Genomic DNA, 72,089 nt, shown 5'->3' on the forward strand with positions numbered 1-72,089 from the left:
ACAATTATTTTTCATTCAACTCTATATACTATGTACAGATATCTGGTGTATCAATGGGTGCGAAGTACTCACCCTCCCTGGCCAATCTAACAATGTCCTATTGGGAGGAGGCATATGTATATAATATTAAAAATCCATTTGCGGACCATGTGGTGTGGTATGGCAGGTACATCGATGATATGCTCCTTATCTGGAGTGGTGATGTACCTGCCATACAACACTTCATGCAATATCTGGAAAATAACACATATAATTTAAAATTTACATATACGGAACATCCGCAAAGTATCAATTTTCTTGATCTAACACTTACAGGAAAACTGAACCAGATTATACAAACTAAAACCTACCGCAAGGAAATAACAGGAAATACATTACTACGGGCAAATAGCCATCACCCCCTACACACAATAAAATCAATTCCTGTGGGAGAATTCACACGTGCCTACAGAAACTGCAGTACCGCAGCGGCTTTTGAAATAGAGGCTCAAACTATTATGAATAGATTAAAACAAAGAGCATATCCAAACTGGATGATATCCAGAGGCCTAGCTATAACTAAAAAGAAAAATAGAGAAGCTTTACTCTTTTCAACTCCTAAAAATAAAAATATCTCTAAACAGATATCAAAAAGTGAGAGTTCAGATATAAATGTAAATAAAAATGAAAAAGACAATTTACCTACACTTGTTTTGACGTACAGTAAACAATTTGAAAAAATTCAACAAATTGTTAAAAAATATTTACCTATTCTTCATGATGACGAAATATTGCACTGTGCGCTAAAACAAGGTTGTAGAATTGTGTCAAGACGGCCAAGAACTATAGGGAATGATTTATCACCCTCCATGTATATACATCGAAACAAATATAAACGGGATCCCTGGCTTATATACAAGGGTTTCACTAAATGCGGAAGTTTGCGCTGCCGTACTTGTACATACGCAGTAAATACCAAAACTTTTCACGATGCGAATAATTCACACATATATCCAATCAAATCTTATATTAATTGTAATTCTATGGGGGTGGTATATATCATAAAATGTATAGCCTGTGACATGTTATATGTGGGATGTACCACTAGAAAATTTAAGGTCCGAATTCTAGAGCACCTCAACTACATAAAAAATCTGCATAGTGTGAACACATCCAATGCGGCTAAACATTTTATTAGTAAACACGAAAGCCAGGTGCGCAATTTCAAAGCCTTTGCAATTGAACAGGTGAAATTACCTAACAGAGGAGGAGATTTTAAACGTTTAGTGAGACTCAGAGAGGCTTTTTGGATTTTTAAGTTGAATACCAGACATCCAAATGGCCTCAATAAGAAAAATGAACTTATGTATTTCTACTAACTCATGACTTTCCTGTTTTTTCACATTTCCTTTCATCATAGCTATGTATGCATGCATTTTTTCAATTCAATCAAGAGCAGTAATGGAGAAAAGGGATCCATGCCAGAATTAGCAACACAGCACTAATATATGTGGATCCATACAAATAAGTTGGCTATATATAACCAATATGGTGTTCTGATGCTATCCTGACAATTGACATTCTTTGACAATTTTAATATGTTCACTGTTTTTATTTAATGGTTATTTTTCAACACAAATTTTTGTAATAATCAGTGACTTTGTATAGATGCATGAATTTTCTATTGTGAAACATATGAGCAGTGCCTCACCTGGAAAACAAGAGGTTAAAATGTTCCCTGCCTCCTACACTCCCCCACCCCTCAGGTGGAGGAGAAAAGCAATTACATTTTGGTACAGACTGGTATAAAGGTGCCAGAGGAGACACTGCTCATTGTTACGACTAAGAACTACTGTTCGAAACGCGTCAAGGTTGCTGCACTTGTGGGTGGATGTCCTGTTTATATGTCTACTGCCTGAATAAAAGACGAAGATTTTAGCTACCAAAATCGTGAGTGCTGGAATTTCATTGTGCTTTCATATCAATACTAAATGGCACACTGTAGGTCATGACCCCTGGTATAGATTTGCACTAGGGTCCAGTAGTTTCATCCTACACTACTGATTTGAAATCCCCCATATATTAAATCAAATCTAATTGATGCTATAATTCACTATCATGTAATAAGCCTGGAATCATTTTGTCTTGTGAAGTAATGTTTGCTAAGAAGCCAGTTAATAAATGCACACCCACAAAAATAAAGAACATCATTTATCAGCTACGGTATAAAGTCCTCACCCAGTTCTATAATTAGATGCAGCAATTGTGATTGCACACAATAAATGCCACCACACCTGTGACAGTAATCCAGACCAAAAAGTGTTTTCTAATGGACCAAGAAGAGGTTATTGCCTTTCATTGTATCTATAACAAAAAAGTTTACTGGACTACATTTCGACCAGCAAGAAAATGGCACACGTCAGTCTGAATCCGTTTGTGCTGGCATCCGACAGCAGGGGCTAGATCAGCTGATAAACCAAGCAAGGCCCTAATGTCTGGCTTTATTCACATGATTAACCCCTTAGGCCTCTTTCACACGGGCGTCCCGGATTTGCTCCAGATGCGTCGCGCGTGCATTGCGGGAAACCCGCGTGAGTAGGCACGCAATTGCAGTCAGTTTTGACTGCGATTGTGTTTCGATCTTCAGTCTTGGACGCGCGTGAGAAAAAACGTAATGTGGTGCCCATACCCGAACCCTGACTTCTTCACTGAAGTTCGGGTTTGGGTTAGGTGTTCTGTATATTTTATTATTTTCCCTTATAACATGGTTATAAAGGAAAATAATAGCATTCCTAACCCCTTAAGGACCCTGCCATTTTTCACCTTAAGGACCAGGCCATTTTTAGCAAATCTGACATGTGTCACTTTATGTGGTGATAACTTTAAAACGCTTTTACTTATCCAAGCCATTCTGAGATTGTTTTCTCGTCACATATTGTACTTCATTGCAGTGGTAAAATTGAGTCAAAATAATTAATTTTTATTTATAAAAAAAAATCCAAATTTACCAAAAATGTGGAAAAAATAGCAAATTTCCAAATTTCGATTTCTCTACTTTTATAATAGATAGTAATACCTCCAAAAATAGTTATTACTTTACATTCCCAATATGTCTACTTCATGTTTGGATCATTTTGTGAATGCCATTTTATTTTTTGGGGAAGTTAGAAGGCTTCTAAGTTTAGAAGCAAATCTTGAAATTTTCTGAAAATTTCTAAAACCCACTTTTTCCGTACCAGTTAAGATCTGAAGTCACTTTGTGAGGCTTACATAATAGAAACCACCCAAAAATGACACAATTTTACAAACTACACCCCTCAAGGTATTCAAAAGTGATTTTACAAACTTTGTTAACCCTTTAGGTGTTCCACAAGAATTAATGGAAAATAGAGATAACATTTAAAAATTTAACTTTTTGGGCAGATTTTCCATTTGAATAAATTTTTTCCAGTTACAAAGCAAGGGTTAACAGCCAAACAAAACTCAATATTTATGGCCCTGATTCTGTAGTTTACAGAAACAGCCCATATGTGGTCGTAAACTGCTGTACAGGCACACGGCATTGCGCAGAAGGAAAGGAATGCCATACGGTTTTTGGAAGGCAGATTTTACTGGACTGGTTTTTTGACACCATGTCCCATTTGAAGCCCCCTGATGCACCCCTAGAGTAGAAACTCCAAAAAAGTGACCCCATTTTGGAAACTACAGGATAAGGTGGCAGTTTTGTTGTTACTATTTTAGGGTACATATGATTTTTGGTTGCTCTATATTACACTTTTTGTGAGGCAAGGTAATAAGAAATAGTTGTTTTGGCACAGTATTTTTTTTTGTTATTTACAACATTCATCTGACAGGTTAGATCATGTGGTATTCTTTATAGAGCAGGTTGTCACGGACGCGAAATAACCTAATATGTAAACTTTTTTTTTTTACACAATGATTTCATTTTTTGAATCATGTGCATATGACTTTTTGATCGCTTGCTATTACACTTTTTTTGATGTAAGGTGACAAAAAATTTCTTTTTTTGTCTGGTTTTTTTAATACTTTTTTTATGGTGATCACCTGAGGGGTTAGGTCATGTGGTATTTTTATAGAGCTGGTCGTTACGGACGTGGCAATACCTAATATGTATACTTTTTTAATTTATTTAAGTTTTACACAATAATATCATTTTTGAAACAAAAAAAATCATGTTTTAGTGTCTCCATATTCTGAGAGCCATAGTTTTTTTCAGTTTTTGGGCGATTATCTTTGGTAGGGTACCATTTTTGCAGGATGAGATGACGGTTTTATTGGCACTATTTTGGGGTGCATATGACTTTTTGATCGCTTGCTATTACACTTTTTGTTATGTAAGGTGACAAAAAATGGCTTTTTGTGCAACGGTTTTTATTTTTATTTGACAGTATTCACCTGAGGAGTTAGGTCATGTGATATTTTTATAGAGCCAGGTTATTACGGATGCGGCGATACATAATATGTATACTTTTTTTAAATCTATTTAAGTTTTACACAATAACAGCATTTTTAGAACAAAAAAAATTATGTTTTAGTGTCTCCATATTCTGAGCCATAGTTTTTTTTTTTTTGAATGATTGTCTTAGGTAGGGGCTCATTTTTCACGGTATGAGGTGACGGTTATTTTGGTACTATTTGGGCGGGCATACCCCTTTTTGATCGCTTGGTGTTGTACTTTTAGTGATGTAAGGTGACAAAAACATGGTTTATTTAGCACAGTTTTTATTTTTTTATTTTTACGGTGTTCTTTTGAGGGGTTAGGTCATGTGATGTGTTTATAGAGCCGGTCAATATGGACGCGGTGATACCCAATATGTATACTTTTTTTTTTTCCTTATTTTTTACAAATTTCTTTTTACTTTATTTGGGGAAAATGATTTTTTTTGTTTTGTTTTTTTTGGGCGGGGGAAACTCAATTTTTTTATTTATTTTTTTCACTTTATTTTTTGTCCCAACTTTTGGGGGTCTGATCCCCTTTACAATGCATTCCAATACTTCTGTATTGGAATGCATTGGCTATATAAGTAATACAGTGTGTATTACTTATACAGCTTCCTGCCTGTGAGATCCAGGGGGCTGGATGTCACAGGCTTTCCACCGGAAGGGAGCCCGGATGCCTAAGGAAGGCATCGCGCCGCCTTCCATGCCATCGTGTCCCCGTCACATCCGCACGGGGACCCGATGGCAGCGCCGATCCCCGCTGGACATTGCATGTGCCACGGTCAGCGCTGACCGTGGCACATAAAGGGCTAATGCACCGGCATGCAGCAGGGGTGGGCTATCAGTGACTGCTGGACCCCTGCTGTACATGTACGTCACGGGTCTTTATGTCCCGCAAAGAAATTAAGTACTCACCTTATCCTGTTGTTCGCGCAGCCGGCATCGTCTTCTTTCTAAATCTTTCTGGACCTGCAAAAGGACCTTTGATGACATAATCGCACTCAGGTGACGTCCGCACAGGTCCTGCTGAATGAAGATAGAAGATCTCTATCTACCAAGTGGTGAGTGCGATTACGTCATCAACGGTCCTTTAGCAGGTCCTGGAAGATGAAGAAAGAAGACGATGCCGGCTGTGCAAACAACAGGAGGAGGTGAGTTAATTTTTTTTATTTTTTAACCCCTCGAGCAACATTTTAGTAAGGATTCTGCATTAAGAATGCTAAGGGAAAATAATACAGTAAATTGACTTTTATCAATTTACTAACATCATCTCCTAGCAACTATGTGTGAAAATCGCATTGCATCCGCACTTGCTTGCGGATGCTATGCGATTTTCACGCATCCCCATTCATTTCTATGGGGCCTGCCTTGCGTGAAAAACGCAGAATATAGAACATGCTACGATTTTCACACAACGCACAAGTGATGCGTGAAAATCACCACTCATCTGAACAGCCCTATTGAAGTAAATGGGTCCGGATTTAGTGCGGGTGCAATGCGTTCACTTCGCGCATTGCACCCGTGTTGAATTCTCACCCGTGTGAAAGGGGCCTTAATGACCAAGCAATTTTCCTTTTTCTTTTCATTTTCATTTTTTCCCAGCCTTCCCAGAGCCATAACTTTTTTATTTTTCCATTCACATAGCCATATAAGAACTTGATTTTTGTGGGACAATTTGCACTTTCTAATGGCACAATTTACAGTTGCATACAATATAGTGGGAAGCTGAAAAAAATTCCAAATGGGAGGGAATTATAAAAAATACACAAAACCGCCACAGTTTTATGGGTTTTGGTTTTACAGCATTTCCTATGCAGTAAAACTGACCTGTTACTTTCATTCTCCAGGTCAGTTCAATTACGATACCACATATGTATAGTTTTTTTCATGTGTTTTAATATTGAAAAAAAAACAACTATTTTTTCTTTGCATCACTATATTGTTATCCCCATAACTCTTTTATTTATATGTGTATGTTGCTGTGTGAGGGCTCATTTTTTGCAAGCAATTTGTACTTTTCATTTGTTTTGGCCATTTTGACTTTTTTTCTGTTTTGCCACTTGCCATAAGGAATAAATATTTTTATGTTTTAATAGTACGGGCGTTTTCGCATGTTATTTTAATTTTGGGGTAAGTGGGGTGAATTGAATTTTTAGATATTCTTTAAATAATATTTTTTAAAACTTTAAAACTAAAACTTTTTTAAACACTTTTTAATAGTTTCTTAAGGGAGCTATAACAAGCAATTCTTCTCAATGCATTAGTATTGGAGTCTATGAGAATTACACTCATAGGCTCTCCATAGGAACTAGTGTGCGGCAGCCTCATATCACTCAGGAGACCCCAGGCTGCCACACACTACATCCGGCTCCCCAGATCCTCACAAGGTTTTTATCCTCACAGATGCAGTGGTCACATTTGACCACGGCATCTAAAGGGGCTAAATATGTGAAATCTATGTTATCATAAATTGCATACATTACCATTAGGTGCCAGCTGTTTAAAACAGCAGAACTTGGCGTCTATAGCGCCTGCTGCACTCAGGAGCGTGCACCATCTTTAACCCCTTCACTACCAAGCCACTTTTCATGTTAAATCCCAGGCCGATTTTTGAAAATCTGACATGCGCTACTTTATGTGCTAATAATTTTGGAACGCTTTTACTTATCCAAGCCATTCTGAGATTGTTTTCTTGTGACACATTGTACTTCCTGACAGTGGTAAATTTGAGTAAATATATTTCACCTTTATTTCAAAATTTTAATTTCTCTACTTTTAAGGCCTCTTGCACACAACCATTGTGCATCTGTTACGTGCATTTTGGACCGCAATTTGTGGTCCCCAATGCACAGGCAACGTCCATGCGGCAGCCGTGACGGATCAAGACCCATTCAACTTGAATGGGTCCATGATCCGTCTGCACCGCAAAAAAATAGAACAAGTTCTATTTTTTTTGCGGTGAGGAGGCATGGACAGAAACACCACAAAAGCACTCCATAGTGTTTCTGTGGGGTTCCGATCCGTGCTTCCATTCCGCATGTTGGGGTTGCGGACCCATTCAAGTAAATGGGTCCACATCCGTGATGCGGAGTGCACACGGGCTGGTGGCCGTGTATTGCGGACCTGCCATATATCAATGAACATTCCCCATATGTCTACTTTATTTTGGCATCATTTTGTAAATGTCATTTTATTTCTTTAGGACGTTAGAAGGCTTAGAATTTTAGAAGCAATATTTAAAATTTTCAACAAAATTTCCAAAACCATTTTTTTTAAGTACCAGAAAGTGATTTTGAGAGGCTTTCGTAATAGAAACCCCATTTTAGAAACTACGCTCCTCAAATTATTCAAAACTGATGTTAAAAACATTGTGAGCCCTTGAGGGGTTTCACAAGAATTAAAGGAAAATGGAGGTGAAATTTCAAATTGTTTTTGAGCTGACGTTTCCATTGGTATCATTTTGGGGTGCATAAGACTTTTTTATTGCTTGGAATCACTGTACACTTTTTGTGAGGCAAGGTGAAAAAAATTGCTGTTTTGACATAATTTTATTTTTATTGAATTTTTTTACAGCATTCACCTGAGGGGGCATCTCGTGTGATATTTTTATAGAGCTGGTCGATACAGACGCGGCGAAACCTAATATGTCTACTTTTCTTTTTTTTTACCTATTTAAAAAAAAAAAAAAATACATTTTGGGAAAAGGATGCTTTTTTTGGTGAAACTTTTAATTTTTTATTGCGTGAAACTTTATTTTTTTTACTTTATTAATATTTTTACTATATTTATATTTTTTTTGTCCAACTCTGGGACTTTAACTTTTGGGGTCAGATCCCCTGTACAATGCATCACAATACATCTGTATTGTAATGCATTGGCTGTAAGTGTATTACACAGTGTAATACACTTACAACCTGCTTCCTGTGAGATCCAGGGGGCTGGATCTCACAGGTTTACAGGAAGGCAGCCCGATGCACAGCAGCGGGGGGACCCGATGGCAGCTCCCTCCCTCCCTATACATTGCACGTGTTGCGGTCAGCACTGACCGCGGCACATCTAGGGTTAATGCGCCGGCATCCGTGCTTCCACCGATGCCGGGGTATACAGCAGGGTTCCTGCTATCAGTGATTGCCGGACCCCTCCAGCTAATCGCGTGGGTGCAGCTCCTGCACCCGGCCAATCAGCTCACCATAGTACTACGGTGCTGGTATTTTAAACACAGTAGCCAGCGCTGTACATGTACGGCGTTGGTACTGTACGGGTTAAAGTTACGACCACCCATATATATATTCGTAAAGCAGTCAGGAATGGTTTAATGTATTCACACATCACTAAAATATTCATGTATTGTTGAGATATGTGCATGATGAATTAACAACAATTGTTAAAATTCTGCTGCAAAATGAGGTGTATAAGGATCACTGGCTATCTTTTAGATAATGCTTTTATAAAATAAACGGATTGCAAGCAGTTTGTTAGAGAAAATATTGAGCTTTGACCCAAACAAAACTGTTCATGTTAAGTCCCTTTTCTCACACTGTAGTAATTATTGCATATATTCACAAATTTGTATTATACCAAACAGAGCTGTAGTTTAGCTCCAACACATCTCATGAAAGCCTTTATTGCTATTTATTGAGTAGGATATAATACAATATAGACAAGTGAAATATTTGACAGAGGCTTTGATAACCACAGCAAATGAAGGGCTAATGTTACTTGTCCCTGCAGTTACATAACTCTCCACCCCCTATTCTCTATATAGTATTTCCAATTTCACACCAGGTGGATTTTTGGTAACTGGTCTCTGGATATTTACAAAGAAGCTGCAAACAGAGACAAGTGCATTACCCCAGAGGACTACGGCAAATAGGTTAATTTGCTACTTAATGGGTTATTTTCCAATGTTCCGCATCTCTGGATTTGCGAACCCATTCAAGTAAATCGGTCCGCATCCGTGATGCAGAATGCCCACGGAACAGAGCCCGTATACTCCGGATCTGCAAATGTGGTCTGCAATACGGCAACGGGCAGCACACATTCGTGTGCAGGAGGCCTAACTCTCCCACTGCAGGTTTCTGCACAAGGTCCTGGAAAGTGAAGCTGGAATGCTGCAGAATGTAAATCGTAGGCTCTGTGTTTGAGTCTTCCGATGGAGACAATTGTCAGACGATTTTTCAACATATACCTCTGATGTAAGTCTCTGACATCGGACACTGTACAGGCATAATATTTATTTGGGGTATGTCTCTGAACAGAAAATCTCTGTTAAAAAGTATGCTGACACATAAAAGTCCAAGCTTTTTAAAAATATATGCCGAATGTATACAATAAATGCAATAGGAACACAGCCTTCCATGTTTATATGCATGCAACATGAATGTCTTCCATCAATGACCACAGAGGCACCAAGATACAGGAATTGTGGATTAAACATATAGTAATACTGTATAAGACTATCTGGTGTGTATAGACTCATTCCACCTACAGTAATATTGGGCAGATGTAAAAATATTTTGTGCAATATAAGGAAAATCTACTTGGACCTTCAGATCATTTTTATGGTTCATTTTACTCTGTCTTGACATGGAGTTGCCATCTTTCTTCTAGACAAGCAAGTTCCTCAGAGGTTTCCTCTATTTGAATAGGTTTGTAAAGATGAGATAAAAGTCCTTCCACTTGCTGGCACTCCTCTGTACCAACTTCATCTACTGTTTTGTTAGGAAAGTTTGGTATATAGAGGTGATGACTGGTAGGACTCCAGTCTACAAAGAGAGTATCGCATTCACTAAAGTCTGCATCATCTTTCACATCTTGTCCTATAGAAGATTCTCTGGTTTTAGACAGTTCACAATGTAAATCATGCAGTTTGGGAATATGTTGATCATTTTTTGGGAGGTACGTAAAGGTTTCTTCAGAGATATCTGACTTTTGATATTCTTCTACTGTACTTTTTACTTCAATAGATGCAATATTTGAATTACATTTGATACGTCCATATAGATCTTCTTCTGTGTTTGTAACTGATGGTACCATTAATGGTTTAACAGGTATTTTTACAAGATTATGTGGCATATCATATGGTGACACCTGAGGTTTAGTAGCTGGCACTTGTTCCAGAAGGCTAACATAGCCATGGTCATCACCTTCTGCAACTTGAGAGCCATGACTGGCATCATACCCACCATCTGTGAAGTACAGATCTGTCTTGACCTGTGTTTTATCTTCCTTGTCAGCCATCATTGTGTTTTGCTCAAGTGACTTGCCAGACTCAATTTTGATTATGTTTATTGTTACGTTATGTGCATCAAATAAGACTACATTGTTCTTATTGTTGGATTTTATATTCTGAAACATAAAAAACATAAAAAATAGCTATAGTAAATCTTACAATGGTTTCTTACATAGCTTTTCAGAAGAGATTTATCAAAAACCAGCATTTGATGCCGTTCTTTGAAAGTATGAGATGAGATGTACAGTGCCTTGCAAAAGTATTCACCCCCTTGACTTTTTTGGTATTTTGTTACATTACAGACTTAAGTTCAATGTTTTGTTAATCTGAATTTTATGTGATGGACCAGAACACAATAGTCTAAGTTGGTGAAGTAAAATGAAAAAAATATATAAATAAAACTATTGTTTAGAAATAGAAAACTGAAAATTGGCCTGTGTGTATATATTAATCCCCTTTGTTAGGAAGCCCATAAAAAGCTGTGGTGCAACCAATTACCTTCAGAAGCCACATAATTATTGAAATGACAGATACACACCTTTTTTGAAAGGCCCCAGAGGCTGCAACACCTAAGCAAGAGGCATCACTAACCAAACACTGCCATGAAGACCAAGGAACTCTCCAAACAAGTAAGGGACAATGTTGTTGAGAAGTACAAGTCAGGATTAGGTTATAAAAAAAATCCAAATCTTTGATGATACCCAGGAGCACCATCAAATCTATCATAACCAAATGGAAAGAACATGGCACAACAGCAAACCTGCCAAGAGACGGCTGCCCACCAAAACACACGGACCATGCAAGGAGGGCATTATTCCGAGAGAAGCACAGAGACCTAAAGGTAAACCTGGAGGAGATGCAGAGTTCCACAGCAGAGACTGGAGTATCCGTACATAGGATGACAATAAGCTGTACACTTCATAGAATTGGTCTTTATGGCAGAGTGGCCAGAAGAAAGCCATTACTTTCAGCAAAAAACAAAAAGGCACGTTGTGAGTTTGCGAAAAGGCACGTGGGAGACTCCCAAAATGTATGGAGGAAGGTGCTCTGGTCTGATGAGACTAAAATTGAACTTTTCGGCCATCAAAGAAAACGCTATGTCTGGCACAAGCCCAACACATCACATCACCCAAAGAACACCATCCCCACAGTGAAATATGGTGGTGGCAGCATCATGCTGTGGAGATGTTTTTCAGCAGCTGAAACTGGGAAACTGGTCAGAGTTGAGGGAAAGATGGATGGTGCTAAATACAGGGATGTTCTTGAGCAAAACCAGTCTGTGCGTGATTTGAGGCTAGGACAGAGGTGCACCTTCTAGCAGGACAATGACCCCAAACACACTTCTAAAGCAACACTTGAGTGGTTTAAGGGGAAACATTTAAATGTGTTAGAATGGCCTAGTCAAAGCCCAGATCTCAATTTAATAGAAAATCTGTGGTCAGACTTAAAGATTGCTGTTCACAAGCACAAACCATCCAACTTGAAGGAGCTGGAGCAGTTTTGCAAGAAGGAATGGGCAGAAATCCCAGTAGTAAGATGTGGCAAGCTCATAGAGACTTATCCAAAGCGACTTGGAGCTGTGATTGCCGCAAAAGGTGGCTCTACAAAGTATTGACTTTAGGGGGGTGAATAGTTATGCACATTGACTTTTTCTGTTATTTTGTCCTATTTGTTGTTTGCTTCACAATAAAAAAATAAAATAAAATCTTCAAAGTTGTGGGCATGTTCTGTAAATTAAATTATGCAAATCCAAATGTTAATTCCAGGTTGAGAGACACCAAAATATGAAAAAAGTCAAGGGGGGTAATTACTTTTGCAAGACACTGTATTTATGACTAGACACAGGCCCCCTGCTGTCCATGCACAAGAATGAAATCTATGGCAACTACGGAATATTTGTGTCTTCATTTGCGCCTCAAAACAGGCTCAAATGAAGATAAATTTGGCAGACCCGCTGGCCCCATCTACTCCTGCCCTCACCCGCTTTTTAGAAAGTAGCAAGCGCAACACAGAAATGTGACTTGAAACAAAGTTTGCAGTTTCAGTGATGCTTAAAAAGTCACAAGATGTGAGACTTTTTATGCCCAAAAAACTGGGGCAAGGAGATAATAAGTCTTCCCTTAGTCTTTTTCCCGCTAGTATCCATATGTTCTGTTTGGAATGTAATTAAGGGGTCTGAGGTCTATTTCTCCTTGTGAGCATTCTATCTTCAGAGCTTTTCAGTAATAATATTATTAATACTCATTATCATAATAATAATAATTCCAACAACAGTAATAGGGTAATATTTTATGCAACAGAGCCCACACATGGAATTTCACTATGAATTCAAATGAAAATACGGTAAAACACAACTATACAAGGATGTGAAAAGTAAGGACCCTTTCACACGGGCGAGTTTTCCGTGCGGGTGCAATGCGTGAACGCACTGAATCCTGACCCATTCATTTCTATGGGGCTGTGCACATGAGCGGTGATTTTCACGCATCACTTGTGCGATTTTCACGCGACGCAGGCCCCATAGAAGTGAATGGGGTGCGTGAAAAATCGCATAGCATCCGCAAGCAAGATGCGGTGCGATTTTCACTCATGGTTGCTAGGTGACAGTCAATTCACTGTATTATTTTCCCTTATAACATGGTTATAAGGGAAAATAATAGCATTCTGAATACAGAATGCATAGTATAATAGTGCTGGAGGGGTTAACAAAAAATAAAAAAAGTTAACTCACCTTCTCCTCTTGATCGCGTAGTTCCCAGTCTCTTTACTTCTTGAATGATGAGCTGTGGGCTAAAGGACCTGTGGTGACATCAGATCACATGCTCCATCACCACGGTGATGGACCATGTGATTGGAGCATGTGATCTGACGTCACCACAGGTCATTTAGCCCACAGCTCATCATTCAAGAAGTAAAGAGACCGGGAACTACGCGATCAAGAGGAGAAGGTGAGTTAACTTTTTTTATTTTTTGTTAACCCCTCCAGCACTATACTATGCATTCTGTATTCAGAATGCTATTATTTTCCCTTATAACCATGTTATAAGGGAAAATAATACAATCTTCAGAACATCAATCCCAAGCCCGAACTTCTGTGAAGAAGTTCAGGTTTGGGTACCAAACATGCGCAATTTTTCTCACGCAAGTGCAAAACGCATTACAATGTTTTGCACTCGCGCAGAAAAATCGCGCATTTTCCCGCAACGCACCCGTCTCTTATCCGGGCCAAAAATAAGACGCCCGTGTGAAAGAGGCCTAACTGAAAACAATCTAATATAGACTGTAATACAGCAATAATCCTATAATACTTACAAGAATTTTTGGTTGCTTAGGGTTGTCAACATAAATATATTTATGAACACCGTATCCTGCACTAAAGACTGCAAATATAACCAGCACTGAGGCCAAAATATATAGCATAATTTTCGTCCTCTCTTCAGAACTGTGATCTGTAACAAAATAACCGCAAGTTACACTCAAAACACAAAAAGAAAAAAAATTTCCATTGCCTTGCTATCCCTGAGCATATATACCAGCTATATATTCAGACTAAAGAGCTCAGGCTTTGTTCACATGACAATTTGGCTCTGCTACATCTAGTGCTCTTTGGCTCTACTGTGCTATCAGGATTAAATAGAAACTTTTCCTTTCTGCTGAACTTAGCTTTCTGTAGTCTGACTCTGTCTCTGTCTTTCTCCTTCTGGCTTCTGAGGCTCTTTGCTCTTTTCTCATGTTCCAGCAGAGCTGATGGTGCTCTGCTGGCTAGAAGCTTTCCCCTTGGAGGCGTAAACTAGACTCGCTTCTGCAGGTCTCGTCCAGCAGGGATGAGGGCCTGCTGCCTTCCCCAAGCAGGCGATCCTCTGAACTGACTTTCACTAACTAAACTCCTCCCTCTCTAGAGAGGGCTAGAACGGACAGAAGGTCCCACTCTAGGCAAACTAGCTCTGCCAAGCTTGCTGCCACCTACTACATTACATTTCAACATAAAAATTACATGTAAATGTACATTGTTTGAACCTGCAATAAATACACATGTGGCATAAAATAAACCATAAGAGATAGATGGGTGTAAAAGGTGGTAATGCACCTCTGGGGCGTTACATATACACAAGGAAATGTGTTTTTATTCTTTGTGGAAGTAAATGGTTGAAAGATGTGACTGTTTTGGCCTAAAGTGGCATTTGTCTGGGGTGTATGTTCAGCTACAATGTTAAAATGTGTATGCCTGAAGAGCATGAATGTGATGTTAATGGATCCAGCACCCTCTTCTGCCACATAAAAACTGTGCAGCAATCAAAGTGCAGCTAAAAAACCATCTTGTTTCAGTGCACGGGCAGTACATAATTAGCATCTTTTTGACCTGTTCAGGGTAGCTGTTTATAGTGTGCTTTCTATGTATATTACACTCCCTCTTGGCCTGTTTGTCAGCATGTTAGCACCATGTGAACAAATCCACTGGTCCAGATTTACTAATCCTATAAATGGTGTAAATTGAGACAGGCTGTCTGGACCTGCAGCAGATTTATCACAGGGGCTCAGGATGGATGATAAATGTGGTGCAGGGATAGACACTTTTGTCTAGCTATACACTATCGGTTGGCTTATTTTGAGACTGAATTTTATGCCAGAATCGTGGAGAAATTTTGACGCAAAGTGGAGCATCTTAGGTTAGAGCCCTTGCCTGTGATGCCCCGCCCTTCAATTAAGCCCCACCTCATTTCAGGCAACCCTGTTTGCACCAAATTATGCCAAAATGGTGCCACTATGCACTACGTGTCAGACAGATGTTTAGTGCAGACACATTAGTAAATGCGGGCCACTGTATTTTGCTGAAAATAAGTTGTGTATTCTGAATACAGAACCTAAAACTCTTTTGGGTTCATTCGGTCATCTTGTGTTTCATCTAAAATTATTATTTTTGTGCAGCAGATCAAGCTGTGTAAATAACAATCTACTGCCCAAGAACAATGATTTTCTATGGATACAAGCAATTTCTGTAGTGATTGCTTGTCTCCATATAGCTGAGGTTATTGTAGCATGCAAATGATGCTCTCATCTTGGCCGACAATCAGGCAATCATTGGGAATGTTTAGTTTACTCCCGATAACTGCCTGAAATATCGGTCTGGGTAAACCAGGGGTGCACAACCCATGGCCCGCAGGCTGCATGCGGCCCCCAGAGCCAAGGTTTGCGGCCCCCATCCTCCTGGACAGAAACTCAGATGACTGTGTGATCAGCTGTGTTTTTTCCATAAGCGCCGCACGACACAGCATTAAAGTTCCTGCTCCCGCACTGTAGCAGGAGCAGGACAGGTCCCCGGCTGTCAGTGACAGCGGGGGAGCCGAGCAGAAGGCAGAAGCAGTGCATTAGCGCTTCTGCCTTCTCAGATAGGTGAGCGTTATGAAGGGGGCAGAGGAGCGCAGAGATGCAGGGTCAGGAGACCCTGTTCAGCTCTGCATTGTACAAAGCACTTGATACTGGCACATGGGAGGGTTTGGCACTTGATACTGGCACATGGGGGGGGGGGGGTTGGCACTATGATACTGGCACATGGGGGGTGGGAAGGAGAGAGGCACTATAATACTGGCAGATTGGGGGGGAGATGGCACTATGATACTGGCACATTGGGGGGAGAGATGGCACTATGATACTGGCACTTTGGGGGGGCGAGATGGCACTATGATACTGGGACATGTGGGGGGAGGAGAGAGGCACTTGATACTGTCACATGATGCGGGGGCATCTATGAGGACACATACTGGCACATTATTGGGGGCATTATGGGGGTATTTTTTTACTGGCACATTATTGGGGGGCAGAGGCCACAAAGAAGGGGTATTTTATATGGGGGGCTCTGTGTGGTACTAGTATTATCAGGGGGTTTATCTGTGTCTGCAGTATAATATTGGGGAGCACAGCGGCACAGTATTGGGGGTAGTAGGATGATTTGTCGAAAAGATGCGAGAATGATGGAAAAGTAGTAAACTAAGATAGTTTTTTTGTCAAACTGCAGAGATGAAAAATGGCTGAAAACTGGTGGTATGATCTGAAGGTCTGAAAGGAGAAGATGAGGAAAGAGAACATCTACGTCAAAGAGACGTCACTGGATGTAAGAGGCATGTGTGCTGTATTACCCTGTATTTCCATTTTTTTTCAAATCCAACTTTGAATACTTCGTTAAAAAAAGGACTCTTTATTTTTTCATATTAAAAGAATATTGAGTTTGGATCACTTTGTTTCTTACACCGTTCACACAATTCTTATGTACAGGATTCGTAGGATTCGAGAGATTTGAGAACCTTTTCGAATTCGGATTAAAAAAAATTGGATTCGCCCCACCTCTACTTTAAAGTAAAGTTCTTTGATTATTCTTAGTTCTGACCCAATTGGATGGGATAATGGTCTACTGTAGTGTTTCCCTACCAGGATGCCTCTAGCTGTTGCAAAACTACATTTCCCAACATGCCCTGACAGCCAAATGCTGTCTGGGCATGCTGAGAGTTGTAGTGTTGCAACGGCTGGAGGCATCCTGGTAGGGAAAAGCTGGTCTACGGTGATATTATGAACAATGGGGGTTCTACAAAAGAGCTATTGTGGGGCAAAGTTCATATTCATGTTTACACATGTGTTTTAAAATGAATGCTTTCCCCTTTTATAAACAAATAAATAATGATGCAATGTTGTGGGGCTGGTGTGCAACTTTTTCCAGGGCTGGTTTTTATCCCCAGTCCGGCCCTGATCACCATCATCACCCCATTCACGTGAAACAATACATATTATATAACAAAATGACTGCCACAGAATAGGGAACTAATTATAATAATTTATTTTGGTGTCAGTTTTCATATTTAAAGAAAAAGGCTCCATTTACACGTCTGTAATAATGGTAAAAAATTATTTTGGTACTCCCAACACATAAAACATAAAAAAAAGTTCCAACTGTTTGAACCACCACAAAAGTGTCTGTTCAGCCCTGGTTATTAAAGTGTTAACCAATAAGCACATTCCCCGCTAGTAAGGTAAAGTGCTTACTGGTTATCACATGACGCCTGTAACTGGTGGACAGTAGGCTGTAATAACCAGGGAGCGCCATCTTCTGCAATGAAGGAAAGCACTGATAAATAGGAGGCAGGATTGAAGGAAATGTCGCCACTGTCTGCCTCCATCTTATGGTTCCTGCGCTGTTTACACCTGGCAGTGCATGGGCATAGTCACATACACCGCTCCAGCCAATGACTGGCTTCAGTGGTGACATGCTTCTTGTGGTCACACTACCGCTGAAGCCAGTCATTGGATGGAGAGGTGCATGTGACCATGGCCATGCACTGCCAGGTGAAAACAGCACGAGGACCGGAAGATGGGGGCAGTGGGGGCAGTGCGGAGCACCGAAGCTGCGGGGAGCAGGTAAGTATGAATCTTCTGTTTCAGGGGCCATGCTGCAGGAACATGCAAAAAATACATCTTTACTGGGAAATCCCTTTAAGCCCCTAATACACTATAAAATATTCAGGTCAATTACTGGGAACAAGTGTTCATAGGAACGCTCATTCATGATAATTGGTCTGTATAATCGTGCCGCACATCTCTCTCTGTGTAAGGGTGCATTCACATGACCGTATAAATATATCCGCATCCGTTCCGCAATTTTGCGGAACGGGTGTGGACCCATTCATTTCAATGGGGCCGCAAAAGATACGGACAGCACACAGTGTGCTGTCCGCATCCATTGTTCCGTTCCGTGGCCCTGCAAAAATATGGAGCATGTTCTATTCTTGTCCGTGCTTGCGGACAAGAATGGGCATTCTCTATATAGCGCCGGCCATGTGCGGTCTGCAAAATGCGAAACGCGCACGGCCGGTATCCGTGTTTTGTGTATGCGCAATTTGCGGACCGCAAAACACTTACGGTCGTGTGAATGCACCCTAATCAATATAACTAAATGAAGGAGGAATGACTGTGATAGCGATCATTCTGCCCCAGTCACTTTACATTGGCCTGTGTAATAGGCCGATGCAAATGAGTGCCAATCAACATTTTTTTTATTTGCGGCCCCTTGAAATAGAGCGATGTGACAATGCGGCCCTCAGACCAAAAAAGGTTGTGCACCCCCTGGTGTAAACTGACCTTTAGCCTTGGATTTCTGCTGTGGATTTTGTAGTACGGTAAAATATGTCTGATTTGCAATATGAAAAGACCTTACTTAGGGTACTTTCACACTAGCGTTTTTCTTTTCCGGCATAGAGTTCCGTCACAGGGGCTCTATACCGGAAAAGAACTGATCAGGCATATCCCCATGCATTCTGAATGGAGAGTAATCCGTTCAGTTTGCATCAGGATGTCTTCAGTTCAGTCGTTTTGACTGATCAGGCAAAAGAGAAAACCGTAGCATGCTACGGTTTTTTCTCCAGCGAAAAAAACTGAAGACTTGCCTGAACGCCGGATCCGGCATTTTTTCCCATAGGAATGTATTAGCGCCGGATCCGGCATTCAGAATACCGGAATGCCGGATCCGTCGTTCCGGCATGCGCATGCGCAGATCGGTAAAAATGCGAAAAATGTACATGACGGATCCGTCGGTCCGCATGACAAGCGGAGAGACGGATCCGTCCTTGCAATGCATTTGTGAGACGGATCCGCATCCGGATCCGTCTCACAAATGCTTTCAGGCAGCAGCAGATCGGCGGATCCGGCGGCCAGTTCCGACGACGGAACTGCCCGCCGGATCACACTGCCGCAAGTGTGAAAGTAGCCTTATTGGAGGGACTGCAACCGTCAGAACCCCCTTCCCCTGTGAGGTAAGATAAGATATCTTGGTAAAGTGCTGTAATTTATTATGGAGGGAAAACTGTGTTTAATTGGAGCAGGTGTAACCCCTTCAGCTTTCCCTATGCACAGTACTTTGACCATGAAAGTACAGGACAGAGAACACAGCTTCAAACAATTCAAGTACAGGCATAGCCATGGGTGGGAGTGACAGCATAAAAAGAAAAAATCCAAAGGGCTACTATTTATGTGGTCTGTTCATTTTAGTGACCAGTGGGGCTAATCCGTTCATGAAGACAACTGTTTTTGATGGAGGAGGCCACTGCTGCGAAATGTAGTATTACTGGATTGTCACTCCAATGAATGCACACCCATGTATTGCATGGAATCTACTCTTATAGAATGACTTTCTGTTCTGGCTTTCGGAGGGTAATCCCTAGCAGTAGACCCCAATCTGTGACGTGCATATGCAGTAAAGGGGTTATCCCATGACTAATGTAAAAATTGAAAATCAGACACCATATAGTACATGACAACCTCTTTCTATCAAAGCTAGAACCAGGCCTGTACCTCACATGGATCCAGAGATCTCCCCATTCATTGCTCTGCTAGATTTATATCAAGCTGACAGCTCAAGGGGAGTGTCTTTCCTGCTGGAGCTCAGGGGGGCGTGTCCATACTCTCCCTATCACAGCTTAAGGGGAGTGTCTTTCCTGCTGGAGCTCAGGGGGGCGTGTCCATACTCTCCCTATCACAGCTTAAGGGGAGTGTCTTTCCTGCTGCTGCTAAGGGGCATGTCCATGCTTTCAGGAGGTGGCTGAAGGATTAAACTGAGCATGTGCGGCCATTTCAGTGAGCAGGACAAACAAATAAGAAAAAAATAAATAAATAAACATTTAGAGGCGTTATACAGATACATTTTATTGAATAATTAATTGGCCATGCTACATTTTTAATTACATGCAATTACAAAAGTATTCAGACCCAGGTGCTGTTTTGAAAACTATAGAATAATTTTCATTGGACAACCTCTTTAATTAAGCATGTAACATTTCAACGCCTTACCTGTTTTAGGTGTTGTACATTTTTGGTTGGAAAGTAATGTACGGCATCTGAAGCATGACAATCGTGCAGATACACAGTATGATGTACGTAAGTCTAAATTTTCTATCTTAAAGTAAGGCACCTAAGAAGAGATGAAACATTACACTTTTCATTCTATGTATTACTAGGATACGCCATAACTTTATGAGATATTTTATTAATTACATATGAGTAATTTATTAATATACATCTACTACCCAGTAGATGAAACAATTAAAGGGGTTATCCGAGAATTTTATACTAATGATCTGCCCTCAGGATAGGTCAGCAGTATCAGATTGACCTGGGTCAAACTCCCAGGACCTCCACCAATCAAATGTTAGAAGATGCCACCATCAGGGGTGTTTTTTTTTTTGCTGAAGCTGTAACAGTAGACATGGCTAGTGGCAGATAAAAGAAGGAACTGAACAAGTGCATCCACGTCAGCAATGTTAGCAATCAGGTGGAAAGAGAAATAATGAAAATAACAAACAGCAAGTGGTGCTATATATTTTCTTGATTAATTCAGTGGCCATTCAGATCCAGCTGCTAGTTTGAAAAATGCATATTTCTTTTTTTCTAATTCTGAAGCAGCCCCAGAAGGGAAGCCATGGTGGAACAGAAGGCAGGTGAGTATTTTTTTTTAAACCCACTGATTCATAACCCACATTCCAACCTAAAGGAATCCCAGAATGATTTTTGAGTTTGTGGAATAAAAGGGGGCATGTGGTCCATTAATGTTCATAACATATTCATTGATGAGCCATAACATTAAAAACTAATATTTTGTAGGTCTCCCTCATGCCACCAAAACAGCTCTGATGCATGGAGTTCACAAGACCTCTGAGGGTGTTTTGTGGTATCTGATACAAAGACATTAGCAGCAAATCCTTTAGGTCCTTAAGTTGTGTGTTGGGGCCCTCATTGGATCAGATGTCTTTTTCCAACACATCAAAGATTCCTCAATGAGACTGAGATTTAGAGAGTCAGTAACCTGGACCTGGTCATTTCTTCTCAAACCATTCCTGAAAAATGTTTGCAGTGTAGCAGGGCACATTATCCTGGTGAAAGAAGTTGCTGCGCATAGGGAACATCATTGCCATAACAGGGCGTACTTGGTCTGAAGCAATATTTGACCAAGTAACATCCACATGAATGTCCAAAAGGTTTCCATTGTGCACTCTGACTAGTCTCTGGCTACAAAGCCCCTTACACAGCGAGCCCCAATGCGGGTACTTATGCAGCGATTCTGTGCATGTTTTTGACCAAATGCAATGAGCAGGACACTAGTACAGTGCAGTGGGTCAGGATAGATATGTGTATAAGTCTATAGTTTGTTTGTGACGCCAATTGCAGCTTGTACAGGTACTGTAGCAGGGCCCTTTAAGATGTTATTGCTCACGTACCAGGTGAGGAATGCTAGAGGGGGATAATGTCTCTGTGTAGCAGATATGGTAGTGTCAACGGTGTCTCCTACCCTGGTACGGCTGGACTCCTGGATCCTGGCTCACTCACAATAAAATTAGTGTTGTTAATAGGCATAATTGAGGAATAAATGAGATCCAGACTTGAAGTATAATATGACTTGTCTATAACTTGGATGGCAACAGAAATCCATACGAGTTACAGCAGTAGTCCTTAGGTCCCAGCAGGTATTGGCAATGTATGGCAGGGATTAATATCTCTTCTGCTCCTATACTATATGCCTGGAGAATCTGGCAGGTATCTATCTTCTGCTCTGTCTGTCTTCTGATTGGTATGGGTCTGACTAGCTGAGGAGGAATTTAGCTTCTCCTGCACTCTGGATAAGTACTCACAGGACTGCTCGCAGGGAATGATGCTTCCTGGAGATCTGTAGTTCTGGAGGTGTTGCTTGGTTGTCACCAGCTGAGGTAGATGACTCAGGCTGGGAAGAGTGATCTTTGGCCTCAGCCGAGGCTGGATCCTAGGTTGGGATCCCTGTAACTGGGAGCTCCTACTAACACAGCCTGCCCCAAGCAGGGGTGGCTGGTACACTAACTTAACTTCCTTCTCCTCCTCATGAGATAGGACATGGGAACAGCCCACTTCTACTCACACAGGGGAGACTAGACTGAACTATTCCAGCCTAGATATACTAAACTGGCTAAGGTCTGCTGAATACATTGCTGCCACCTGCTGGTGCACATGGAAATTACAGCATAATATATCAAACAGGCCTGGAAAATACATATACAGGGAAATGCAATGTTAGATTACGCAAGATGACAATAAATATACACCTGACATGTGGCAGCAGGGAAACAGAGTTTAGTAACATACTCTGAGATGTTACACACACAGCAGATATGATTCTTGGCAAAAGTATACAGCAGCGGGCTGACATCAATGGATTTCCAGGAGTTTTTTTCTACATTTTTTTAAACAACAGTTTTGAATAATGACTTACCCGGGGTGTAACTGTATCAAATCCAGAAATATTTATTTCATATGTTAAATCCTTATGAATACTACTGAGATTTTCCAAAACATGCGCTAAATGTATTTCTATTGTGGTATCATTAAAAAATAGGTTGACTTCTGGAGGATCAAGTATAGCTGGAAAAGAAAAATTGAAAAGGAAATAAAATGTAGTTCACATGGACTACCATTGCTTTTCTTATTACAGGAGCTATGACAGATAATATCTTAATAATAGATCTTAAACAGAGCCTGGAAACTATAGGCCGGTAAGTTTAACATCTGTCGTGGGTAAACTGTTTGAAGGTTTTCTGAGAGATGCTATGTTAGAGCATCTTAACGGAAATAAGCAAATAACGCCATATCAGCATGGCTTCGTGAGGGATCGGTCATGTCAAACTGATTTAATCAGTTTCTATTAGGAGGTAAGTTCTAGACTTGACAGCGGCGAATCAATGGATGTCGTATATCTGGACTTCTCCAAAGCATTTGACACTGTACCACATAAAAGGTTAGTATATAAAATGAGAATGCTCGGACTGGGAGAAAACGTCTGTATGTGGGTAAGTAACTGGCTCAATGATAGAAAAAAGAGGGTGGTTATTAACGGTACATACTCAGATTGAGTCACTGTCACTAGTGGGGTACCTCAGGGGTCAGTATTGGGCCCTATTCTCTTCAATATATTTATTAATGATCTTGTAGAAGGCTTGCATAGTAAAGTATCAATTTTCGCAGATGACACTAAACTGTGTAAAGTAATTAACACTGAAGAGGACAGTATACTGCTACAGAGGGATCTGGATAGATTGGAGGCTTGGGCAGATTAGTGGCAGATGAGGTTTAACACTGATAAATGTAAAGTTATGCACATGGGAAGGAAAAATGCAAGTCACCCGTACATACTAAATGGTAAAACACTCGGTAACACTGACATGGAAAAGGATCTAGGAATTTTAATAAACAGCAAACTAAGCTGCAAAAAACAGTGTCAGGCAGCTGCTGCCAAGGCCAATAAGATAATGGGTTGCATCAGAAGGGGCATAGATTCCTGTGATAAGAACATAGTCCTACCACTTTACAAATCGCTAGTCAGACCACACATGGAGTACTGTGTACAGTTCTGGGCTCCTGTAAACAAGGCAAACATAGCAGAGCTGGAGAAGGTCCAGAGGAGGGCATCTAAAGTAATAACTGGAATGGGGCAACTACAGTACCCTGAAAGATTATCAAAATTAGGGTTATTCACTTTAGAAAAAAGATGACTGAGAGGAGATCTAATTAATATGTATAAATATATCAGGGATCAGTACAGAGATCTATCCCATCATCTATTTATCCCCAGGACTGTGACTGTGATGAGGGGACATCCTCTGCGTCTGGAGGAAAGAAGGTTTGTACACAAACACAGAAGAGGATTCTTTACGGTAAGAGCAGTGAGACTATGGAACTCTCTGCCTGAGGAGGTGGCGATGGTGAGTACAATAAAGGAATTCAAGAGGGGCCTGGATGTATTTCTGGAGCGTAATAATATTACAGGCTATAGCTACTAGAGAGGGGTCGTTGATCCAGGGAGTTATTCTGATTGCCTGATTGGAGTCGGGAAGGAATTTTTTATTCCCCTAAAGTGGGGAAAATTGGCTTCTACCTCACAGGATCAACTTGCAGGATAACAGGCCGAACTGGATGGACAAATGTCTTTTTTCGGCCTTATGTACTATGCTACTATGTTAAATGGGCTGTCTGGAACTTTAGTATTGATATGCTTAGGATAGGTTATCAATATCACGTTGGCGGAGGTTTGACTCACTGCAACTTTGCAGATCAGCTGTTTTGCACTGGAGACAGCCACTGTAACTACTGTGCTAATACATTGCAATGGGAAAGCAGTTAATTCTCAGTGCCACAATATTAAGGTACAGTGATAGCTCAAGAGCTGTGCCTCTGCCATCACTTGTGGATGTCGGCTGTACTCTCCAGTCCTGATCATTTAACCCCCAAAGGTGCCATTCAGTCAGTAAGGTGGTTAGAGAGAGTAAGGCTCCTAGCAGACAAGTGTTTGTCATGCTGCGAGTCTGCAGTGCAGCTCCTGGCCTGACCTCCCAGCACTGAGTGGGTCACATAGCATTATATTGACTTATGAGGCTACATAACGCTTACAGTTCTTGAATGTATTGGATAACACTCATCTGCAAGGTACTTTAGGTGGTTCCCTCTCTCAACCCATCACCATGGTGGCTTAAAGCTAAGGAACCATTCACACAACGGCTTTTACAATTGAATTTTGGGGTGGACGACTGCGCAGAAATTCCACTGAAAATCCGCCACCAGCTGCATCCTTTCTGCCTCCCGAGCGGCAGCTTATAGCTGCAGCTGTGCCAAGAAAGGACATGTTATCTTGATTCTGAGGGTCAGTACAATTACAGTGATATCATATTTTTATTGTTTCTCTTGTATTTTAATAATAATTTTGTCTGTTAGGACTCCCATTTTGGAATGTGTATGACAATTATTTTGAGAGGTAAAACAACCCCCAAAACTAAAACAATTCCCATATAGATTTTTCTTTTCCTCTATGCCACAAAATAGTTTGGGCATTTTGGGATGTGGGATACTAATGTTTATTATTTTTATTTTATATTTATTTTTCTTTGTAAAATGGGGAAAGGGAGGGGGCGATTAAATGTTTTTTTTTTTTTAAATAATTTTAAAGACTATTTCTTACTTTTTTTTACACTTATTCTCCCTAAGGAACCTAACATTCAATCATCTCTCCCTTTTTCTGATAGCTTCTCCCATAGACTGCAATGGTAAATCAGAATTGCTACCTTCCTATCAAGTTCTGCCACAGGCAGGGCCTGATAGGTCTCAGAGCTGTCAGAAAGTCCAAGTTTGCCATGGCAACCAAAATTTCGCTGTGTGGGAGCCCTTTGGACCCTGGGAGCATAGAGCTCCCAGTAGTTTACTGTTCAGATGTAGTGGTCACAAATAACCATGGCATCTGAGAGGTTAAAAGTCCATGATCGGTGTTATCGCTGTTCAAGGACTCTGCCTCTGGGTGTCTGCTGTGTAAAACAGCAGGCACCCGGCAGCTATCTTTAAAGTTTCATGTATGGTGGATGTCGGGAAGGGGTTAAGCAAGAGAATTTACATTGGCAGAAGTTGAAAAACATAGGAAAACTTTATGCAGTGGTGCTTTAACCCCTTAAGGACCAGGCTCATTTTCACCTTCAGGACCAGGCCATTTTTTGCAAACCTGACCAGTGTCACTTTAAGTGCTCATAACTTTAAAACGCTTCGACTTACCCAGGCCGTTCTGAGATTGTTTTTTCGTCACATATTGTACTTCATGACACTGCTAAAATTGGGTCAAAAAAGTTAATTTTTTTGCATAAAAAAATACATTTTTTACCAAAAATTTTGAAAAATTAGCAAATTTCAAAGTTTCAGTTTCTCTACTTCTGTAATACATAGTAATACCCCCCAAAATTGTGATGACTTTACATTCCCCATATGTCTACTTCATGTTTGTAGCATTTTGGGAATGATATTTTATTTTTTGGGGATGTTACAAGGCTTAGAAGTTTAGAAGCAAATTTTGAAATTTTTGAGAAATCTTCAAAATCCCACTTTTTATGGACCAGTTCAGGTTTGCAGTCATATTGTGAGGCTTAGATAATAGAAACCTCCCAAAAATGACCCCATTCTAGAAACTACACCCCTCAAGGTATTCAAAACTGTTTTTTCAAACTTTATTAACCCTTTAGGTGTTCCACAAGAGTTAATGGCAGATGGAGAAACAATTTTGAAATTTCAATTTTTTGGAAAATTTTCCAATATAATCAATTTTTTCCAGGAGTAAAACAAGGGTTAACTGCCAAACAACACTCAAAATGGGTTGCCCTGATTCTGTAGTTTACAGAAACACCCCATATGTGGTCGTAAACTACTATTTGGCCGAACGGTAGCACATAGAAGGAGGGGAACACCATATGGGTTTTGGAAGGCAGATTTTGCAGGACTGGTTTTGTTTATACCATGTCCCATTTGAAGCCCCCTGTTGCACCCCTAGAATAGAAATTTCAAAAAAGTGACTCCATCTAAGAAAGTACACCCCTCAAGGTTTTCAAAACTGGGTTTACAAACTTTGTTAACCCTTTAGGTGTTCCACAAGAGTTAATGGCAGATGGAGACACAATTTAGAAATTTCAATTTTTTGGAAAATTTTCCAATATAATCAATTTTTTCCAGGAGTAAAACAAGGGTTAACTGCCAAACAACACTCAAAATGGGTTGCCCTGATTCTGTAGTTTGCAAAAACACCCCATATGTGGTCGTAAACTACTGTTTGGCCGAACGGTAGCACATAGAAGGAGGGGAACACCATATGAGTTTTGGAAGGCAGATTTTGCAGGACTGGTTTTGTTTATACCATGTCCCATTTGAAGCCCCCTGTTGCACCCCTAGAATAGAAATTTCAAAAAAGTGACTCCATCTAAGAAAGTACACCCCTCAAGGTATTCAAAACTGGGTTTACAAACTTTGTTAACCCTTTAGCTGTTCCACAAGAGTTAATGGCAGATGGAGAAACAATTTAGAAATTTCTATTTTTTGGAAAATTTTCCAATATAATCAGTTTTTTCCAGGAGTAAAACAAGGGTTAACTGCCAAACAAAACTCAAAATGGGTTGCCCTGATTCTGTAGTTTGCAAAAACACCCCAAATGTGGTCGTAAACTACTGTTTGGCTAAACGGCAGGACATAGAAGAAGGGGAACGCCATACGGTTTTTGGAAGGCAGATTTTGCTGGACTGGTTTATTTACACCATGTACCCTTTCAAGCCCCCTGATGCACCCCTAGAGTAGAAACTCCATAAAAGTGACCCCATCTAGGAAACTACGGGATAAGGTGGTTGTTTTGGGACAATTTTTGGGGTAAATTAGATTTTTGGTTGCTCTATATTACTCTTTTTTGAGGCAATGTAACAAAATTTAATTCTAAAATTGTTTCTACATTCGCTATTTAGTTTTGTGGAACACCTAAAGGGTTAACATAGTTTGTAAAGTAATTTTTGAATACCTTGAGGGGTGTAGTTTCTTAGATGGGGTCACTTTTTTGGAGTTTCTAGTCTAGGCTACATCAGGGGGGGCTTCTAATGGGACATGGTGTAAAAAAAAAAAACTGTCCATCAAAATCTGCCTTCCAGAAACCGTATGGAGTTCCCTTCGTTCTATGCCCTGCCGTGCGGCTATATAGCCATTTACGACCACATATGGGGTGTTTCTGCAAACTACAGAATTGGGGCAATAAATGTTTAGTTTTGTTTGGCTGTTAACCCTTGCTTTATTACCGGCAAAATGGATTTAAATTTAAATTTTGCCCAAAAATAGGTGTTTTGGCACCGTTTTTATTTTATATTTTTAACACCGTTCATCCGAGGCGTTTGGTAAAAAGTTATTTTTATAGCGACGACTTTTACGCACGCGACGATGCCCAATATGTATGGCTCTCAGACTTTGGAGACACTAAGCAGGCATCCTAAAACTGCGGCCCTCCAGATGTTGTAAAACTACAATTCCCACCATGCCCTGATGATGGCTGTAGGTTGTCTGGGCATGCTGGGAGTTATAGTTTTACAACATCTGGAGGGCCGCAGTTTGAGGATGCCTGCACTAAAACTAATATTTTTTGGGGAAAGAAAAATTGTTTTCGTGTCTCCAAAGTCTGAGAGCCATAGTGTTTTATGTTCTCTAGTGAACTGTTGGGGATTATAAAAATTTAGTACTCCATGGAAGTGTGATACTCCCTGAAGCAATCGATAATGCAGAGGCCCGGATGATCGGGGCACGTGTCACATTGAGTTGTGGTGTCCTTCCGTATCCCCCTCTTGTGACACACTCTGCACTTTTTTTGGGTTCGTCCCTTCTTTCCAGTATGGGGGACCACACCTGGAAAGTGTTGGCCAGGGACGATCCGGGCGCCTCCAGTTCCCGAGGTACTCCGGCCTGCTCTTTCCCGGTCCGAAAAGATCAGGTCTTTGAGGACTGCCTCATAGAATTGGAGGAATGTCCCTGTGCTGCCAGCGCTTCGGGATAGTACAAAAGAGTTGTACATGGCAACCTGCACCATGTAGACCGCAACTTTTTTGTACCATGCCCGGGTTTTGCGCATGGCGTTATATGGCGTGAGGACTTGATCAGAGAGATCAACTCCTCCCATATACCGATTGTAGTCGACGATACAATCGGGCTTGAGGACCGTTGCCGCGGTACCTCGCACAGGGACTGGGGTGGTGCTGTTACCGTGGATTGTGGACAGCATAAGGACATCCCTCTTGTCCTTATACCTGACCAGCAACAGGTTTCCACTGGTAAGTGCACGGGTCTCACCCCTGGGGATAGGTACCTGGAGGGGGTAGGCAGGGAGGCCGCGTTGATTTTTCCGCACGGTCCCACAAGCGAACGTGGATCTGGCGGCAAGGGACCTGAACAAGGGAATGCTGGTATAAAAGTTGTCCACGTACAAGTGGTAACCCTTATCCAGCAGTGGGTACATAAGGTCCCACACGAGTTTCCCGGTAACACCCAGAGTGGGGGGACATTCTGGTGGTTGAATCCGGGAATCTCGCCCCTCGTACACACGAAATTTGTAAGTGTACCCTGAGGTACTCTCACAAATTTTGTATAGCTTCACGCCATACCTCGCCCGCTTTGTGGGAATGTATTGGCGGAAACTGAGTCTCCCCTTGAACGCAACGAGAGACTCATCAACCGCGACCTCCCTTCCAGGTACGTAGGCCTGCTGAAATGTGGCCCCAAAGTGATCGATGACCGGCCGTATCTTGTACAGCCGGTCATAGGCAGGATCACCTCGGGGTGGACATGCTGCATTATCGGAATAATGCAGACATTTCCGGATGGCCTCAAACCGGTGACGTGTCATGACCATACTGTACAGTGGGGTCTGGTACAGGACGTCCCCACTCCAGTATTGCCTGACACTGGGTTTTTGGACTAGACCCATATGCAGCACGAGGCCCCAAAATGTCCTCATCTCGGCTGCACTGACCGGCGTCCAGCCACCGGGTCTAGCCAAAACTGAGCCTGGGTTTTGAGCGACGAACTGTTGGGCGTACAGATTCGTCTGCTCCACCATCAAATTCACCAGTGGGTTACTGAAAAAAAAACTAAAAAAGTCTATTTCAGTAAACTCCACTGTGGGAATCTGGATTCCAGGATTGCCAGCGAAATCCGGAATCTCAGGCTCAAAGTCCACTGGGGGACACCAGCTAAGTTCATCGGCAGGGGGCTCCGGTGAACTTATTTGGTGGGCCGGGAAACCAGTACGAACCCCAGGGCGGCTCGTACTAGGGTGGGCCACAGGATCCCTAGCATGTGTGGCCCCTGGCTCCGCCTGGCGGCGTCTCCGCTGCCTTGGTGGCTCATCGTCATCCGATGATGATGAGGAGGATGCGGATGACAAAAGGAACGTGGGGTCATCCTCATCCTCACTGGGGCTCTCAGAGTCGGAGGCAATCTGGGCATATGCCTCCTCGGCCGAGAACACCCGGCGGGCCATGGGTGTGTGTGTGTGTGCGTGCGTGTAAACCTTTATTCTATGTGCGTGTGTGTGGGGGCACGGGTGTTCACGTACTAAAAAGTCCAGGCAAAAAAAATGGGCAAGTGTTAGGAAAAAAAAAAAAAAAAAAAAAAAAAGTTCAAACTTGCTGATCAGCGGTTCAACGCTGATCAGCGGTCGGTGGGGTGGTGGGGCGGGCGATGCGCTAACAGTGGACGGACGCTAAAAAGTGCCGGCCAGTCAGCGCACGCAGAAAAAAAAAAAAGTGGTGGTGGGGGAAGGGTCTGGTGGTGGGGGGAGGGGGTTGGTGGGTGGGGGGGGGGCTGGTGGTGGGGGGGATGCGGGGGGGGGCAAGTGGCAGGGGGGGTCTGGGGTCTGAAAGTTGAAAAAAAAAAGTTTGGAATAAATGTGCTTTTTTTTTTTTTTTTTTTTTCTAACTTTTCCCTTCTATCCCTGCCTAAAGGTGCCTCTCCCTCACTGACCCTAACCTACCTGGGTGGCGATGGGTGCAGGAGGGTGATGGATGCCGATTTAGGGGGACACAGGAGCTGGTGCTGGACGATGCTGCACGGTCAGGGTGCTGGACAGGAAGAGGAGGGGAGAGAGGAGCGCAGGAAGTTTGAATCTCGCGCCTCTCTCCCCTGCACCAATCAGCACCCTGGACAGCGGCGTTCAGCACCAGGGCCAGCTCCGCCTCTGCAAATCCTCGGACTGCGATTGGTGGTGTAAAATTACGCCACCGATCGCAGTCTTTTTCCGGTTCATCGGGTCACAGGACACCCGAATGGACCGGAAACGCAGAAAACCGCAGGTCTGAATTGACCTGCGGTTTTCTGCGATCGCCGATACGGGGGGGGTCCAATGACCCCCCCCTGCGTTGTTACGGGATGCCGGCTGAATGATTTCAGCCGAAATCCCGTTTCGATTAACCCCCGTGGCGCCGGAATTCAGATTTTAAGTCAGGACGTACCGGTACGTCCTCGGTCCTTAAGGACTCGGGAAATAGGGCGTACCGGTACGTCCTCGGTCCTTAAGGGGTTAAAGGTTGTGAATATTTCAGAATTTTCTATATTTCTGCATTAATTTGAGCTAGGACTACATTAAATTTTACACAAGTCCTATAAGTGGATAAAGATAACCAAATCAAACAAATTATTCCAACATATACTTGATCCAATATCACACTTCTGTGAGGGGCAAAAGTATGTGAACCTTTAGGATTAGAAGATAATTTGAAGCTGCAATAAAAGTCAGGCGTTTTTAATCAATGGGGTGACAATTAGGTGTAAGTGGGCAATCTGCTTTATTTAACCCTTTAGTGACCACCAATACACCTTTTTACGGAGGGCTCAGTCTAAGTCCATGAGAGCTGCACTCCTGCTGTAAAGACCCGGACTGACAGGAGTGCCATTTTGGGGGCGTTTAACCCCTTACATCCCACAGACAATGGCATCTGTGGCATGTAAGCGGTTACAGAGGGAGCAGACTCTGTCTGTATCCCATTGGCACCACACAAATGATATCACGGGGTGCCAATGTGTATGCACTCAGGCCTGCCTCTAGAGCGTGCCAGCAGGCAGTGCTTTTCTGCTGGTGAATGTCAGTATAGCACTGGCATTAAAATGCATTGCACTACAGGAATAGTGCAATGTATTTTAGAAGTGATCAAAAGATGGCCTATTATAGTCCCCGTGTGGGACTATTAAATAGATAAATAGATGGGGGAAAAAATTTGGGGGATAAAACAAAATTCCAAGTAAAGAAATACACATATTTTCCATTAAAAAAATGCTTCTCAATTGAAAAAAATTGAAAAAAATAAATCTCTTCCACATATTTGGAATCACCCTGTCCATAACTACCTGCACTACACAATTATCATGTAACTTACGGTGAATGCTGTAAAACAAATTCCAGAATGACTGCTTTTTGGCCACAAGAAAAGAGATCAAAAAGTGTTATGTACCCTAAAATTATAGCAATGAAAATTACAAGTTGTCCGTCAAAAATTAGACCCTCACACAGCTCAGTAGAAATAAAAAAAAAAAAGTTAAGGGTCTTGGGATGCTGTGATGCAAAAACATTTCAATGTTTTAAAAATAGGGGTTTCATTGTGCAAAAGTTGTAAAACGTAAAAAACATATATGTATTTAGTATTGATGTAATCATACTGATCCAGAGAGTAAAGTTAACATGTTATTTATCCCCAAAAAATTAATGTATCAAAATTTTTAATGGAAAAATTAAGTGGCAGTATTGCTGTTTTTTCCTCCCAGAAAGAGTTAATAAAAGTTAAAGTCAGTAATTTATGTGTGCCTCAAAATGGCACTATTAAAAAACAAAAGTTTGTACCAAAAAAAACAGGCCCTCATATGGCTATGTAGATGGAAAAAAAAAAAAAAAGTTATATCTCTTGGAAGGCGAAGATGAAAACATTTTAAAAAGTCGTTAAGACCCAAAAGAGGCTGGTCACTAAGGGGTTAAATAATCGAGATCTATCAAAGTCTGATCTTTACAACCACATGATGGAAGTGTATCATGGCATAAACAAAGGAGATTTCTGAGAACTTCAGAAGAAGAGTTGTTGATCATTGGGCTGAAGAAAGTTAGACAAATCCATCTCTAAAGAGTTCGGACTACACCAATCCACAGTCGGATACAGTTACAGGCATTTACCAAAGTATTTCCAGGGTAAAAAAAAAAAAGTTGCTTATTATGGCATGTGCCATATTTGATCAATATATGCAGCAATTTATGGCTTTTCACTTCTCTTACTACTTTTTAAAAGTGACAAGAAAAGTATGTGGGGTTTAGTTTGAGGGGGTGTAGACTATGCAACCAGATGGAATTCACTATATTTTACACCAGAAACTGGGATAGATGATCACCAGCTCATAGAAAAAACGCTGCATTCCAGCATAAAAACCTCATTCCATCTCTGAAACATGGGGGTGGTTTGGGCCTGTTTGTGGTTTGGGCCTGTTTTGCTGTATCTGGGCTAAGATGGCTTGCCATTGTTGATGAAATAATGAATTCGGAATTATACCAACAAATTTTTAAGGAAAATGTCACAATATCTGTACAGGAGCTGAATCACAAAAGAACATGGTCATGCAGCAAGACAACAAACCTTAAACACACAAGCCGTTCTGCCAAAGAATGGTTAAAGAATAATAAAGTTAAAGTTTGGGAATAGTCAAGTCCTGATCCTAATCCAATGGAAATGTTGGGGAAGGACCTGAAGAAAATAATCAGATCTGCAAAATGCCACAGTTCAGTGGTTAGAGAGAGTAAGGAGGCTCCTTGCTCACTTAATCACCATGGCATCTTGGGGCTAACAATGGCCCTCAGGCCTGCCATATATAGATGCCTATTAGGCCATACTATTGCCAGGACCTAATAAGCATTATGGCAGTTTATAAAGTCACTAATTGACATAATATACTTCAATACACTGGTATTGAAGTGGATTATATGGGTGATCAGAAAATTGCATGTTCAAGTCCCATGTTCCCATATTCATATGAGGTCTTGTTTTTTTTTAGGACAAGTTATATTTGTATTAATTGTACAATATAATCTACCATATCACGTATTGGAAAATGGGAAAATGGGAATGTGATGTGAAATTGTAAAAAGAAATACAATTCTACTATTGTTGTTTTGGGGCTTTTGTTTTTACTGTGATAGCTGTGCTCTGAAACTGACATGCTACTGTACCTTTATTTCTGGGGCAGTATGATTACAGCAAAGCCAGATTTGTAAAGTTTTTCTTATACTTTACTAGTTTAAAAAAAAAAAGTTTTTTTGTCACCATATTCTGACACCAATAACTTTCCATCTGCAGAACTGTGTGAGGGTTTGCACTTTGCATTTTCAATCACTTTTCATTAAATTTCTTGGGGGGTGGGGGGGAGACAAGGTGACCAACAAAAAAGGTAAGGCTGAGTTCACACGGGCGAGATTTCCGCGCGGGTGCAATGCAGTAGGTGAACCCATTGCACCTGCACTGAATCCTGACCCATTCATTTCAATGGGGCTGTGCACATGAGCGTTTTTTTTCATGCATCACTTCTGCAATGCTTTAAAATCGCAGCATGTTCTATATTCTGCGTTTTTCACGCAGCCCTGGCCCCATAGAAGTGAATGGGGCTGCGTTAATAACGCATTGCATCTGCAAGCAAGTGCGGATGCAATGCGTTTTTCACTGATGGTTGCTAGGAGATGTTGTTTGTAAACCTTCAGTTTTTTATCACGCGCGTGAAAAAAGCGTCAAAACGCATTGCACCCGCGCGGAAAAAACTGAACAACTAAACGCAATTGCAGCCAAAACTGACTGAACTTGCTTGCAAAATGGTGCGAGTTTAAGGCCCCTTTCACACGGGCGACTTTTCCGTGCGGGTGCGATCCGTGCGGCGAACGTATGGCACCCGCACTGAATCCTGACCCATTCATTTCTATGGGGCTGTGCACATGAGCGTTGTTTTTAACGCATCACTTGTACGTTCAGTGCAAATCGCAGCATGCTCTATAATGTCCGATTTTGACGTGACGCAGGCCCCATAGAAGTGAATGGGGTGTGTGAAAATCGGATGGCATCCGCAAGCAAGTACGGATGCCATGCGATTTGCACGCATGGTTGCTAGGAGACCATCGGGATGGAGACCCGATCATTATTATTTTCCCTTATAACATGGTTATAAGGGAAAATAATAGCATTCTGAATACAGAATGCATAGTAAACCAGCGCTAGAGGGGTTAAAATAAAATAAAAAATAATTTAACTTACCTTAGTCCACTTGTTCGCGAAGCCGGCATCTCCTTGTGTCTCCGCTGCTGATGAACAGGACCTGGGATGAGCTGCTCCATTAAATAGAGCTTAAGGACCTTCGATGACGTCACTCCGGTCATCACATGATCTTTTACCATGGTGAATCACCATGGTAAAAGATCATGTGACGTACCATGTGATGACCGGAGTGACGTCATCGAAGGTCCTTAACCGGTATTTAATGGAGCAGCTCATCCCAGGTCCTGTTCATCAGCAGCGGAGACACAAGGAGATGCCGGGCTTCGCGAACAAGTGGACTAAGGTGAGTTAAATTATTTTTTATTTTATTTTAACCCCTCTAGCGCTGGTTTACTATGCATTCTGTATTCAGAATGCTATTATTTTCCCTTATAACCATGTTATAAGGGAAAATAATACAATCTTCAGAACATCAATCCCAAGCCCGAACTTCTATGAAGAAGTTCGGGTTTGGGTACCAAACATGCGCGATTTTTCTCACGCGAGTGCAACGCATGACAATGTTTTGCACTTGCGCAGAAAAAATCGCGCATTTTCCCGCAACGCACCCGGCTCTTAGCCGGGCCAAAAAAATGACGCCCGTGTGAAAGAGGCCTAACTGAACGCACCCTGAACGCATCCGGACCAAATCTGTCACGCTCGTGTGAACTCAGCCTAAGGCTAGGTCTACACGACGACATTTGTCGCGCGACAAAAAGTCGCGCAACAGTTGTTGCGCGACATTTTGTTGCACCAATGTCGCGCGACAATTTTTATAATGGCAGTCTATGGTGTCGCACTGCAACATGCGACATGTTGCGACTGCGACAGTCGCAGAAAAATCCATCTTGAATGGATTTTCTGCGACTGTCGCGTCGCAGTTGCAGCATGTCGCATGTTGCAGTGCGACACCATAGACTGCCATTATAAAAATTGTCGCGCGACATTGATGCAACAAAATGTCGCGCGACAAATGTCGTCGTGTAGACCTAGCCTAATTCAGGCATTTTGATAGTTTTTTCCAACTGCATTTATCAGAACGAATTAATACTTTTATATTTTAATAGTTCGGATGTTTTAGATGCAGCAATAGCATTATGTTATTTGTATATTAATTCTATATACAAAATTCAGAAAGGGTTTGCATTTTAGTACTATTATATTTTTTCTAAACAATTTTTTACCTTTTACTACAGAAATTTACTATTGCAGTCACTGTGTAACAGAGCCAGGATCTGCCACGTATGGAGTGGGCTCCTAGTTGCTAAAGTTTTTCTTTTAGACAGTTTCATCAATCACCCCAGTGGCAGTTTTTGCAAAAAGAAAAGCCACTAATCACAAACTATTACCACATGTGGTAATGTGAGTGCACCTAGATTTTGGCATAAATTATATGGCTCAATTCAGCACATTTAGGTTGCCCAATGAGGTTGTGAATTAGCAGAAAAGGGGCATTGCTGAGCAGACAAGGGAGTGCCCGGATATGTTAAAGCTTGCACCAATTTTGCATGACAATTCTTGCCTAAAATTCTGTTGCAAATGAAGTAAACCAATACTTGGTATATAGGTAGACAAAAATATCTAGCCATGCACAAATTTATCTTCCAGTATGAGTCACTGTAATAAGTTTGGTGCATGTCTGTAAGTTTACACCATCAATAGGATTAGAATCTGCTTCTATGTGTGCAGAGAGATACATTCTGTATAGACAAACATCTCTGTTTTGTCTTTGAAAACTGCCCACAAGATATACACCACCAATGTGCTCTTAAAAATAATAGAGCAGTCTATTTACTCATATAATGAACATAAGAAACTGCAGTAGTACCATTTTATACAGTGTTAGCCATCCGTAAAGGCAATAATTGCAGTCCTGTTACACCTTTTTTTATTGGCTAAGGCCTCATGCACATGACCGTTGTGTGCATCCGTGGCCGTTGTGCTTTTTTCTGTTTTTTTTCGGATCCATTGACTTTCAATAGGTCCGTGGAAAAATCGGAAAATGCACCGCTTTGCAGCCGTATCCGTGATCCGTGTTTCCTGTCCGTCAAAAAAATATGACCTGTCCTATTTTTTTTATGGACAACGGTTCACGGACGCATTCAAGTCAATGGCTCCGTGAAAAAACACGGAGGCACACAAGATTGGCATCCACGTCCGTGGTCCGTGGCCGTAGGCTACTTTCACACAGACGGATCCGCAGATCCGTCTGCATTAAAGCTTGCACCCCCTTCCTCCCCTGTAGTACTGTAGATTCATTGGTGGCCAGTGGCCCCCCCCCCTCCTAATTAAAATCTCCCCCCCCCTTATCATTGGTGGCAGCGGAGAGTACCGATTGGAGTCCAAAATTTGTTGGACTACTATACTAGTGAGGGATTTCTTGGAGAACCAAGAAGAATGTTGCCCATAACCAGAACCCCACACTCAATTTAGATGGAAACCAAGGGGCCGCTATATTGTGCTTCCACAGGTGCTCCTGTTGTCTGCGTTCACTCCTGTCACAGGTTACATAGATAAGATGTCCATACTCACTGTCAAATAATGGTTTAAATCGATCTGTTTGTACGCTACAGTTTTGGTCACTGATAACTACCATGCCATAATATTTAGATGTAAGATGGCTTGTTTCTTTTGTTAGGTCACACCAGTTCTGAGTGATATTTGTGCATTCTGCTTTCTTCCACCAGGGGTCTTTCCCATATCTATGAATCAAGGAAATAAAATATGAAAAAACCAAAGCAAAAAAAAAATTAAAAATCATGTTGGTGAAAAGAAATCTGCAGAGTTCCAAAAATATTCAAGTAACACTCCTGTCATTTAAAGGGGTTTTCTGTCATAAAAAATATGATCTTAACAGTTGTGGGTGTTTTTCAAACATTTAAAAAGCAATACTCACCTTCACTCTCATACCAATGCTGCCTGGTCCTCCGCCACTCCCTACTTACTGATCCATTGATCACTTTCTGATACATAGGTATGTGACCGCTGCAGTCAATCACCAAGTGTAACAGGTCACCTCTGCAGCCAGGGATTGGTGGCAGTGGTCACATGCTCTTGTCTCAGAATGTCATCACTGGACCAGGAAGGAGAAAGTGACTGGGGAACTGGGCAGTATCGGTACAGAACTGGTGGGTAGTTAATGTTTAAATGCAGCAGTTTAGACCCTTTTATTCTGCTGTACAACTCCTTTAAGTTGGTAATACATATTTATTTTCGGTGGGAATTGCGAACCATCTAATATGTAAGATTGTGTCCCAATTATTCCCTAATGGCATATGTTGAAAAGAAGGATCAAGCTGTGGAATTCAACATGCTCAATCCTTTTATTCTTAGACTAGAGAAGCCACTGCCTAGCCTATACCTTCCTCCCTGGTGAAGCAAGTTCCCCTTCGTTTTAACAATTTTTAAACACTGTTTAATATTTTGAAGTACTCTCACAGTGATACATGCTTCGCCATATATCGAGACTGTGAAATTGAATCAATAAAGAAGAATAAACATAGACACAATGATATATGCTTTGCCATATATCGATACTGTGAAGTAGAACCATCAACCAAAATAGTATTGATTGAGGAGGAGCAGTATTTTTTCAGATATCAGATATGTCATCCATCTTAGCACTTATGTAGCTCCTTATGAGAATGCAGTATATGCTAGTAGAGTGCTCATTTGAAACATCCTTGTTGTGTCAAGCAGGCTCATAGAGTATGTCATAGATACCCATCTCCAACAGACAAGAAGCAAGATAAGTAGAGTCGCCCTGCCCAGCATCACTAATTTAAGTACTATTAAATGAAGATAAGGTATAACTTACTTTTTGTACATTACATTGTAGCGAATTCCTTCTTTTTTATTTGTTGTTGTCCAGGTTAGGATATTTTTAAAGTTCTTGGATGAGAATTCAACTTTTAAGTCACAGGAATCATTTGCTGCAAGGAAACAGGAAGCATGTACGAGGGTCAGAAAATTAAAGTGGTTGTCCAGCCTTTTCTACCTGATGGCCTATCCTCAGGATAGGCAATTACTGGGCGATTAGCAGGGATCCAGGAATCGGCACAGTGCTCGTCATGTAAAAAGTGCATGTAAAAAACTAATTAGACACCACAAAGTTGCACACTGAAACACAATTCAAATGCTAGGAAAAAGGGCCCTTCTAGCAAGATCAAGGAGATTTAATCATTGAAGTCATGAACTTAAAAGCAGCGTAGTTTAAAACTATTATATTTTTGCTGAGTTACTGTATAATGTGATATTATTTGTACATTGCATTTTATGTGAGGGTTACTAAATGCTTACAGACCCTAATCTCAAAGTAATCTCAAAGTTCCATTAACATTAACGGCTATATCCACCCTTGCAATCTGTTTTATGGTTTCAATGCATCTTGAATAAAAAAAAGTTAAACATCTCCTTGTTAGGTTATTAGCTGATTAGCTGATATTGATGACCTATTCTAAGGATAGGTTATAATTATCTGTAGCCCAAACAATCCTTTTAAGATGCAATGGAGAAAAAAAATGGTTGAAAAGGTTGATATATCCTTTAAAATGCCCCCTTCCTGACCAGGCCCAATTTTGCCCAAAAGAATAGAATAAAATATAATCAAAAAGTCATACCAATAAAAATTATACCAATAAAAATGAATGTGCACCACACAAAAAACAAGCCCTCACATAGCTTCATCAACAGAAAAATAAAAATAAATTGATGATGACACAATGCAAAACTTTTTTTTTTTTTTTAGTTTACATTTTTAGAAAAAGGAAAAAAGTACACTTGGTATTAGCGTAAAACTTAACAAAAGTAGGCTTGAGCGAATGAAGCTTTGGTTCATAGATCCAAAGTCGATTCGTTCAAACACTTTGTTTTTAATGCTGTTTTCGTGCAGCATTAAAATGTATTGGCTCTGCCAAATTTTGTCTCGCCCAAAGTTGTACGAGACTTTGGTGCATTACTACTGTATTCATATCTGCGTATTTAAAAACATTTTAAAATAAGAATCCGAAGTGGGCTTTGGTACTGGCTGGTACTTCGGTACCAAAGCCCACTTCAGATTCCCATTTTAAAATGTTTTTAAATACGCAGATATGAATACAGTAGTAATTCACTGAAGTCCATGGAGCCAATACATTTTAATGCTGTACGGCAACAGCATTACAAACAAAGTTTTTGAACAAACCTATGATCCAAAGCTCGATTCGCTTAAGGTTGAACAAAAGCTATAAAAATTGCTGTAATTGCTACATGTAGACATGTAAATATCATTTTTAACAAATGGTGAACGCCATAAAAAAACTCAAAACATCCCCACTGGATTTTTTCAGTTTCACAATACATTTATGTGTCCACAGGAAACAATGCAGGTCATCACACAGAAAACAAGCCTTTTATACTGCTATGTTGATGGGGGGAAAAAAGGCAGGGAGGAGAAAACAACATCATTGCAAAATAAATGTAAGGGGTTAAGAGTTGATTATAAGTTGCTTACACAGACGAGCAGAAATATGTGAAAGTCTTTGAGCTTGGTTTTGTGTGTTATGTATGAAACCACTGAAACAGGATGTGTGTAAACCTGTATTCTAGAAAATGTATATGTCTATTGTGAGATATGGGGATCCGAGCTTTAGCTGTAAACAAGCAGCTGCGCATTCTTTTGTAGAAGCTACTGTATCTCTCAGACCACAAGACTGAGCATCAATTCTATGGTCCACAAAAAAAAAACGAATGGACATGGAAAGAAAATACGTTCGTGTGCATGAGACCTAACTCTGCCCAAGCCTGTCCATACATCCCCAATCCTGTCCAGCTACCCTTGTTCCCCCACATAGTAGTTATGCCCGACTAATTTGCCCACACAGTAGTGCTGGCTCATTAGTGCCCTCCTTACAGCAGTGCTGCCCTCTTAGTAACCCCCATATAGTAGTGCTGCCCTTTTAGTGCTCCCCATACAGTAACGTTGCGAAATTAGTACCCCTTTCAGTAGCACTGTCCTTATAGTACTAATAAATTAATAAAATGTAAAAAAGGATTTCTCAGCTAGCCCCATTCCCCCAATGAATGTAGCACAGCCTTCTCTCCCCAGCAGCAGATGAGGTGCTAGGCAAAAAATGTAGCAAAAATAAATTACCTTTACTTCAATATTAAAAGTCCATACCATGTATAGCCAAAAACACATAAAACAATTAAAGCAGACACATCTGGGGTTTGTGAGATATGCAACCTCTCACTCACTGTTCCCCAAAATCAGAGCATGTAAAGAAACAGTTAGACACATAATTTAACCCGTAGTATACCAGCGCCATATACAGTGCCTTGTAAAAGTATTCACCCCCTTGACTTTTTTTCGTATTTTGTTACATTACAGCCTTAAGTTTAATGTTTTGTTAATCTGAATTTTATGTGATGGATCAGAACACAATAGTCACAAGCTACTTTCACACTCATGTTTTGTGCGGATCCATCATGGACGGACCCGTTCAGATAATACAACCGTCTGCATCCGTTCAGAACAGATCCGTTTGTATTATCTTTAACATAGCCAAGATGGATCTGTCTTGAACACCATTGAAAGTCAATGGAGGACAGATCAGTTTTCTATTGTGCCAGATTGTGTCCCCCTTGACTTAAATTGTGTGGCTCAGTTGTGTGGCAAATTGTGTGCAAGCAGTGTTTTGGTGTCCGCCTTTAAAGCGGAATGGAGACTGAACTGATGCAAACTGATGCATTCTGAGCGGATCCTTTTCCATTCAGAATGCATTAGAATGCAAACTGATCTGTTTTGGACCGCTTGTGAGAGCCCTGAACAGATCTCACAAAAGGAAAGCCAAAATGCGAGTGTAAAAGTAGACTAAGGCCCCATGCACACGGCCATGGAACCGCGGCCTAGATCCCTCCTGAGAGCAGGAGCGCACGGCGTCACTGGTTGCTATGACGCCGTGCGCTCCCTGCTGCCGCCGCAATACAGTAATACACTGGTATGATCTATACCAGTGTATTACTGTACTGTGCCGGCAGCAGGGAGCGCACGGCGTCATAGCAACCAGTGACGCCGTGCGCTCCTGCTCTCAGGAGGGATCCAGGCCGCGGTTCCACGGCCCGCACACGGCTGTGAAACACGGCCGTGTGCATGAGGCCTAAGTTGGTAAAGTGAAATGATAAAAATATGTAAATAAAACTATTGTTTAGAAATAGAAAACAGAAAATTTGCATGTGCGTATGTATTCACCCCCTTTGTTAGGAAGCCCATAAAAAGCTCTGGTGCAACCAATTACCTTCAGAAGTCACATAATTAGTGAAATGATGTCCACCTGTGTGCAATCTAAGTGTCACATGATCTGTCATTACATACATACACCTTTTTTGAAAGACCCCAGAGGCTGCAACATCTAGCAAGAGGCATCATTAACCAAACACTGCCATGAAGACCAAGTAAGTAAGAGACAATGTTGTTGAGAAGTACAAGTCAGGGTTAGGTTATAAAAAATCTTTGATGATCCCCAGGAGCACCATCAAATCTATTATAACCAAGTGGAAAGAATCAGAGAGGCAGCACAGAGACCTAAGGTAACCTTGGAGGAGCTGCAGACTTCCACAGCAAAGACTGGAGTATCTGTACATAGGACAACAATAAGAGGTACGCTCCATAGAGTTGGGCTTTATGGCAGAGTGGCCAGAAGAAAGCCATTACTTTCAGCAAAAAAGAATAAGGCACGTTGTGAGTTTGCGAAAAGGCATGTGGGAGACTCCCAAAATGTATGGAGGAAGGTGCTCTGGTCTGATGAGACTAAAATGTAACTTTTCGGCTATGAAAGAAAACGCCATGTCTGGCGCAAACCCAACACGTCACAAAACCCAAAGAACACCATCCCCACAGTGAAACATAGTGGTGGCAGCATCATGATATGGGGATGTTTTTCAGCAGCCGGGACTGGGAAACTGGTTAGAGTTTAGGGAAAGATGGATGGTGCTAAATACAGGGATATTTTTGATAAAAACCTGTACCACTGCGTGATTTGAGTCTAGGACGGAGGTTCACCTTCCAGAAGGACAATGACCCCAAACACACTGCTAAAGCAACACTTGAGTCGTTTAAGGGGAAACATGTAAATATGTTGGAATAGCCTAGTCAAAGCCCAGATCTCAATCCAATAGAAAATCTGTGGTCAGACTTAAAGATTGCTGTTCACAAGCGCAAACCATCCAACTTGAAGGAGCTGGAGCAGTTTTGCAGGGAGTAAAGCGGAAAAATCCCAGTGGTAAGATGTGGCAAGCTCATAGAGACTTATCCAAAGCAACTTGGAGCTGTGATTGCCGCAAAAGGTGGCTCTACAAAAGTATTGACTTTAGGGGGGTGAATAGTTATGCAAATTTACTTTTTCTGTTATTTTGTCCTATTTGTTGTATGCTTCACAATAAAAATAAATAAAAATCTTCAAAGTTGTGGGCATGTTCTGTAAATTAAATTATGCAAATCCTCAAACAATCCATGTTAATTCCAGATTGTGAGGCACCAAAATACAAAAAAAGTCAAGGGGGTGAATACTTTTGCAAGGCACTGTATGTATGGCGCTGGGTAGTGTGCCTAAAATATCACATGAGATGCCCCCTCAGGTGAATGCTGTAAAAAATGGTTTTTTTTTTTAACTATTCCAAAATAGCCATTTTTTGTCACCTTGCTTCACAAAAAGTGTAAGACCAAGCAATCAAAAAGTATTATGTACCCCAAAATGGTACCAATCAAACCATCATCTCATCCCACAAAAAATGAGACCCAACCTAAGACAATTGCTCAAAAAATAAAAAAATGTTCACAAATAAAAAAAACTGTTCAAAAATGCTTTTACTGTGTAAAACTTAAAGGGATTCTGTCACCAGGTTTCACCCCATCCAGATAAGAATATGGTTATGTTCAGGGAGCTTTAACCATTCCTAATGTGGTCTTATAAATGTAATCTGTAGGCTCATTTTGCTAAAAATACGCTATTACTAACCTGTCATTCATAAAAATAAGGTGCCCAAGGGGATGTAAATGGCTCCAAGCTGCCGCCCGCACCCACCGCCGTTCGTGCCCACCGCCGCCTCATAATCTTCTGTGACGCCTCCCGCTCTCCTCTCTCCCTCCCTCCCCCTCCTCCTGCTGTAAGATTGCTGTGACGCCTCCCCCCTCCTCCTGCTATTACATCGCTGTGACGCCTCCCACTTGCTAGGAGACAATCGCGCAGCCCGGCTTCTCTTCTGTCTTCTTCTTTATTGTGTACAGGAAAAGGACCTGTGGTGACGTCACTCTGGTCATCACATGGTCCATTACATGATCTTTTACCATGGTGATGGATCATGTAATGGACCATGTGATGACCGGAGTGACGTCACCACAGGTCCTTTTCCTGTACACCGCAAAGAAGACAGAAGAGAAGCCGGGCTGTGCGAGCAAGTGGATTAAAGTGAGTTAAATTATTATTATTATTTTTTTTACCCCTCCATCCCTATTGTACTATGCATTCTGTATTAAGAATGCTAATATTTTCCCTTATAACCATGTTATAAGGGAAAATAATACAAACTACACAACCCCGATGGGTTTGGGTACCAAACATGCCGATTTTTCTCACGCGCGTGCAAAACGCATTACAATGTTTTGCACTCGCGTGGAAAAATCGCGCATTTTCCCGCAACGCAGCCGCATCTTATCGGGGCAAAACTCCTTGTTTTTTAGCAATTGAGACGGGTGTCAGCACTCAGACCCCCACTAATCAAAATCTTTGACATATCGGTATGACAGATGAAAGCTTTTTGCACTTTAATGCAATCTCTGGCCACTGCATACAACAGGAATTCCAATCTCAGCCATGAATGACTTTAATCAGGATATAACTTTAGATAATAAAATGAATGAACTTTGCAAAAATGGTGATTAAATATATCCCATTTTGTGTCTACAGCACCTATGCAGATCTATGTATCTTTATGGTTACAGAGTAGACTATAAACAAAGGAGCAATACGGAAAGAAATGGTGCACAAAGCCATGTGCCTCACTGCTGCACTGTGCCCCAGTGACCTACTTCTGCACGTGCATCTGCATTAGGCATGAGGGCAACAATAGGACAAATAACCAGCTGTAGCCTGACAACAAATGTAGTCTTCTTCTGCCGCCACTGTCTACAGTGTAGCCAGATCCATTTTTGTTCATAATGAAACCATGACATTAACCGAATCACCCAATGCATCATCATGCAGACCAATGACTTACGCTATTTCTGATATTTTTTCTGGCAAGAATAGAACACACATTATTGTATGCTTTATAGAGCAATTGGAGTAAAGCATTCATTTTGAGAGATTTACGTTTTAGGTGCCGTGTGATTGGCTAGTCATAGACATTTTTTTCATATATAACATATCAGTTACTAATCTAATGAGGAAACTGCTTCTGCCAGTGTCTCGTTTAGTACTGAAAACTGCATTACTTCACCCACCTTGAGGTGCTACAGTAAACACTTGTCTAATCATTACTTGGAAAATATGGCCTTGAAAGTTCCATTTTCCGGGTTTTCATGACTAAAGGTATCAGTTAGAGCAAAGGTACTAATGTGAAATCCAGGTGTGGCCAAAGGAAACATTGGTTTTATTGTGTCTTCTGACGCCAGTGCATTTTAGCTCTGTTATGCCTCATGCAGAAGTCCGTGTCAGTTTTGGACCATGTTCAATCCGTGTTTTCTCCCGTGACAGATCCATGTTGGGTCAGTGGGTCCGCTTTTTGCTGTCCATGTTGCATCCGTGTTTCACTGACACTGAACAGCTAAAAAAATTATTTTCAAAGCATCTCTTCCTAATGATCTGTGAAACACGGAAGCAACACGGATGGCATTCATGTTGCATCCGTGGTTTTCGTGGACCCATAGACTATAATGGACGTGATGGATCCGTGAACACGGACAAAATAGAGCATGCATCCGTGCTAAAAACACGGACCCACGGATCGTGCTAAAACACTGATGTGTGAATACACACATTAAAATGAATGGGAACATGTGCTGTCCGTGGAGAACACGTATAGCACACGTCCGTGAAACACTGACGTGTGAATGAGGCTTTATAGACTACCAACTTTATACAGCAATCTCATTGATTTAATTTTTCTGAGCTTTTTCTGAGTGCATATGTAAAAAAAAAAAATCTGAGCGCATGTGTGTCTGAATGCTCACCAAGTGACTCCACTTCACCTTTGGTTTAATGCTGCCAGGGCTTTTTGTCACAGACATTGATTATTTTTATGGTAGTGCTTTTTTGGTAGTGCTTTACTGAGATATCATCCTGTTGTCCTGTTTCTCACTAAACACAGCACAATCTGGTAGCCAGCAAATACAGTGACACATACCCACTGACTCCAGAGACAGGGGAGTGGCTGGGGACTAGTGAAGACAAGAGGCATGTGATGTGTGATATTTAGGAGCATGGTCATGTGCATATGAGACTGGGATACAGAGACTCAGCTACAGACACTACATGTATCAAAAACCCATTTAACTTGTGTGGTCATTAGATATCTAGTGAAATTTAAAAACACAACTGCTGTACATAGAAATACATGGTCAATGTGTAGATTAGAGTTGTAGAACAAAGTCCAGCAACGTACAAAATCTTCTAGAATCTATTCTAAACCATGGCCAAAGTGCTATTATTTGTGAGCATAGTTTGCAGTATCTACTGTATGTGGGCACCAGAAATGGACTATGACCAGAAAGCAGCACTAGCACTCCACCAGCCTATACACAATATCACACCCCCGCATTGCAGTAAAATAGTAGTGTGCAATGTGTGCTGCAGCAAATTATGCTTTACTTTGCCACATCCCTTTCCACTCCCTTTTAATATGTAAACCACCTAATGAACACAAGAGAGAAAAACAAATGGAACAGAGAAACACATACTGTAATTAAATTGTCAGGGTTAGGCTACTTTCACACTTGCGTTCAGAGCGGATCCATCTGGGGTCTGCCCAGACGGATCCGCTCATATAATGCAGACGATGGGATCCGTTCAGAACGGATCCGCCTGCATTATATTTTAGAAAAAAATCTAAGTGTGAAAGTTGCTCAGACGGATCCGTCCAGACTTTACATTGAAAGTCAATGGGGGACGGATCCGTTTGAAAATTGAGCCATATTGTGTCAAATTCAAATGGATCCGCCCCCATTGACTTACATGAAAGCAAGCGTTCGGGTGTCCGCCTGCTGAGCGGAGCGGAGGACAAATGGTGCCAGACTGAGGCATTCTGAGCGGATCCGCATCCACTCAGAATGCATTAGGGCAGTACGGATGCGTTCGGGGCCACTTGTGAGAGCCTTCAAACGGAACTCACAAGCGGAGCCCCGAACGCTAATGTGAAAGTAGCCTATAGATGTACAGTACACTTGATTTTTCAGCCAGTTTGTCAATGATTTCTCCTTGCTTCTGTGCCCTCTTCACCTCAGCACTACAGTTAAAAGGACCTACAAGTGAGGACCAGTAAATCTTATCTGTTGGACTGGATATGCATGATTTAGAAATAATAATATACTGCAGTATTAAAAACATATTAAACATGCATCGAGCAAACTACTTTGTGACCTAGATGAGTGTCCTACCAGAAATCGGAAGAGTAGAGCAGATTGTTCATTTGGGCACTGTGGGCACTCTAGTTTGGGGGAAGATATACATGTGGGTATTATGGCGTAAGGAATGCCTGATTTCAACATATTTAGTCTTTTGTTCTCATGAGAGATACGCCCTGCATCCATTCCACATGGGGTCCAGGCATCTGTCTTGTTTTCTGGTTCCCATTATGTCCTGCCTGAACAGTCTCCTGAGTTTGTTTGGGTTCCTGTTTGTGTGCCTGGGTTCCAGCTCGTCCCTTGTCTGTCTGGACCGCTGGTGCCTGCACCAACGTCTGTCTCCGCAGGTAAGTGGCCAAGAGCACCGGGACCATTCTAGAGGTGCAACCAGTGAGCCCTCAGCTAAGTTCCTCCCCACCATCAGAGGCTCTGTGAAGAATGGGGCTCACTGAATTTCCGCCCTCCGGGTTTGGCTCCAAGTCAAACCGGTTCACTTGGTCCAGTGGTATTACCTGCCAGTAGCAGTGATGGCCAATTCGCAGTGTTCGCCGCAAGCCGGTCCGAAACAAATGTGGTTACCGGGAGCAGGCAGTTCAGAGAACAGCCTCCGGGGTCCTTCATCGGGCTGTTATCGGAACTGCCTGCTCCCGGTGATCGCATTTGTTTCAGACCGGCTCGCGGCGCATGCACAGGTAAGAGCTTACCTGTGCATCGCCGGACTTGTGAGTTAAGATGGCAGCCCGCAAGTCAGGCCGGACGAGGATCGCAGCGGTGCGGGAGGCCGATCATGAAGTGGCTTGGCGGTGAAGGGACAGGTGAGGTAAGGGTTAAGTGGGGAGGCGGGCGTGGAAGAATAGGCGCGAGTTGCTAGGTGAGCGGGGGGTGTGTCCAACGCTGATACGGAAGGAGGAGGCGGGAGCAGGAGCATTGTGGCCAGGAGAGAGAAACGCCCACCCTCCCGTCCCTAGTGTAAGTGGTATTTGGGGGAAGAGTTGGGTTTTTTATGTGTCGCGGCAGTCGTGGAGGCGGGGGAGGTCCTTGAAGTGGAAGAATATGGTGGTACCTGAGGATGGGAGGGCCCTGTGGGAGGGGCTGGACTCTCATTGAGGAGCTGGTAGTAACTAACTACGCGTCCATCAGTTGCTGCCTCCGAGCTGGGTTCAACGGCTGGGGGAAAGGTGGAGACGCAGGTGTTCCAGTGTTTATGAGGTTATTGGGGCTTCTAGGACCTCCCTCGTCATTGGTTAATTTAAGTTATTATGTTATGTATTTATTCAATAAACGGCTGCTGTGGCCGATTAAATCCAAGCAGTGGTGTTGTGTATTTATTTTTATGGGGTAGATGGGGGTGGGGGTTAGGGGAAGGGTATGTTGAGGGACTGAACAAATAGCCAATGCTCTCTTCATGCCCTCTTCATCACTGGCCACTACTTCCTTACTTGCTGGTCCAGTTTCCTGCCATGTCTGTATGTAAATAAAGCATTAGCTTTGGTCTTTTCTGTGTCTTATTGCTTGTCTTGTGTGGTTTGCCTGAGATATGTTCTAGGGGTCAGTAGTTGGAACTTGACAGTTTATCTCACTAGGTGACTACACAGAGAGGGCAGATGGAATAATCCCAGGTCAGGTGCATAGAACCTCCACCCAGCAAGGCTGGAGACAGACTGACCTCCAGGCCCACAGATAAGGCCTAGTTCACACTTCAGTTATGTGATCAGTTATTTCCAACAGTTATTATGAGACAAAACCAGGTGCTGTTTAACCACTTCAGCCCCACTAGCTGAAACCCCCCTTCATGACCAGAGCACTTTTTACACTTCGGCACTAGACTCCTTTCACCGTTTATCGCTCGGTCATGCAACTTACCACCCAAATGAATTTTACCTCCTTTTCTTCTCACTAATGGAGCTTTCATTTGGTGGTATTTTATTGCTGCTGACATTTTTACTTTTTTTGTTATTAATCAAAATGTAACGATTTTTTTGCCAAAAAATGACATTTTTCACTTTCAGCTGTAAAATTTTGCAAAAAAAACGACATCCATATATAAATTTTTCGCCAAATTTATTGTTCTACATGTCTTTGATGAAAAAAAAATGTTTGGAAAAAAAAAAAATGGTTTGGGTAAAAGTTATAGCGTTTACAAACTATGGTACAAAAATGTGAATTTCCGCTTTTTGAAACAGCTCTGATTTTCTGAGCACCTGTCATGATTCCTGAGGTTCTACAATGCCCAAACAGTAGAAAAACCCCACAAATGACCCCATTTCGGAAAGTAGACACCCTAAGGTATTCGCTGATGGGCATAGTGAGTTCATAGAACTTTTTATTTTTTGTCACAAGTTAGCGGAAAATGATGATGATGATTTTTTTATATATTTTTTTCCTTACAAAGTCTCATATTCCACTAACTTGCGACAAAAAATAAAAAATTCTAGGAACTCGCCATGCCCCTCACGGAATACCTTGGGGTGTCTTCTTTCCAAAATAGGGTCACTTGTGGGGTAGTTATACTGCCCTGGCAATTTAGGGGCCCATATGTGTGAGAAGTACTTTGCAATCAAAATCTGTAAAAAATGACCGGTGAAATCCGAAAGGTGCACTTTGGAATATGTGCCCCTTTGCCCACCTTGGCATCAAAAAAGTGTCACACATCTGGTATCGCCGTACTCAGGAGAAGTTGGGGAATGTGTTTTGGGGTGTCATTTTACATATACCCATGCTGGGTGAGAGAAATATCATTTTTTTATACAAAGTTGGCATTTGACCAAGATATTTTTCTCACCCAGCATGGGTATATGTAAAATGACACCCCAAAACACATTGCCCAACTTCTCCTGAGTACGGCGATACCAGATGTGTGACACTTTTTTGCAGCCTAGATGCGCAAAGGTGCCCAAATCCTTTTAGAAGGGCATTTTTAGACATTTGGATCCCAGACTTCTTCTCACGCTTTAGGGCCCCTAAAAAGCCAGGGCAGTATAAATACCCCACATGTGACCCCACTTTGGAAAGAAGACACCCCAAGGTATTTAATGAGGGGCCTGGCGAGTTCATAGAATTTTTATTTTTTTGCATAAGTTAGCGGAAATTGATTTTTTTTTTGTTTTTTTCTCACAAAGTCTCACTTTCCGCTAACTTAGGACAAAAATTTCAATGTTTCATGGACTCAATATGCCCCTCAGCGAATACCTTGGGGTGTCTTCTTTCCGAAATGGGGTCACATGTGGGGTATTTATACTGCCCTGGCTTTTTAGGGGCCCTAAAGCGTGAGAAGAAGTCTGGAATATAAATGTCTAAAAATGTTTACGCATTTGGATTCTGTGAGGGGTATGGCGAGTTCATGTGAGATTTTATTTTTTGACACAAGTTAGTGGAATATGAGACTTTGTAAGAAAAAACAAAAAGAATAAAAATATATTTCCGCTAACTTGAGCCAAAAAAATGTCTGAATGGAGCCTTACAGGGGGGGGGGGGGGGGTGATCAATGACAGGGGGGTAATCAATGACAGGGGGGTGATCACCCATATAGACTCCCTGATCACCTCCATCATTGATCACCCCCCTGGTAAGGCTCCATTCAGACGTCCGTATGATTTTTACGGATACATGGATCGGATCCGCAAAACACATGCGGACGTCTGAATGGAGCCTTACAGGGGGGTGATCAATGACAGGGGGTGATCAATGACAGGGGGTGATCAGGGAGTGTATATGGGTGATCACCCCCTGTCATTGATCACCCCCCTGGTAAGGCTCCATTCAGACGTCCGCATGATTTTTACGGATCCATGGATACATGGATCGGATCCGCAAAACACATGCGGATGTCTGAATGGAGCCTTACAGGGGGGTGATCAATGACATGGGGTGATCAGGGAGTGTATATGGGTGATCACCCCCTGTCATTGATCCCCCCCTGTAAGGCTCCATTCAGACGTCCGCATGATTTTTACGGATCCATGGATCGGATCCGCAAAACACATGCGGACGTCTGAATGGAGCCTTACAGGGGGGTGATCAATGACAGGGGGTGATCAGGGAGTGTATATGGGTGATCACCCCCTGTCATTGATCACCCCCTGTAAGGCTCCATTCAGACGTCCGCATGATTTTTACGGATCCATGGATACATGGATCGGATCCGCAAAACACATGCGGACGTCTGAATGGAGCCTTACAGGGGGGTGATCAATGACAGGGGGTGATCAGGGAGTGTATATGGGTGATCACCCCCTGTCATTGATCACCCCCTGTAAGGCTCCATTCAGACGTCCGCATGATTTTTACGGATCCATGGATCGGATCCGCAAAACACATGCGGACGTCTGAATGGAGCCTTACAGGGGGGTGATCAATGACAGGGGGTGATCAGGGAGTGTATATGGGATGATCACCCCCCTGTAAGGCTCCATTCAGACGTCCGCATGTGTTTTGCGGATCCGATCCATGTATCCATGGATCCGTAAAAATCATACGGACGTCTGAATGGAGCCTTGCAGGGGGGTGATCAATGACAGGGGGGTGATCATCGACAGGGGGTGATCAGGGAATCTATATGGGTGATCACCCGCCTGTCATTGATCACCCCCTGTAAGGCTCCATTCAGACGTCCGCATGTGTTTTGCGGATCCGATCCATGTATCCATGGATCCGTAAAAATCATACGGACGTCTGAATGGAGCCTTGCAGGGGGGTGATCAATGACAGGGGGGTGATCAATGACAGGGGGTGATCAGGGAATCTATATGGGTGATCACCCGCCTGTCATTGATCACCCCCCTGTAAGGCTCCATTCAGACGTCCGCATGTGTTTTGCGGATCCGATCCATGTATCCATGGATCCGTAAAAATCATACGGACGTCTAAATGGAGCCTTGCAGGGGGGTGATCAATGACAGGGGGGGTGATCAATGACAGGGGGTGATCAGAGAATCTATATGGGTGATCACCCGCCTGTCATTGATCACCCCCCTGTAAGGCTCTATTCAGACGTCCGTATGTGTTTTGCGGATCCGATCCATGTATCTGTGGATCCGTAAAAATCATACGGACGTCTGAACGGAGCCTGACAGGGGGGTGATCAATGACAGTGGGTGATCAATGACAGGGGGGGTGATCAGGGAGTTTATATGGGGTGATCAGGGGTTTATAAGGGGTTAATAAGTGACGGGGAGGGGGTGTAGTGTAGTGTTTGGTGCGACTTCACTGACCTACCTGTGTCCTCTGGTGGTCGATCCTAACAAAAGGGACCACCAGAGGACCAGGTAGTAGGTGTATTAGACGCTGTTATCAAAACAGCGTCTAATATACCTTTAGGGGTTAAAAAAAAATCACATCTCCAGCCTGCCAGCGAGCTGGCAGGCTGGAGATCCACTCGCTTACCTTCTGTTCCTGTGAGCGCGTGCGCGCGTTCACAGGAAATCTCGGGTATCGCGAGATGACGCGCCGATGCGTCCAGGAGGAACAAATCAACCACCTCCCGGACGCATCGGCGCGTTAGGCGGTCGGGAGGTGGTTAAAAACACGGAAAAGGTGCAGATTGTTCTATTACACCCAATCCCTGTGTAGGCTTCACTACTAGATTTGCCTCTCAATAACTGATGGAAATAACTGGCCAAATAAGGCCCCTTTCACACGGGTGAGTTTTCAGCGCGGGTGCAATGCATGACATGAACGCATAGCACCCGCACTGAATCCTGACCCATTAATTTCATGTACATGAGCGTTTTTTTCATGCATCAGTTCTGCGTTGCATGAAAGACTTAGGCCTCTTTCACACGACAGTATGTCCATTTCAGTGTTTTGCGGTCCGTTTTTCACGGATCCGTTGTTCCGTTTTTTGCTTCCGTTGTGGTTCCGTTTCCGTTCCGTTGTTCCGTTCCGTTTTTCCGTATGGCAAATACAGTATACAGTAATTTCATATAAAAAATTGGGCTGGGCATAACATTTTCAATAGATGGTTCCGCAAAAAACGGAACGGATACGGAAGACATACGGATGCATTTCCGTATGCATTCCGTTTTTTTGCGGACCCATAGACTTTAATGGAGCCACGGAACGTGATTTGCGGCCAAATATAGGACATGTTCTATCTTTAAACGGAACGGAAAAACGGAAATACGGAAACGGAATGCACACGGAGTACATTCCGTTTTTTTTGCGGAACCATTGAAATGAATGGTTCCGTATACGGACCGTATACGGACCGCAAAAAACGGCCCGCAAAACGGAAAAAAAAAACGGTCGTGTGAAAGAGGCCTTAGGCTGAGTTCACACGAGCGTGACAGATTTGGTCCGGATGCGTTCAGGGTGCGTTCAGTTAAACTCGCACCATTTTGCAAGCAAGTTCAGTCAGTTTTGGCTGCGATTGCGTTTAGTTGTTCAGTTTTTTCCGCGTGGGTGCAATGCGTTTTGATGCATTTTTCACGCGCGTGATAAAAAACTGAATGTTTACAAACAACATCTCCTAGCAACCATCAGTGAAAAACGCATTGCATCCGCACTTGCTTGCAGATGCAATGCGTTATTAACGCAGCCCCATTCACTTCTATGGAGCCAGGGCTGCGTTAAAAACGCAGAATATAGAACATGCTGCGATTTTAAAGCATTGCAGAAGTGATGCATGAAAAAAAATGCTCATGTGCACAGCCCCATTGAAATGAATGGGTCAGGATTCAGTGCAGGTGCAATGCGTTCACCTACTGCATTGCACCCGCGCGGAAATCTCGCCCGTGTGAACTCAGCCTTAGGCCACGTTCACACTTCAGTGTTTGGTCAGTGATTTCCATCAGTGATTTGTGAGCCAAAACCAGAAGTGGAGCCTCCACAGACATGAGGTAGAAGGGAAAGATCTGCTCCTGTTCTGTGTTTAGAGCCGCACCTGGTTTTGGCTCAAAATCACTGATGGAAATCACTGACCAAACACTGAAGTGTGAACGAGGCCTTAGGCCCCTTTCACACGAGCGTGACGGATTAGGTCCGGATGCGTTCAGGGTGCGTTCAGTGAAACTCGCACTATTTTGCAAGCAAGTTCGGTCAGTTTTGTCTGCGATTGCGTTCAGTTGTTCAGTTTTTTCCACGCGGGTGCAATGCGTTTTGATGCGTTTTTCATGCGCGTGATAAAAAAACGGAATGTTTACAAACAACATCTCTTAGCAACCATCAGTGAAAAACGCATCGCACCCGCACTTGCTTGCGGATGCAATGCATTTTTCACGCAGCCCCATTCACTTCTACGGGGCCAGGGATGCGTGAAAAACGCAGAATATAGAACATGCTGCGATTTTCACGCAACGCAGAACTGATGCATGAAAAACAACGCTCATGTACTCAGACCCATTGAAATGAATGGGTCAGGATTCAGTGCGGGTGCTATGCGTTTTTCACTGATAGTTGCTAGGAGATGTTTGTAAACCTTCAGTTGAATGTAATCACAGACAAAACTGACTGAACTTGCTTGCAAAATAGTGCGAGTTTCACTGAACGCATCCGGACTTAATCCGTCACACTCGTATGAAAGTGGCCTAACTGAAGTGTGAACTGGGCCTAACAGGAATATATAGCACCTAGTAACCACACCCAGACCAAGACATTAACCCCACGAGAACCAGACAGCAGGGAGGGGAGAAATAACATACAAGAAGAACAGTACACACACACACACAGGCTGCCGTAATTAACTGTTACCCATGGCAACCAGCCTAAACGGTATCCACCAGAGACAGTATGCCAGAACAACCAATGTGAGCAAACAAGACAACCCGTGTCACATTGAACCACACAGTGACATCAGCCATGGCAACCAGCCTACATGGCATCCACTGTAGTCAGTACGCCAGAGAAACCAATGTGAGGAAACACGGCACCCCCGTGTCACAGTGAACCACACTGTGACACTTACATTAATGATTCATTCCAAGAACTATGCAATGGACTATGGTACATTATTTAGTTTTATATTGCAATCCTTTGGATTACAAAGGTCTGTAAAAGGTTGAACATGATGGGCATGTGTCTTTATTTAACCCATGTAAGCATGTATGGAACTGTAAGCTATCAGACTTTAAAGTGCCGTCAAAATGACATATGTAAGTTTCCAGTAATTTTATCCAATATTTTTGTTAGATGTACCTAATGTACTCCTGAGCTAGCAAAGTCCCCTCTTCCTAAAACCACAGTCCAGGTCTTGATAGAATGTCATAAAGATTGGCATTTCTATGTCAGACTTTCCCTCACAATTGATGGTGTCTACCAGGCAAATCAGGGCTCATGTCCATGTGTTTATGATGTCCTGGTTATGTACCATGCTTTTACAGGAGCGGAGGCAGCGTTACCAAGTGACCCCACTGCTGTTCTGCTCTGACATTAGTGGTGGGCAGACAGACTGTGCCTCAAGAGAAAAAATATAGGCAATTGCCTACAAGCAATAAATAAGTAAAAATTGAAATACAATGCAATTAATTTATGTACAAAAGAAGTTGCATATGTAGATAATGAGGGACATGTCTGGCTAATTCTCGTAGAATTTTTTAAACCAACAATCATTTATAAAAAAATCCAGCTTTCAACAGTCAATATTTGCATTTTTTTTTTTACAATTTACACTACAGCCTCTTGTAGACAATCGGCTTAGACTTCTATAGTGCCCATGCCCATTTTCACTCACATATGCCCTATGTTCAGAAAGTCTTTGCAGACTTGTTTTTTGCTTAACACCCTGTCTAAAGCTGAACCTGTGTCAAGTCACACAATATTAAAGACAGTAGTCACCATAGGAGTTGCAGTAGGCATTCAGGTAGTTCTCACAGTTTACTCCTGATCTCAGTGATTACCTGAATTATTCTTCTGTGGTAGTAGTAAAAGGAGCAGAAGACGAAGCAGCATTCTGCTACTGCAATTGGCCGCATGTCATATGCATGGCTCTGGCGCAGAATTCAGGTGGCATTCAGGTAGGTTGAAGAACTTATACTTCGCCCCATGTGAGTAACTTGTTTCAGCCCTCAGATTCAGAAGACCATGCCACTTGTATGTGGCACATGTATATTCCCAGCCGTAATGTCCTCTCTTTTCACTGGAATAGTTCTGTTTCATTTACATCTGAGAACGTGAATGGCTAAAGTTTCCTGTGTCATATGCCTCACCCAACATTCTCCGTCCTCTTCACATTCTGTAACCTGGTTACACCTGTTTCTGTGAAGCCAGGAAAAGGAAGTATTACTTGGGGGAGGAGAAATAATTGTGAAATTGGACACATCTATGACGATTGCTCAATATAAGGAAACACTTTGCTTCTTAGGAGTAGAGGATTAGAGAATTTTCTATGTTTTTTACTTCAACTTTGAAAACAACCCTATTGCAGTGTAAAATGTGGTATATTTGGTCATTCATATATTAATCCAGCAGCCAACTCTAACAGCCCAAAAATTTTTACAATCTAGATGTTAATGACTCTCCACTGTCTAGCTCTTACTTCTCTAACGTTTGGGGCACTTCAGGGTTACATTAGGGTAATAGTTCCAAATCAGTTGTTCTTAACCCTAGCTATATAGAGCTACAGTCAGGCCCATAAATATTGGGACATCGACACAATTCTAAGACAGTTGCAGTAGAGGCCTGGCAGAGCATCACCAGGGATGAAACCCAGCGTCTGGTGATGTCTATGTGTTCCAGACTTCAGGCTGTAATTGACTGCAAAGGATTTGCAACCAAGTATTAAAAAGTGAAAGTTTGATTTATGATTATTATTCTGTCCCATTACTTTTGGTCCCTTAAGTGGGAGGCACATATGCAAACTGTTGTAATTCCTACACCGTTCACCTGATTTGGATGTAAATACCCTCAAATTAAAGCTGACAGTCTGCAGTTAAAGGGCTTCTGTCACCCCACTAAACCGTTTTTTTGTTTTTGTTTACCTATAATCCCTACACTGTGATTTATGCCTACATAATCTAATTAATCATTTTGGTCCAGTAGATTTTGTTTAAAACGTGCTTTTAAAATATGCAAATTACCTTGCTACCAGCAAGTAGGACGGCTACTTGCTGGTAGCAGCCGCATCCTCCGATCCTAAAGGCGCCCCCTTCTCATGTTGATTGACAGGGCCAGGGAACGGGATCGTCCTCTGCTGGCCCTGTCTGCTATCAAGAACTCGCGCATGCGCCGTAACGGTATTCAGTCGGCGCAGGCGCACTGAGAGGCGGCCGCTCCATCCTCAATGCGCCTGCGCCGATGATGTCACATCTACACCCAGCACAGGTGCATTGAGGATGGAGCGGCCGAGCTAGCGGCCGCCTCTCAGTGCGCCTGCGCCGATTGAAGACAGGTACGGCGCAGGCGCAAGATTTTGAATGCAGACAGGGCCAGCAGAGAACGATCCCTTTCCCTGGCCCTGTCAATCAACATGCGGAGGGGGCGTCTTTAGGATCGGAGGATGCGGCTGCTACCAGCAAGTAGCCGTCCTACTTGCTGGTAGCAAGGTAATTTGCATATTTTAAAAGCACTTTTTAAACAAAATCTACTGGACCAAAATGATTAATTAGATTATGTAGGCATAAATCGCAGTGTAGGGATTATAAGTAAACACAAAAAAAAAACGGTTTAGTGGGGTGACAGAAGCCCTTTAAAGCACATCTAGTTTGTTTCATTTCAAATCTATTGTGGTGGTGTATAGAGCCAAAAATCTTAGAATTGTGTTGATGGCCCAATATTTATGGACCTGACTGTATATGAGTCTTGATTTGTGACCATATGTACTGGCTACAATACCATGCATCTCCTAACCCCTGATCAGTACCAAAGTGGATGGTATAATACCAGTGTGTACAAATTTAAAGGGATTGCTATTTTTTTTTTTTTACAAGTGATTGCCTATCCTCAGGATAAGCCATCACTATCTAATCAGTGGGGGTCCAACACACCCCACTACCTCTGTTCCATTGAGTTACTGAAGTTGAACTACACACAACAACAATATCTGCCCCTCACCCTGCTCTGCAAAGGGAATAAGTCTGCCTTGAGTGACATGTCTGCCTGCTGGGAGACTCAGCAGCATGTTGTATGTGTAGGACTAAAAGTCCCAGCTGTACAATGACACTGCTGGTACACACAGGATCTTCTACTTACCTGTTATTGTGCAGAACTCCTCTAGTCTGTGAGCTCCTGTGCCCAGCATTTGTCTCCTCACCGCCTACAGCTACTCAGTAAAGCCTTCAGCCCTGAGTATGTGCTACTGAAGGGGTTAAAGTTTTTTCTGAAGAATCCAGGGAGAGAGCAGCAGATGGCAGTGCAGGGGGGCGTAGCCAGCACAGTGATGTCTCATGCAGTGGCGTCGCAAGGGGGGGGGGGGGGCAGAGGGGGCCACGGCCCCCCCTACATCAAGCTGTGCCCCCCCAACTAAAATGCCCCCATTCATTTTGGTACTACTACAGTAGTTGTCTGTGAGTTGTTTTGTGTGACATGTGCTGCTGCTGCGTCGTGCCTGCTGTGCTGAGCACTGACTGTACCGGGTATCGGACATCTTCATTCACAATTTCACAATGCATGATGATCATGATCTGCCGTTGCGTAATGCAGACTTGTCAGGACTCACTTCACTTGCGGTCTCAGTCTAACTCTCTAGTCTTCTTCTGTGGTCTCACTGACTCTATCCACCCACCGCCGCCGCATCCTCAGCCCCGCCCCAAGCCCCGCCCCCAGGCCCTGACGAGGTGATCAGTTGAGTCAGACAAACTCAGCCTCAGTGGCACTGCAGACTGGCTAGAGGTGCTGTGCATAAATCAGCTCAGCTCCTTGCCGCTAGTCGAGCCTCGGGCTCAGGCTACTGCTGAGTCACTAATTAGATTAATTCATTAGGCGTCACCGTCTGGGTCTGACTGGCTGCAGTGTGGGCGGCGCTCGTCCTCCTCCGACGCGTGACGTCACCGTGAGCAGCCCGCCCACTGCCTGTAGTCTAACCTGCTTAAGCCAGCCAGGCCCAGACTAGAGGCAGAGACAGAGTGGTGTGGATGGAGTCGGCGTGGCCCACCTTAACCTACACGATATACCGAACAACAGACAGACTGGACTGAGACTGACTGACTGACCAAAGAGACCAGACCTAGTGGTAAAGAGAACAGGTGAAGGTGTGTAGCAGGACACAGAGTCAGGTTAACTTAATAATAAGGTACAAATTACTAGTGACTTAGTGGACTAAGTCTCTTTCTATATTTTTATTAGATTAGATCTGAGTTCTGACTGAGTCTGAGAGGAGAGCTGGATGGCGACTGCCCCTGATTCCCTGAATCTTCCTGATTTAAAAGTTAAAGGGGTTCTGCACTTTCATTTAACTGATGATCTGTTCTTTGGATAGATCATCAGCATCTGATCGGCAGGGGTCCGACCCCCGGGACCCCCGCCGATCAGCTGCTTGAGAAAGAGAAGGCATCGGCGCTCCAGTAGCGCCGCAGCCTTCTCACTGTTTACCGGCCCAGTGATGTCACGAGTTACAACTAGCATTAACTAGCATGGGCGCGGCTAAGCTCCATTCAAGTGAACAGAGCTTAGCTGCGTTCCGGCTAGTTGATACTAGTCGTGACGTAAGTGGGCTGGCCGTAAACAGTTAGAAGGCCGCGGCGGACCCCCGCCGTTCAGAAGCTGATGATCTATCAGAGTATAGATCATCAGTTAAATGAAAGTACAGAACCCCTTTAAAGTTACTGTCAGTGCAGCCTGGATGATTACAGTGTTTACTACTTTACCGAGTCATTACACTGTTATAGGGGGGAGGGATCTGTGGATGATACTCTTATAGTGTTATAGGGAGGGGGATCGGGGGTCTGTGGATGTCATGACACTGATATCGCAGTATTTCTACAGCATACTTGTGTAAATGTATCGTTGTTATATTCCCCCCCCCCCTACTTTTGTCCTGGCCCCCAGTGTGCCCCCCCAAAATTTTAAAGCTAGAGACGCCACTGGTCTCATGTACAGACACATATCTGCTCTCTCAGGCTCGTGCACGAAACATCATCAGAGAAGGGAGAGAGGCTGACATCACAGATCATGTGACCCTCAGTGAAATCTGAGAAAGCAGCAACTGTAGATGCAGTAAGTGCATAGTGAAGCTGTTACATATGATTAGTAACATACAAAGAACAAAAAAAATAACTCGGACAACCCTTTTAAGACCACCTATCAGTTGGCTCTGAGTTTTGACACATTATCTGTTTACACGAGGCAATGTGCTGCCAACAATGATGTATTAGATACAGTCATCCAACAAATGAGAAATTGCTTGTTTGTTGGGTGATGAGTATTGGGTCAAAGATCTGGAAAAAGCATTGTTTGGTCTAGATCATCAGCCCATGTAAAAGGGCCCTTAAGAAAATCATGCATTCTCTGCAGCCACAGACAGAATTGCAGTGTTGAGATCAAATGCAATGACTTTGCTAATGCTGAGGCTACTCAGGGTTTTGCAGTAGTTCATACTTTTAAGATACAGTACTTAGTTACATAGTTTATAAGGCTGAGAAAGACACAGGTACATCTAGTCCAATCTATAATACTACTCTGTTGATCCATGGTAAGACAAACACCCCTATGATGTGGTCACCAATTGCTCCATATTAGAGTAAAAATGTCTTCCTAATTCCAAGTCTGGCATTGACACTGTATGCCAAACCGATCAACATCCCATCTCCAGTATCCATAGACATGTTAATAATATGTAAATGATAAATAAAGAATTGCAAACAGGTCTTGATTTATGAAACTGGTTTGACTTTATTATGCCACCCCACATAATCCTGGGAGTAGACAGATGTGATATTCTCTTGTAAATATTGGAAGAAAAATCCATCTCCACGTCTAAGCAGGAAATACTTAAAATTGATGCGGTTAAAATCTTCATACAGGACAGTTTTGTCAACGTGTTTCAGACCATATGAAAATTTGGTCCTTCCTCATGACATATGAAACTTGCAATGGATTGTGCCTTATGTGCTCCCCAAGCACCTGGCCATGCAATCAGCAGGTCACATGGCCCAGAGAGAACACACCCGGCACAATCACTGTTAACAATTAAAAAGCCAAATAGTGTAATAGAGTAATACAAATGGATACAAAAATATGCACAGAAAATTATGATATCTAGAAAAAAAAATAGACATATAGGCACATGGTCCTACTAAACAACAACACAAAAATAAGAATAAAAGTAAATACATACACAAAAAGAAAAAAAGGGGAAAAAGAAAAGAAAAAAATGGTAGAGGTATCCACTCTGGAAGTTTTGGAATTCCCACTAAGGCAAAAGTCTAAATAATTGACTATGCAGGTTTCATGTTGGAGACTGAATGATATAGCCTCCAAACATGAATTAAATTAATCGTCAAACAGTTGTATGGCCGCCACATTGCCAGACCAAACCATAAGCAGGTCGTCGATGTAACGACCGTACCACTGTATCCGATCAGCGTTGCTGCGGAAAGGTCTGTGTAGACCGCTATGCCTGTAAATTCCTCCGATGGTGTCGGATTTTGCCTTAGGACCCTCAGGAACGCTTCTTTGATGGTATAGAAGTGGATCCGGGCAATAACATCGCGAGGGAGAGATGTATCAAGCCCCTTAGGTTTAGGCACTCTGTGAATGCAATCTATTATCAAGTCTCTTTCTGTAGACTCACGCAGCGCTGCTTTAATAAGCTGTTGCAGGAGGGGTTCCAACCCGCTTGCTTCTACAGATTCTGGGATCCCGCGGATTCTGACGTTATTCCGTCTATGTCTATCCTCCAAGTCCTGCAGCTTGGCTGTTATTTTAGCAATATCTTCCTCCATAGCCTCATGGGCATCAATAAGTGTTGGGAGGTGGCAAACTCGGCCATTTTAACCTCCAAGTGAGACGCGCGTTCACCGATGCTCTGGATATCTTTCCGGAGGTCTTTCAGCAGCCCCAGCATGTCCTCTTTCATAGAGCTACGCAGATTGTCCAGCATGGAGCGCATGATGTCCGCCGTGAGCTGGGTAGGTTCGAGAGATTGCCGCTCAGTCCCGCGTCTGTCAGCAGAGCTATGCGTAAGCGGTAATGGTGTTCCCGCCGGAGAGGCCAGTGTGCAAGCTGGTGGTGGAGTCCCTCTCTGGCTGGTTTCTGCTTGCGTCGATTTACCGAAGAATTCGGTTAATTTTGCTGGAGCTGGTCGTCTTCTGACCTTCCCCATGTCTGGAACACGATGCAGGGCTTCGGTTCGCTTTGTTAGGATGCAGGAGTAGTAGCTGTGAGCCGCTTGTTAGTGATTAAGCCCGGAGCAGAAGCGCTATGCGACCGGCGCCATCCGTGCGCAGGCCACGCCCCCTATCTCTGCATTAACAGTATTGTCAAGCCATTAGGAGGGGTATATGAAGGGGGTACATTTATCCGGTGTATCCTTGGTGTGCCGCTGATTCGCAGCGCTACTGCATTACTGCTGTTTATAATACATTAACTATTGTCTATTTTGTTGTCTTTTATGATGATGTCTAATAAAAATGTATTATTAATATATATTTGTGTTCTTGTCTGTTGGGTATATTGAGTATTTTCTCAGACATAATCCCTCATCTTTTTGATGATTGTTTTGGTTATAATGAGTTCATAGAGGCAGTACACAGTGGTGGGGCTAAAATGCCATACTCATCAGTGTGGAAATTTTTCATCAAGTCAGATCAGCGTGGCCGTATGTAGGATCTGTGCGCAGAAGGTGAAGTGAGGCCAGGGTTCCAATGTTGGCTTCATGGACCTGTGTCAACACATGGAGCATCACCATGAAGTGGCCTGGGAAAACCGTGGCACTAATGTAATGGTACAGCCTGACGTATCTCCCAGCGACCCACAACCCTACTTCAGTAGTCAAGGCTCCACTACCTCAGCAGAATGGAGCTGTTTCCTTCCCATTGTCTACTATTCCTAATGCTACCCCTCCTGCTCCTCGTCACACATTTCACCAGCAATTGATCACCAAAGCGATTGCAAAGAAACAACAGTATGTGTGTACTCATCCAATGGTGCAGAATCTGAACATGCTGCTTGCCAAGATGCTGGTAGTACAGTTCCTCCCTTTTCATGTGGTTGAGGCCTCATGCACACGACCGTTGTGTGCATCCGTGGCCGTTGTGCCGTTTTCCGTTTTTTTTCGCGGACCCATTGACTTTCAATGGGTCCGTGAAAAAATCGGAAAATGCACCGTTTTGCAGCCGAGGCCGTGATCCGTGTATCCTGTCCGTCAAAAAAATATGACCTGTCCTATTTTTTTGACGGACAACGGTTCACGGACCCATTCAAGTCAATGGGTCCGTGAAAGAACACGGATGCACACAAGATTGGCATCCGTGTCCGTGATCCGTGGCCATAGGTTGCTTTCATACAGACGGATCCGAAGATCCGTCTGCATAAAAGCTTTTTCTGATCTAAGTTTTCACTTCGTGAAAACTCATTTCCGACAGTATATTCTAACACAGAAGCGTTCCCATGGTGATGGGGACGCTTCTAGTTAGAATACACTGCAAACTTTGTACAAGACTGCCCCCTGCTGCCTGGCAGCACCCGATCTCTTACAGGGGGATATGATAGCACAATTAACCCCTTCAGGTGCGGCACCTAAAGGGGTTAATTGTACTATCATATTCCCCTGTAAGAGATCAGGGCTGCCAGGCAGCAGGGGGCAGACCCCCCCTCCCCAGTTTGAATATCGTTGGTGGCACAGTGTGCCCCCACCATCGCCCCCCCTCCCTCCCTCTATTGTATTAAATCGTTGGTGGCACAGTGTGCCAACCACCATCGGCCCCCTCCCTCCCTCTATTGTATTAAATCATTGGTGGCACAGTGTGCCAACCACCATCGGCCCCCCTCCCTCTATTGTATTAAATCGTTGGTGGCACAGTGTGCCAACCACCATCGGCCCCCCTCCCTCCCTCTATTGTATTAAATCGTTGGTGGCACAGTGTGCCAACCACCATCGCCCCCCCCCTCCCTCTATAGCAGTAACATTGGTGGCAGTGTGCGGTCTCAACAGTAGAAGATTCATACTTACCTGCTTGCTGCTGCGATGTCTGTGAACGGCCGGGAGCTCCTCCTACTGGTAAGTGACAGTTCTTTAGCAATGCGCCGCACAGACCTTTCACTTACCAGTAGGAGGAGCTCCCGGCCGGACACAGACATCGCAGCAGCAAGCAGGTAAGTATGAATCTTCTACTGTTGAGACCGCACACTGCCACCAATGTTACTGCTATAGAGGGAGGGGGGGGCGATGGTGGTTGGCACACTGTGCCACCAACGATTTAATACAATAGAGGGAGGGAGGGGGGCCGATGGTGGTTGGCACACTGTGCCACCAACGATTTAATACAATAGAGGGAGGGGGGCCGATGGTGGTTGGCACACTGTGCCACCAACGATTTAATACAATAGAGGGAGGGAGGGGGGCCGATGGTGGTTGGCACACTGTGCCACCAACGATTTAATACAATAGAGGGAGGGAGGGGGGGGCGATGGTGGGGGCACACTGTGCCACCAACGATATTCAAACTGGGGAGGGGGGGGGCTGCCCCCTGCTGCCTGGCAGCCCTGATCTCTTACAGGGGAATATGATAGTACAATTAACCCCTTTAGGTGCCGCACCTAAAGGGGTTAATTGTGCTATCATATCCCCCAGTAAGAGATCGGGTGCTGCCAGGCAGCAGGGGGCAGTCTTGTACAAAGTTTGTAGTGTATTCTAACCTGAAGCGTCCCCATCACCATGGGAACGCCTCTGTGTTAGAATATACTGTCGGATCTGAGGTTCACGAAGTAGCTCATATCCGACAGTATATTCTAACATAGAGGCGTTCCCATGGTGATGGGGACGCTTCAAGTTAAAATATACCATCAGATTGGAGAAAACTCCAATCCGATGGTATAAAAGAACTCCAGACTTTACATTGAAAGTCAATGGGGACGGATCCGTTTGAAATGGCACCATATTGTGTCAACATCAAACGGATCCGTCCCCATTGACTTGCATTGTAATTCAGGACGGATCCGTTTGGCTCCGCACGGCCAGGTGGACACCAAAACGACTTTTTTTTCATGTCCGTGGATCCTCCAAAAATCAAGGAAGACCCACGGATGAAAAAACGGTCACGGATCACGGACCCACGGACCCCGTTTTTGCGGACCGTGAAAAAAAGCTGTCGTGTGCATGAGGCCTGACTCTGCACATTTCAGAGAACTTATGGCTTGAGCTGAGCCAAGATGGAGATTCTCAAGCCATAGCTACTTCTCTAAAAAAGATCCCTGCATATGTATGTACAGCAAAAGGTGGGCCAGGCCTTGAGCCTGTCGGTGTCCATCTTGAGCCTGTTGGTGTCTGGAACAGTTCATGGCAGTGCCAACATGTGGAGTTATACCTATGGTCACGGACAATACATGTCCTTTACGGCCCACTGGGTAAATGTGGTTCCTGCCCAGGCAACTTGACCAGGTGATGGCAATGTCACCTCTGCGTTCTCGTGCTTCGATTCCTGCACCCATGTCCTCCTCTGCCTCTTCATCCTCAGCCTCCACTGTAGGCACAGTTCAGAGTGGTCCTCCAGCATATCACCTTGTCAGAACTATTGGATATAAAAAGAGTCCATAGTATAAGACCTATACAGATATATGGCAATGAACATTAGGAAAAGCCATTTTGTCAAAAGGGCAATATGAGTTCAAACCCTTTGGACTTAGAATCCCTAACTCTGAGATATAGGTTTTGTGCAGAAATCTTTGTATAAGTATTCTCTTGAGAGGAGGGTGTTAAACACATATCATAAAAGTCTTTCTTTATGCCTTTACAGAGTTGTATTATAAAATGCACAGATAGGTAACCAAAAAGGGAATATGCTGAATTTTGAGTTATTCCCAGTGAGTAAAAAGAATATAATTTAGTTTTCATTGTAATGTTTATATTAATCCTCATATGAATGGATTTTGGGTTTTTATATGATATGGGCTGGCGCCACCCATAAGCAAGGTAGGCCACCGTGTAGAGCACACTTGCTGGGGGCGCCACTCTGGCTGCAATAGAAGGCACAGCGCTCTCCGCTCTGAATCTTCTGCGCTACTCTACACCGCCCCCGCCGCTCACAGGAGTATACATTTATAAACTGTAATCCGTATCTTGCAGTAACTTTAACTTTAAATCAGCGCTCACCTCTTTACTACCTTACACTCAGCTGCGGTAACAGGCAGTGCGGGCGGCGCTCACTCGCTGACGTCATGCGCCTGCTCCTCCAACTAGGCGGCGCAGGCGCAGACATTGAGTGAGCACTACCGCCCACACTGCCTGTTACTGGAGCTAATTGTAAGGTAGTAAAGAGATGAGCATTGATTTAAAGTTACTGCAGCATACGGATTACAGTTTATAAATGTATACTCCTGTGAGCGGCGGGGATGGGGATCTGTGGATGGCACTGTTATGGGGAGGGGGGTCTGTGGATGATACTGTTATGGGGAGGGGGATCTGTGGATGACATTGTTATAGGGAGGGCGATCTGTGGATGACACTGTCATGGGGTGGATCTGTGGATAACACATAAAACATAAGATGCTATATAAGGTATGTGTCATCTATAGATCCCCCCATAAGTGTCATCCACAGATCCCCCTTCATAACAATGTCATCTACAGATCCCCCATAATAGTGTCATCCACAGATCCCCCATAACAGTGCCATCCACAGATCCCCCGTAATAGTGTCATCCACAGATCCCCCATAATGGTGCCATCCACAGATCCCCCCATGTAACTGATCTCCTGGCACCCCGACCGGGTACCTCCGTCGATAGATGCTCCTAGTTCTTTCCGAGGACTCCAAGCACTCCACTTGACACCGCACGCACTGCAGACCCCACGAACCGCCGAAGCTTGGTTGAGGTCTCACCGTCTCCTACCCACCCTGGACCTACAACAAGGCTCCAGGCTCCAGTGGGTGAACCTCTCCTACATCCAGAGAGCAGGAACAGCTCTTACAAGAGCTAGTAGCTATGACAGGGGAGTATAGCAAATCTTCAGCATATAGCAATCCCCCAGTGTCGATCAGTTACCCAAACACCAGCCTCAACTTGGTAAAGGGTAAAACAGGAACTCTTTATTTGAACACACAAGCATTGTTTTATACACATTTTCCAACAAGGTTACCACCCACAGGGTTTTGTAAAAACAGCCAATAACCACGTACAATACACTCAGACACTCCCACACAAAATCCTCCCCTCTGCCTGTGATCCAGTTACCTTACACTGGGTTGATGTAATCATCTCAGGCAGGAGAATACACACTGTCTGAGACGCAATTAACTAACACACTGGCATTGTCTGAGACGCAATCAACAAAATACAATTACCAAACGTAATGGGCTAACTTAATCACTCAAAGACAGAAAACACACATTTTCCCCCAAAACACAGAAAACACCCCAAAACCCCACATATCCCCACAATGCATACATCCATGGATAGCTCTGATCTGGGTGAACCTCATATCCAAAAATAACCCAGATCCGAGCAGGGGTTCCCGAATTCCATGGAAGTCACATTTGGCCGGCTGCAAGCATGGCTTTCCTGCCCAAAACAGTTCCACAGATTTAAGCTGTGCGGCCAGTCTGTCTTCTCCTTCAAGGATAGTATGGGCCATAATCCTGGGGCAAGAGGCTAGTAGCCAGGCCCTTCCAAAACCCAGTGGCGAGGTTGGTTTTGCCACACCCCATAACAGTGTCATCCACAGATCCTCCATAACAGTGTCATCCACAGATCCTCCATAACAATGTCATCCACAGATCCTCCATAACAGTGTCATCCACAGATCCTCCATAACAGTGTCATCCACAGATCCTCCATAACAGTGTCATCCACAGATCCTCCATAACAGTGTCATCCCCAGATCCTCCATAACAGTGCCACCCACAGATCCCCCATAACAGTGCCATCCACAGATCCCCGATAACAGTGTCATCCACAGATCCCCCATAACAGTGACTGGAGCAGACCTGCTGATAAACACACCTAGGCCACCACCAGGTAAAAACTTATAGTTGTCAATAATGTAATATAGTGTAGGGGTCATGTAATGTTTTAAGGCCAAAATGGCACAGATGACCACCAAGAATATCTAGAATATCTAAAATTAGCTGGTCAGGTAAAATGTTGCAAGCAATAATTATTAAATAAGTGGCTGAAAAAAGGGGCAGGTCAAAAGGCGTAGTCAATGGGAGGAGTCATGGGGCGGCAAAATTAGCTTTCGCCTAGGGTGGCAAAAATCCTGTATATGATATGTTATAAAATTGTTAATATAGTTTTATATAATTTACAATTCCTTATTGTGATAAAACCCTACAACCATACATGCATAGAACCAAACTCATTTCTTTAGAGATGATACTGTGATATAGGAATAATTTTCAACAGTATGTATAAATCCCCCTGTATTTGAAAAAAGTTAGAATGATACTGCAGTCACAAACTAGCCTTATTCCAAAACAAATTCTACACCCAAAATATGATGAAAAAAAAATAAAAAATAAAAAAATAAAAAAAAAATATATATATATATATATATATGCGCAAATATATTATTTTAGTTCTCCTATAAAATATAGGAAAGTCTATACTATACCAGTGTATCGGCTAGCAGAAATCCGTTTCAAGATTCAGGACTATAGACTTGGCTGGTCCTATTTGTCACCGGATGGTTGTGTCCTCCTTGAAAAGATTGAGGAATGGTGTTCTCAAGGATGGGTAGATTCCCCTGGATGACTGGATAGGTGGTCCTAGTTTATCGGATGGTTCTGATGACTTCCTCAGGTAGGTGTATCAGATGGATCAGATGGGATCAGATGGGATCATATGCCCCCCCCCCCCCCCGCCCCTTGTGATAAAACAGGATTCAAGTGATACTTTGTCCTTTGTCTTGATGAAGACATTGTTTGCTTATGGAAATCTGTATTTACAATCCCCCCTTCCCGAGATCTTCTGAGAAACAGATAATTAACTTCACACCAGTTTCACTCTCTGACATAGCACTCTGAAACTACATTGGAATTTTCACCAATTCTAACACTAAATGAATATCGCTTTATCAAACTTCTAGTTATAAAAAACACCCAATTTTATAACATATCCATTCATATAAACATTTCAATGAATCAATGAATAAAGAGCACAGTGGAAAATGGCGGCACTACTTCGATTAGCTGAGACAACCCCAACAGACGGTAAGACCCCAATCATTCAGCATTCAAGCAACATCTTCTGTGGTGCACAGCATACCAGGACAACAGGTAAGAATACAGGCAAGGATGAGAGAGAGGATAAATGAGGCACTCACCAAGTTGCTAATAAAACTTCAAGGCTTTATTCTTTCATAAGCAAAGACAACATTTAAAGTTAAAGTTACTGCAGGATACGGATTACAGTTTATAAATGTATACTCCTGTGAGCGGCAGGGCGGTGTAGAGTAGCGCAGAAGAGTCAGAGCGGAGAGCGATGTGACTTCTATTGCGGCCAGAGCGGCACCCCCAGCAAGAGTGTGCTCTACACGGTGGCCTACCTTGCTTATGGGTGGCGCCAGCCCATATCATATAAAAACCCCAAATCCATTCATATGAGGATTAATATAAACATTACAATGAATACTAAATTATATTCTATTTACTCATTGGGAATAACTCAAAATTCAGCATATTCCCTTTTTGGTTACCTATCTGTGCAACTATAGACAGCATTTTATGATACGTCTCTGCAAAGGCATAAAGACTTTTATGATATGTGTTAAACACCCTCCTCTCAAGAGAATACTTATACAAACATTTCTGCACAAATCCTTTATCTCTGAGTTAGGGATTCTAAGTCCAAAGGGTTTGAACTCATATTGCCCTTTTGACAAAATCAGATGGCTTCTCCTAATGTTCATTTCCGTATATCGGAATAGGCCTTATACTATGGACTCTTTTTATAGCCAATAGTTCTGACAACCTATACAGAGCATGACGGTGTCACACTATTCTGCACCTGGCCAGTCTGGGCGAATGAAGTCACACCGGGGAGGAACAGCTCTGTGACCTTCATCCAAAAATCTAAACCTGGTTGTCTCCTTGTGAACTGAAGATATGAACTATGGTCACCAATAACGGGAAGAACATTCTGTTGGCACTACATCAAGGAGGGCGGAGCCATGCGCTCTGCATGGTGCTTGTCTTTAAAAACCTTAGTGACCACTAATATGCCTTTTTACCGATGTAAACAAATGGGGTTTTAGCTAAACAGCTTGCTTTAATCAATCATTACATGTACTTAAAATGGTGCATTATAAACTATATCGTGTCCTGCAAAAAATAAGACCTCATACAAGTACATTTATGAAAAAAAAAAAGTTATAACTCTTGGAATGCAATTTAAAAAAAAATGCGCTTGGTCACTAAGGGGTTAATCTGTTTGTAACCCAGTTCCTGAAGTCTTTCACCGAACTGCAAGACGTCTTGAAAATGGCCAGAGAACTGTGCGTGCCTTTCAGCCATTCTTACTATGAAAAACTCACACTCCTTGACCTCAGTGGCGTACCAAGGGGGTGGCGGGGGGGGGGGCGCCCCGCCCCGGGTGCCACTCGCAAGGGGGGTGCCAGGCCGCCTGTCTTTAATAAAAAAAAATATATATTTTTTATTCTTCAGGGCCGCACCGCCGATCGCCACAGGCGGCGCGGCCCTGGATGTAATTGCGGCCGTGCTGTGGGGCAGGGGAGGGAGAGGCGTGTCCCTCCCCTGTTCTTCTGATAGGCCGCAGGCACTAATGCCTGCAGCCTATCAGAGGTCGGCTCAGGCAGCGCGATGATGTCATTATCATCGCGACGCCTGACTCCGGCAGCACACAGCAGGGACACAGGCCGAAAAAGGCTTGCATCGCTGCTGAGCTGATGGAGGTAAGTATTCGTTTTTTTGTTTTTTTTTCCTCTTTGCGGGGAGGGGGGGGGGGCTGGCACTATGGGGGGGAGATCTGGCACTATGGGGGGGAGCTGGCACTATGGGGGAACTAGCACTATGGAGGGGCACTATGGGGGAACTAGCACTATGGGGGGCACTATAGGGGGAGCTGGCACTATAGAGGGAGCTGGCACTATAGGGGGGGCTGGCACTATGGGGGGAGATCTGGCACTA

At 42.9% G+C, this 72,089-nt stretch overlaps 1 protein-coding gene across 1 annotated transcript; it reads right to left on the minus strand.

The window, feature by feature from the left end:
* Positions 1-9,055: 9,055 nt before the first annotated feature.
* LOC122936157 (interleukin-20 receptor subunit alpha-like) lies at positions 9,056-59,082 on the minus strand. The gene is made up of 8 exons (XM_044292215.1): positions 59,042-59,082; positions 56,752-57,109; positions 39,143-39,257; positions 37,858-38,027; positions 22,947-23,095; positions 20,501-20,621; positions 13,985-14,121; positions 9,056-10,788 (listed from the first exon to the last, which is right to left on the minus strand). Exons 2-8 carry the CDS (start codon positions 56,801-56,803, stop codon positions 10,012-10,014), a joined length of 1,521 nt encoding a protein of 506 aa, XP_044148150.1. The 5' UTR covers positions 56,804-57,109; positions 59,042-59,082; the 3' UTR covers positions 9,056-10,011.
* Between the last annotated feature and the right edge of the window lie 13,007 nt (positions 59,083-72,089).

The sequence above is a fragment of the Bufo gargarizans genome, chromosome 4 (assembly GCF_014858855.1).
Source record: "Bufo gargarizans isolate SCDJY-AF-19 chromosome 4, ASM1485885v1, whole genome shotgun sequence".
NCBI classification, from domain to species: domain Eukaryota; kingdom Metazoa; phylum Chordata; class Amphibia; order Anura; family Bufonidae; genus Bufo; species Bufo gargarizans.

Bases quoted from the DNA above. Each gene is read 5' to 3' on its own strand.
- LOC122936157 (XM_044292215.1), bottom strand. From the start codon at position 56,803: ATGCTGCTTCGTCTTCTGCTCCTTTTACTACTACCACAGAAGAATAAT. The intron at 38,028-39,142 runs GTAAGTTATACC...CTTGATTCATAG, and splicing joins TACAATGTAATGTACAAAAA to ATATGGGAAAGACCCCTGGT. The intron at 14,122-20,500 runs GTAAGGCGTTGA...ATTTTGTTACAG, and splicing joins ATGTACAACACCTAAAACAG to ATCACAGTTCTGAAGAGAGG.